Here is a 72,089-nt window from a genome sequence, read left to right as displayed (position 1 = left end):
GTCCACTTCTCTGGAGCAGCAGGAAACAACCTTTCTCCCTCCTCTATATGACATCCTTTCATATATTTGAACATGGCTATCATATCACCCCTTAACCTTCTCTTCTCCAGGCTAAACATACCCAGCTCCCTAAGCCGTTCCTCATAAGGCATCGTTTCCAGGCCTTTGACCATTTTGGTTGCCCTCTTCTGGACACGTTCCAGCTTGTCAGTATCCTTCTTGAACTGTGGTGCCCAGAACTGGATACAGTACTCCAGGTGAGGTCTGACGAGAGCAGAATACAGTGGTACTATTACTTCCCTTGATCTAGATGCTATACTATTGATGAAGCCCAGAATTGATTGGCTTTTTAAGCTGCTGCATCACACTGCTGACTCATGTCAAGTCTGTGGTCTACCAAGACTCCTAGATCCTTTTCACATGTACTGCTCTCAAGCCAGGTGTCACCCATCCTGTATTTGTACCTTTCATTTTTTTTGCCCAAGTGTAGTACTTTACATTTCTCCCTGTTAAAATTCATCTTGTTTGCTTTGGCTCAGTTGTCTAATCTGTTAAGGTCATTTTGAAGTGTGATCCTGTCCTCTGGGGTATTAGCCACCCCTCCCAATTTGGTGTCATCTGCAAACTTGCTCAGGATGCCCTCAAGCCCATCATCCAAGTGTTAAAGCACCTTTCACCACCCCTTAGCCACAGAACATAATAATTGGTTTTGGCCCCATCCAGGCAGTAGACATGGCTCTGTTTTTCTTAGTTAACAAAAGGAAGAACCAGAGAGGAGTCGATTCATTAGGAAGTTGCCCGGAAGTCCAATGGGAAGGCCACTATGGTTGTCATCTTCAACCATGAGGTGTTTGGGCTGCAACCCTAGGCACACTTACCTCAAAGTAAATCCCACAGGACTCAGTAGGGCTTCTCATTTCTGAGTAAACAATATATAGAACTTCCATCTTTTGTCTGGGCTCCTTTTTTCAAATACAAGTCACGTGCTTCATAGCAAACTTTAATCAGTCTCTCTCTTTTTTGTTCACACAGTCAAGGTGACTGTATGGACTTTACTCAAAGCATATGAGTGAAACCTGATCTCCATAATTTATGGGAAGAGCATTCTAGGTTAATTAATAAGAATAAAAGACATAGATCAGCACTGGCGTCAGATTGCAGTTATATAAGCACTCTGGCTCTGGCTCCCGAGCAACAGGAGCAGCCACTGAAAGCCACCGAAGGATAATTATTTCACCAATGATAGTTCAATGTTAAGCAATATTTAGATGTCCCATGAAGATCTAGTATGGGTTGCAAGCATCCCAGAGGAGCCAGTGATAAAGGGGCTGTGTGATTCAAAGTAACTACTGCTGCCCTCCTGAACATAAATATTGGGATAGAAATGTTGTCTCCAAAAGCAATGTCACTTGCTGTAAAGAAGCATGACTTACAAGCTTCGCTGCAAGGGAGCATAGATTTGCCACCAGACATGAAACACACTGTGCATTATTGGTTAATCAGCAAGAAACACAGGAGCTGAAATATTATTAAGGTGAAGTAATAGTCAAATGTGACTAAAATGAAGTAATTAATTATGAAGCCATCATGAGTGCCCCAGTGTCCTTCAGACTGCTTTGAAAGAATAGGCCCTACCCTTTCATTGCAGGCTAAATGAGATTAAGTCAGGCATCCCCAAACTGCGGCCCTCCAGATGTTTTGGCCTACAACTCCCACGATCCCTAGCTAACAGGACCAGTGGTCGGGGAAGATGGGAAGTGTAGTCCAAAACATCTGGAGGGCTGAAGTTTGGGGAGGCCTGGATTAAGTCAACTCATCCACCTGAACTTTTCTTAACTTTTCTCCAGTGATTAAAAATAGTGGTTCTGAGTCTAATGATTTTTTTAAATGAAAACTGGAACCAATGGATAGTCTTTTACAGTCATAGGCACCAACTCCTAGGGACCAAAGATTTCCCCTCCCCCAAAAAATAATTTGAGGGGGCTAGGCTACCCCAAAGTTGATGGGCATTGCCATTCAAATGGTGTGCATGTGCCATGTCTTGTGGCTGATTATGTGGGGTAGGGCTTACCTGCCCCCCCCCCCCCAATATTTTATTGAAATTGGCACCCCTGCTTACAGTTTATATATATATTGGGGCCAGGAACAGCAAGCTTGGAATAGCACGGTGGGGCCAGCCTCTTACCCGTAACATCATTGCAGTTTACCGAGATGCGGTGGTGAAGGCACATCAGGAAGGCCAATCCAGCATTTCAACCACCTATAACACAACTCAAGGCATGAAGATGTCTCGTGACTGGGATGGAAACCTTGCTGAAAAGATCCCATAAGCAAAGCTGCTCTGGCTGACAGTTTGGCCTACTTCCTCACACAGCAAATAGTTTAACTGTGGAAGTTGCTCACACAGGAAGCAGTGGTGGCCAACAACATAAAGGTAAAGGGACCCCTGACCATTAGGTCCAGTCGTGACCGACTCTGGGGTTGCGCGCTCATCTCGCATTATTAGCCGAGGGAGCCGGCGTATAGCTTCCAGGTCATGTGGCCAGCATGACAAAGCCGCTTCTGGCAAACCAGAGCAGCACATGGAAACGCCGTTTACCTTCCCGCTGTAGCAGTTCCTATTTATCTACTTGCATTTTGATGTGCTTTCGAACTGCTAGGTTGGCAGGAACAACATGGATGGCTTTAATAGAGGACTGAGCACCTGTTAAGTTAGTTAAGTTAAGGCGTACCTACGGTACCTACGGGACCGCCTCTCCTGGTATGCCCCGCAGAGGACCTTAAGGTCCACAAACAACAATATTCTGGAGATCCTGAGCCATCAGGTGGCTAGATTGGCCTCAACTAGGGCCAGGGCCTTTTCAGTATTGGCCCCAACTTGGTGGAATGCTCTCTCACAAGAGACCAGGGCCCTGCGGGATTTGTCATCTTTCCGCAGGGCCTGTAAGACAGAGCTGTTCCGCCTGGCCTTTGGGTTGGATGCAGTCTGACCCCTGTGTTTTCCTCCCTCATGGTTTGGATTTATGGACTACTTAAAATGAGGCTGCATTTTAAATTTTAATATTGTATTTTAATCTGTATTTTAATTAATTGTTTTCTTTTCTTTTATGTCTTATTGTAATTTTATTGGTGTTAGCCGCCCTGAGCCCGGTTTTGACTGGGGAGGGTGGGGTATAAATAAAAATTTATTATTATTATTTATTCATTATTATTATGTATCATACAGTACACCAGATAATAAATGTAAAGAAAAGGAAGGAACTTTTTACCATATGTGGTGGACGTGCCCCAAAGTAAAAGACTTCTGGGGAAATATATATATATAATGAATTGAAAAAGGTGTTGAAAAACACATTTGTTAAAAAACCAGAAGCCTTTTTACTTGGAATAGTAGGGGGAGAAATCACCAAGGAAGACAGAACATTATTTTTGTATGCCACAACAGCTGCCAGAGTACTTCTTGCCAAGAATTGGAAGACACAAGAGTTACCTACAATAGACGACTGGCAAATGAAGATGATGGACTTTATGGAACTTGCAGAACTGACGGGCAGGCTATGCGACCAGAAAGAACATACGGTGGAAGAAGATTGGAAGAAGTTTAAAGTTTATTTGAAAAAACATTGTAATATTTAGAAATATGGAATTCTTAGAGGAGGAGAATAGGCTTTCAGTATTAATGTAGTCTGTAGTATAGAATTTAGATTTTTTGTTTTTGTTAGTATGGAAAATTGTTAGGTAAATGGTATATTTTATTTACATGTTCAAGGAAATTTGAGACATCAAACCGTTAAAGATGAGTTAAAACAAAACTCAGAAGGAGGAGACAGAGGGAAGTCACTTAACATTGTTAAAGAAAGTTAGAAGAGAAACAAGAATCTGTTGTTGTTGTTGTTGTTGTTGTTGTTGTTGTTGTTGTTGTTGTTGTTTTTCTCTTGTATTTTATGTTTTTGCTTGTGTATGTTTGTATTTTTGTTTGTCTGAAAAGTAATAAAAAATATTTTTTTAAAAAAAAAATAGAGGACTGGGTAAATTCACACAGGACAAGGCTATCCATAGCTAGTTCCCATGAAGGCTGTTCGACCTCCACTGTCAGAGGCCTTAAGTCCCTTAATACCAGTTGCTGAGACTTGCAGGTGGGCGTTCAAGTCCTGCTTGCCTGCTTCCCAGATGCCTATGGTGAGAACTGGATGCTGGGCTAGATGGGCCATTGGCCTGATTCAGCAGGGTCTCCTCATGTTCTTATGAGAACTCTAGCCCTCCGAGCCTCTAATCTGGAGCACTGGGGTATTTGAAATCTCAATTATTTATGTGTTCATGCTGAGGGTTAATGCTGACTGACACTAAAACACAGCCTAGATTTAGCTTCATAAAATTTTTATCCCCGCTATGAACGGCGAGTCTTTCTCTAGTTTCAATGGAAGGAAATTGCCTATTGGGTGGGGGGGAAAGGGCTGCCTGAGCCCACCCTACTGCTACTAGGCCAAATCTGGGGGGCTCTGTTACCATGGCAACTGGTCATAATTTTTAATTCCTTTCCTGGTTACATCTGCACGGGGAAAAATAAATTTTCCCGCTTTCATAAATGTCCCATCTACTCGAAGCGGAGGGTTAGGTTCACAGTAATTCCTTCCCTTGCGATGGTACAAGGTGAGTGGGCACGTCAATCCATTCTGTAAATGTAATGCTCTGGAAAACGCAGCTAAAAATTTGACATGCTGTATCAAGCACCCGTTAAAAGTCTTATATGGCTGTAGACAGAGCACTACACTGGATCTGGACATAATGGGGAGCTGTGTGGATTTATTATTTTCATTATTATTAGTATATATTCATTTATACCTTGCCTTTTCCCCTGATGGAACTCAAGGCAGCTTACATATAAAATTGAGAACCACCGAAAACATAGGAAAAAAACCATGTTGAAAAAACCATTTAAACGTTGATAGAAGTAAAACTATATTAATATACAAATAATTACAATAAAACAGCTGCCATCTGGTTATGGACAATACTAGGTAGATGAATCAATGGTCCAACATGGTACAAGGCAGTTTCCTATGTTCCTAATGCAACAAAAGGGTCTAGAGAGCTTAAGCAAGCTTGGGGTCAATTGATCTCTCTCTCACTGTCTGTCTCTTGTTTGCTCTGTAACCTACAGTAGTAATCCTGAAAAAGCTTCCCAGATAAGGCTTACTATTAAACTACTTTCTATCTCTAAATCAGATTGACTGATTGATTGATTGATTGATTGATTGATTGATTTACTTACTTACTTACTTACTTACTTACTTACTTACTTACTTATTTGGAAAGTTGACATTTCATGGGGAAGCATCACAATTCTCAGGGTTTTGGAAATAAAACTGAATGACAACAGGTAAGACGTGCGTGCTTGCAGACCCCTTTCGCTCTACAACTGTGTAAGTACTTTATTTCTTTAAAACGACATACAATTTGTTGGATTTTCAGCGTTTATGTGTTTCCTGGCAAAGGACTGTTCTGAGTCTACATTCATGATTTGGATAAGAGAGATTGGGGGGTGAAGAAGCATACGCCCTACCGAAGTTCTGCTACCCCTGCATTGTTTATCCAGAAAATGGGGTTTTTTAAAAAAAAATCATGTAGTGTAAACTCATTGCTTGCTCCGTGTTCAGCCTCGATGACTTTTATCTCAAGAGACTCATCTGGTGCACATTGCTATGGCAATATAACCAACCCTTCACTGATCCTTCTACATGCAAAAGAGATGCTCTACCACTGGGCAGGGGTGGAGGAAGGGGGGGCGGTTTGACCTGGGTGTCATCACTGAGGGGGGTGGCATTTGGCGTGCCTCCCACCCACGACTCCCAAGCCTACCCCGAGCCGTTGGGGGAAGGGGTGGAGCTGTGCTGCCTTGCCGGCGGCCTTCCCCCTTCATTTTGACAGCTTCCGGGAAGGCTTGGGAGTCGCAGGCAGGCAGGACGCCATTGGCCCCCTGCTCCCAGGCTGCTTCCGGGGGGGAGACACCCCCCAAGCTGTCAAAAGGAAGAGGGAAGGGAGGAAGGCTGCCGGCAAAGCAGCGTGGCTCCCTCCCCTCCCCCCCGCCCAGGAAGCAGCCCACCATGGGTGGTTCGCTCTGCTCCCATGGCTCTAGGTGCCAAAGCAGCTAGCTCCCCCTCTGCCACTGGGCTGCGGCCCTGGCTCTGATTGGACAAGATGGAAAGGAGTAGCAATCGCCACCATGGCTTGCAGCGACCATCAGCACTTGCTGTTTCACTTGAGTGAATGGGTAGGTGGGTTGACAGCACCAAGCAGCAGCTTTGGGGAGGATGAGCAGTCACTGTCACCAGTACAGGTGGATATACAATGCAGCATGACAAATAGGGTTGTACCAGAGGGGTCCTAATCCCTTTTTTTGATACTATTTTACTTTTCCAATTCCTTGCAATTAGTGTTCTGCCGGCAGCCATTGCGTGCATTATTAGTGTTCTATCCTTAGCCTTTATCTCATCACTTATTAACCCTAATAGAAACATCTCCGGATCTTTTTTGAAAGGATATTTTAAGATTTTTTTTCAATTCGTTATATATTTCATCCCAAAACTTTTTGATTTTTTTGCAATTCCACCGAATATGTAGATAGGTTCCTGGCTCTTCCTGGCATCTCCAACATATGTTATTTAATCCTTTATACATCTTGGCCAATTTTGTGGGTGTCAAATACCATCTGTATTGCATCTTTAAAAAAAATTCTTTCAAATCATAATTGGTCACATGCTTCAAATCATGCTTCCATAAATTCTCCCATCTTTCAATTGTAATCACTTTTCCAATATCTTGGGGGCCCAATCTCAAAGGCAGTGCAAGATGCAAGTGGATTCCACCAGTTCTCTCTGTCCATCAACAAACAGTCACTGCCACAGTTCCAGGGGCAGGGGCACCATTTGTCATATTCTATAATAATAATAATAATAATATTTATTTATTTATTTATTTATTTATTTATTCATACCCCGCCCATCTGGCTGGGCCTCCCCAGCCACTCTTGGCGGCTTCCAACAGACATTAAAATACAATAATCTATTAAACATTAAAAGCTTCCCTAAACAGGGCTGCCTTCAGATGTCTCCTAAAAGTCTGGTAGTTGTTTATCTCTTTGACATCTGATGGGAGGGCGTTCCACAGGGCGGGTGCCACTACCAAGAAGGCCCTCTGCCTGGTTCCCTGTAGCTTGGCTATGTGGAGGAGGAAGAATCACCATTGCTGCTACAGGTGACAGAACAGTGCAGCAACAAAAACTGGGAGATATGAAGAAGACCCAGTTTCTGAAGAAGGACCCCGTCGTCCTGGCAGCAAGGTACAGCTGCCACCTCTTTGGGAATTTATCACCATCAGTCGTCCTCTTCCTGTGTGGGGGGTTGCCATCTTCACTACCACCAGTCAGCTGCATCATGGTGGATCAGGAGTCAGCCAGGGGTGGTGGGCTCCTGGGATGCTTAGGCTTAAGCAGCTGCCTGGCAATGCCACCCCCTGATGTGGCCAGAAATGCAGGCCCACCAAGGGCCAAACACAGTGGTGTATATGGCAGCTGAGCTTTCATCTGCATTTGCCCTGCAACAGTTCTGTGCCATGGTCTTAAATCATGTCAAGTCCCTACCTTTAAGGTCCTTTGAAGACCGAGAGCAGGCATGTCAAACCTGCGGCCCTCCAGATGTTTTGGCCTACAACACCCATGATCCCTAGCTAGCAGGACCAGTGGTTGGGGAAGATGGGAATTGTAGTCCAAAACATCTGGAGGGCCGCAGGTTTGACATGCCTGACCTAGAAGTTGTAAGGCAGTCCATGCCACAGAAAATGCCTCCTACTGGCGGAGGCAGAGGTTTTGAGCTAGAACCACTGCATAAGCTCAGAGATTTCCCCCTCACCCAGGCCAACTAGCTCATTCAGACCAACAATAATCAGGACTAGCTCATTCAGACCAACAATAACGCCTGGACATGTGATTGGTGGTTGACCGGCATTGTGATTCTATCACCCACAAATTGAAACGTTTAGAAGCACCCTCAAATTCTGTTGCAGTGCCCAGTGAAAAGCACAGAGATTTTTATGTTAAGTACATTTCTGTAGCATGTTGGGTGTTTTTGGCAATGGAAAGGCAACGTTAATCAGGCCATTCAATTCTCTGAAAGACTCTAAAGGACTTGTAATATCATACTCATATTTGAGGGAAGGAAGGAAACTCTGACTTGAACTCTGTTATTTATTGTGCATTTACGGTATAATCTCTTTATGCAGTCAACAGTGGAATGCTTTAGTAGGGTACAGTGGAAACCCTTTCATCCACTTCCACCTAGCGGCATAACCGCCTCTGAGTTGCCATATTGTGAATACTAAAGACTAAAGCATAATGGTTCTGGAAGAATATCTTTTCCAATTAGGTCATTTGGTTACCAGCGCGGGGTGTACTAAATTAGTAACATTTGGTAGTAAATTTCTTTGAAGTTCTCATTAATCTCGCCCTTGGATTTGAACTTTTCTTGGCCATGTTTCACATCGAATCTGGACTTTAGCTATGTCAAAACAACTGATTAGCTCTCGTCAGCTTAGAGGAGGAGGAGAAAGAAGCAGGGGGAGAGGAGGGTAGTGGGGGGGCAGTGTTGGATTTCATGAAAGGCCTATTTACCTAGTCGTTTAGCATGACCAAATGGGAGTGCAGCCAGCAAGGGCATTGCACTGGAAAGATTCCAGGGTTTCTGTCTCATTAGGGATCACCATAGCAAATGGCAAGGCTGCCGTCATAGTAATATCCAGTGTAGCAATTTGGTTGCCACTAGAGATAGGATGATATCCCACTTGCCACTGCAACAAATAGCTTCAAATAACCACGGCTCCATTTTACAGTACGGAAGCCTCAGTTCGGATACACATACCTGCGTACCAAAAGAAATCAAACTACATTAAACTGAAAGAGAATCGCTTCCCACGCTTCTCCATCAACTCAAAAGAGTGATGAGCAATGACATTTGCCGGTCTTCTAGCCAGACTTCTCACAGCCACCTTGTGAGCTCTAACTCTGACTAGCCCAAAGGTTTGACTGAGTAGAATGTCGCTGGTCTGAGTCTTTTCATGATACTCATCACGCTACAGCAGCTGGATGAAGACCAGAGCAAGTTGGACACTAAGCTATATCTGTATCTATGTCTGTCTGTCTGTCTGTCTGTCTAACACACACACACACACACACACACACACACACACACACACACATTTGTCTGCCTCGGGTTTTTCTTTTTTAATCATTTGGAAAGCCTTTCAAACCAGCATGTCTTGGAATAAAGTATTTCGCCTAGTTCCAAGTGAAACAAGAAATCATTTGGAGGCTTGCGGTGTTGTGTCTGGCCCCTTGGCAAAACCTCTATTTTAGTACAATTTACAGCCCTTGGGGGTGGAGGCAGTGCAGTTATTTAGTAACTTCCCAGTTCAACCATTTGCAAGGTCAGATCTCTTTGTTCACTGCCAAAGCTGGGCATGCTATAAACTATGGGGAGGAGAGGGGGTATGTTGGAGATACAGAAATCTTCCTCTGTACCTGGAATGTTCTGCATCATGATTCAGAGCCTTATATATTCTCTGCCAAAGGCGGGCCGGGGTGGGGGGAGCAAAGGAAAAACTGAGCCACATTCTCAGACCCAACGGTATTATGCAAATTTGGCCAATCGGCACAGTGCATAGATATCGTTGCCGCTGCAATTGGAACCACAATGCGCAATACACTGTCTATTCATTTGAGAAGTTGCTTGTTGCTGGCCTGGGCTGTCTGTCTGTGCTGCCTGCCTACTTTCTCCCAGCATGTTCCTGAACAGTGCCTGTGAGAAAGGCCTCTGACTGCGTGAGAAGGCAGAGAGGCAGCCAGGCCAGGCCACATGCTCCGGCAGGCAGCATCTCATACATGCACATCAAAATGTATTGCAAAATGGTGTGGTAGGTTGTTGTTTTTGAGCAAATTGCCACCATTCCAGGCTCTCTTTACACAGATCATGATGGGGAGCTTCATATCAGTTACTGGATATTCTCGAGGAAAGAGATAAGGAAACACAAAAAAAGCTGTATTAGGAGACAAGAATGATGCTGGATAGACCTACGCTACAGCAGCTTTCCATGGCTTTGTGCCCACCACATCAACTCCCATCAGCCCCAGCCAGCATGACCAATGGTCAGGATTGATGGGAGTTGTAGTCTTAGAGGGCACCAGGTTGGGGAGGGCCAGAAAGTAATGCCATATAGAATCAGCTCTATAGAAACAGCTTAAGGTTTGTTTGGGCACTTTGCCTATTGATCCTGCATCTTTGCTGACATTATGGATCAGGGTTTCGCATTAACAGCAAATGCGCACAACACCTTGTGAGAACAGTATGGCTGCTCTGGGGGCACGGCCACAGTGTTCAACCCCAATGTGCCTATTCAGAGCGTCAGGCTCCGAAAAGCCAAAGAAGCCAGGCTTGCTGGTTCTGATTGAAACCGATTGGCTACTCTTCTCCCAACCTCCTTTGTATCACTTTCCAGTCCCATCCCTTTCACTTTTCAGAAGTGCTCTTTATTTTCTTCTTATTTTAATCAGTTTTTTTATTAATAGGGCACAAATGATTTATTTATTTATTTAACAAAACATTCATGCAGTGCTTTAAGTTTTTTTTATGGTGGCATCTAGCTGAAGCATGGGGAGGAGGAGTAAAACTGGTAGCTAAGTCCACCTTCAATTCACTGGTATGTTTATTTGTCATTTCAGTTGCAAAGACAGGCTCATCCTGTGACCAAGAGACATCTTCCGAGTTCTTCAGTTCACACTAAATGTTCCTTTCACAAGAATTGGGGAGGGGTAAAAGGTGGGGGAAATTGTCCAGCTCATTCCTGTTAAGAGCCTTTCGGAGCACAGCGGATTTGTCTTCTCTATGGCCTGCCTTTTGAAGAATGCACCACTGAATGTCTCCCTCTCCCTCTTGGCTAGGACTGAAGAAAGTAAGTGCATAGATATTACTATGATGTCTTGCATATGTAAACCATGCTCTTCTGTTAATTTAGGAGAAATTGGATATAATCAGAACCACAGCCAGGGGAGCTTTTGACAAAGCTGCTCTTTGTTTTCTGTTACTAGAAATGGAAAGATTCTTGCCTAGAGCTTGTGAGAACAAGGCTCCTAGTATTTTCAAAGAAGAAGAAAATGTTGGAAGCAACCGTAGTCCTGTTCAGACTGATGCAGGATTCACCACTCAGCCCTGAGAGCTTTCAAACAGATGATCGCCTCTGTATTCCCAAGCAGAGATACATCTTCCCATCTGCCACTTGGTTCTTGGTCTTTTTTCTGGTTTGGGGGATGACTAGAGTGCTTACCCATCTCTCCGACACAGCCTGGGCCATCATGAGGAGTACAATTAGCTGGCATGGCCCTGAACCCAAAACTGAGTATGCTAACTATGAGGTGCTAGAATCAGAAGAGAGAGAGAGAGCACTGGAGGTGGGATTAGAACCCCATAAAAATGGAGGTGTCGTGTCTGGGTGTTGACCTGATGGAACAGCAGCTGGATTTGGCTGCAACGTGTAGATTCCGCCCACCTGAAGAAAACCTTCCCAGTTCCACCGCCAGTGACTATGAGGTCAAAAGGCAAAGGAACCATCACAGCGAACAAGAAACTTTGCATCTTTCTAGCCTCGGCATGGCTCGATTAGGCTGGCAATCAAGATGTTATTATGCAGCTCCTGTGTTCTGGTACAATTGAAACAGGACCCCGGTAATGGTGTGTGAACTTCAAGGTCACCCCGTGGAGAGCTGTCTTTAGCTCTGCAGCAGCTTACTATTTAGTAGGAATAAAAATGACAATTTTCCTCAAGTAAATTATATCTTGGGAGCACAATAAAATCCTGCAAGGGCAATTGGAATGATCTGGTGGTGGATTTTAACTCGGAATACATTACAGGGCTTCCTTGTGGTTACTGGCTAACATGGACCTTGGTGATCTGTAGGCATTCCAGACTGCTAATGGCACTGCCTTTATCTCCAGGTGTAATTAGAATTGGAGGGTGTAGTAGTAGTCTCTGACCACATTGTATAAAGATGAACTGTCTGCTGTATGCTCTCCCAGCTAGTCTCTAAAAAGAAAAATGAATTCAGTGCTCCTCAAGAAACCACAGCAACAAACAGAAGAAAATTTTGCACCTCACCTATGTGCATAACGAAAGAAGGTCTTTTAACAGTGTGGTTCAATTGGTCTCCTTTTATACTCCTCTTGTAAAGGAAATGACAGTGATGCAACCTTGAATTCCCTGTTTCCAATTGAAAGCTGTACTGCCATTTTTAAAGTAGAAGTATATTGCAGATAAGGGATATGTCTGAGATGTCCGGCACTGCTTTGCTAGCACTGGGACCTAGTTCTTGGCAGTGTTCTATCTGTGCCTAGCCTACAGTACTGAAGCCCCAAGGATACGCCTTATTCCCATAGGCAACCAACACATGTCATCACATGATGAGATATATATATCCCATCAAAATCCATGCATAGTCCAAGATCCTGGGGCCTGTCCAGTTCTGATCTACTTCAGAATGTATTGTGTAACTGCCATGTTATTCAGGAAGGATAATAGCTTGGGCTGAGAAGATAGACCACTGGAGTATCTTCAGTGGACTGAAGACTATAGTTCTTAAAGGACGAGGCCCATGGCCTGAAGCATGGGCATACCCAGCGAGGGGCAGGGGGGACAGCTGCCCCCCACCCAGAAGCAAAAAAATATATTAAATGGTTATAAAGTGATGAAACGAAACAAAATTAGGTAGGGCGATTGCGTATAATCAGTTGTTTACCACACTGAAATGGTGTAAAAACCTAGAAGTATCTAGAGCCACCTAGCGACTAGTAGAGGAATCTATGTCAGCCAGCCATTGGGATTCAAGGGAGGCAGAGGTCTCAAGCGGGCTCTAGCAGAGAGAAGAGGGAATCTTCTAGAGGGTCTAGTGAGTTCCGCGTCACTAAACTGAGCCGCCCGCTATTAGTTTACCTTCTTATTTACTTTTAGAAGATATCAAGGCTGCCTAAATGGATAAAAGAAACTCATTCCAAAAAGGTAAGTGAAGTAATTTCTGTAGAAAATTAAATTTTAAAGGGTAAAGACCTGGGCTCAGAAGTACAATGGGAGAGGACAGACTGACTGGGTTGTGTTTGATGAGCGTCCATCGGAAATTCTTCAAGGAAAATCAGGACTGGATTGAAACGAAAGTTCTGAACAAGTTTTCTTCAAACCCAAGAAAAATGATATTAGTATAAGACATGTAACTAGAATAAAAATTAAAAAGAAATTCAAGCAAATAATTGTAATAACTACCGTAATAAAGCACTGCTATAATTATATATAATTTTCTTAAAATTTTGGTTTGTCACAACTGGAACGACCTTGGCTTGCCCCCCCCCTTAGTTTTGATCCTGGGTACGCCTCTGGTGAAGATGAGAACATCTTCAACTTTTTTTGTCTTTCCACCTGATGGGCAAATGCAATAGTGCAGGAAGCACTTGATGCCTGGTGAGTCAGGTTTGAGGGACTTTATCTGTGATGGACCTGGCTCAGGGTTTGTAATCTCAGGACCACCAGCCTCAGGTTCCATAGCCTCTGAATCACCAGCCTCCAGCACTGTAAGCCCAAACCCACCAGTTTCAATTCAACCTAGTCCAATTCAGTAGCCGGTGGTACAGCATTCTGGGTTTGGCAGGCTCAAACACCTTTGACTGTGAGCTTAAAGACAGGGCCATTACACATTACCGAGCACCAGGGCCCAACAAGATAAAATCATATGGTTGTCCTGCTCATACCAACTAGAATATAATCATTGTATGTATTTTCTGGATATTTTCAGGAAATTACTCTGATCAGTGATGATTGCAGTGTTCCATGTGGACAAGACTTCCAAAGACAAGATACTAAACACAGACAAAGAAAATTAACATGCTACAGTCTGCCTGATGAAAAAAGCCACATGCAATCCATAAGCTAGAAAGCAATCAGAAAAACCATGTGTTTGCAATGAGAAGGGAGAACTTGATATCCTTACTTTCTCATCATGGCGGCCACAAAGACTGAAATTAAGTCTGCCAGTATGCCAGCATCTTTTAATCATCGTCGTCATAAATAGAGCATCATCTCTTTGCCAGGCACATTTCTGGCAGGTCCCTTTTCAAATTAGGCTTATAGGAAAATCAGTGTGCATGTGCTCCCCTTCAAAACATTTTTGCCTAATTCCATTTTGTCACATAAACCTGCAAGCTATGCTACATATACAAATGCCCATGGGGAATACAGTGGAATATACACTGAGGAGGGTTAGGCAGCTTAGAAATTATAAAATAGTTTTTGTTGGCCTGGAACTAGGGTGATGGGCTTCTTACTGAGTAGCCTCTCCTGAAGGTGGGGTCCAGGTTTTCATTCCCAATGAACCATAGGATGAAACTGAGCAAATGAAAAAAGATTCCAAGTCTTGATGAATAAGGGTGGATTCAAAAAGGTTATTCGTGCTCTGTTGTGAAAGCAACACTGCTACACAAAATGGATTACAGAATAATACATCTTGTTGTTGTTTAGTCATTTAGTTGTGTCCAACTCTTCATGACCCTATGGACCATAGCATGCCAAACACTCCTGTCTTCATAATACATCTTAAAGGTAAAGGTAAAGGGACCCCTGACCATTAGGTCATGACCGACTCTGGGGTTGCGGTGCTCATCTCATGTTATTGGCCGAGGAAGCCGGCGTAAAGCTTCCAGGTCATGTGGCCAGCATGACAAAAGCCGCTTCTCGTGAACCAGAGCAGCGCACGGTAACGCCCTTTACCTTCCTGCTGGAGCGCTACCTATTTATCTACTTGCACTTTGATGTGCTTTCGAACTGCTAGGTTGGCAGGAGCTGGGACCGAACAACAGGAGCCCACCCCATCACAGGGATTCGAACCGCCGACCTTCTGATTGGCAAGCCCTAGGCTCTGTGGTTTAACTCTCAGCACCACACTGCCACATCTTACCATGAGGCAATTGTAGCCCTCTGAATTCTTGGTCATAGGAGTTTTGGGGAATGAAGATCTTGGGGAAATACACATGGTGTGATTTGGGAGCAAAGATATAATGGCAAATTATTATGAGTCAATGCTTTATTTCTACGAAAAAAGGTGTCAGTACACACCATGCCCCTCCCACCACCACCACCCTGCTGCTGCCGCATGCCCGCCCCCCTGCTCAGTCCCTCTCCCCACACACACACACCTTTACCTGCTCCACTGCAGCTGCCACTTCCTGTGGCAGCAGGCACAGCCTCCCATGGCATGACCTTTTACAACCATCAGGCACCTTCTTGGAAGATGCTTTGGCAATCATGCAAGGGTTGTGCCAAAGTGTCTCTGGGAGGCCACCCCTGTCACCACAGAAAGCAGAGGAGGAGGAGGAGGAAGCAGGAGGGAAAGGAGCAAGGGGCAAGGGATCAAGTGGGCAGGCGGGCAAGGTTTGGGATGGTGGCAAGGGGGAAAAGAGGTAACAGTAAAGTGTATTGGCACATACTGCTTCAAAAAAAGCACTGCTATTAGTACCTTACAGCAGGTCAACTAGATGAACACTAGATTTTTTTAAAAAATGAAGCCTATGCACCAAAGGATTGTATGCAGAACTGAGTTGCTTAGGGGCGATGCTACAGGGAAGAGGAATATTGCTTTTCTACATAGGATCATTAGCAACTGATGGAAAATGGGAATGACCTGGCCAGCAAAGATTTTAGGCTCTGATATGTGTTTTAAAAATTAGCATTTAATAGGACAAGGGATGCCTGCCCAACCTACTCGACTACTTTTTCAATTCTGTAAATAATGTAAGCAAATTAGCAAGGGATAGAGACTGTGATGAATAAAACATAAGTACCTTTCCATTTACTCTGAGGCCCAGAGGAATAAAAAATCACTAGCTTTAGCTCATTGGTAAAAATGAGAGAAAATATTCAAAGTAACATTAGGGAACTAAACACCAAAGGGTTGATTTGCAGCGGACAATTTAATACACAGTCAGGGCAATGAAGGACACTTAATCACATGGTGCTGTTCCACAAACTCTGACCTGGAAAATCAATCAAGTATGTTGCAAGAGGCCCATCTCCGAGTAGGGTCTCGTGTGGAACAAAGGTAGGAAGTGGCAGAAGCCCCACTCAATTATTTCCCCACTGCAAGAAGCCATGACAAGTGCTTCTTTCTGCCTGCTGCATTTCTCAGAGGCATGAAGAACTGCAAACTTCTTGAATAATGTTGCTTTCCATCAAAGCAGAGGTGGAAAGAGGGCAGTTTTTTAGAAACCAAATCAGGCAGCAGGAGGTATGAAAGGCCTCCGAGAGCTGCTGCCAGTCAGAGTAGCCAAAACTGGCCTAACTGGGCAAACCTCCATAGGTCAGCTTCCTAGAGTTCTCTCTATCTTTGCCAACAAATTTGGTATCTTATGTGACATCAGATATCCTACAACATGGATGAGGAACCCACATGCCCCACAAATGCCCATCAGCCCTGGCCAGCATGGCCAATGGTCAAGGATGATGGAAGGTGAAGTTTAACAACTGGGTGGCCATAGGTTGGCCACCACTGTCCTAAAGCCTGGTATGAAGGGACAGTGTGTGTGTGATGAGGCCACCCTGCAGGTCTGGATCTGTTCAATGCATGGATGAAAGACTACCTGAGCATCCTATGTAAGAACGGTGGAAGATAATTACAATAAATATGCCCAGTGTTACAACATAGAGTGTTGCCTTATACTGAATCAGAGCATTGGCCCAACTGGTAGTACGGTAGCTCTCCAGGTTTTCAGGAAGGTTTCTCTCTTAGCCCTACTTGGAGATGCCTGAGGTTGAACAAGGGACCTTCTACATGTAAAAGGAAAGCTCTGGCAATAAGAGCAGGTATCGGGGGGGGGGGGCTTCTCTATTAGGAACTTGTTCATCTAGCTCAGTCTAGCTTATCACATCTGGCAGAGATGTGGCAAGGCACAGCTAGGGTTTCAAGGTCTAGGGTCCAGGATTCTGGTAGGTCTGGACAATCTTCCTAAACAACCATTGAAATGTTGGCCTTTTGGGGAGCACTCTCATGGTCATACATGAGACATACATGAAAATAATGCTCTGGCAGGCAGGTTGATGTGGTGCTTTAGATCTTTCTGCATGTGCAATGCCTGGGTGGATTGAATTTAAGATCCAGATGATCTCAGGCTATCACATTCATTGCAAACGTTGATATATGAGCCACGAGGCTTCCGCAAGGATGGCAGCTCAATCTCTCACACCTACCCCAGCCTGCAGTGGACCTGCCACAAATCATGTTTCTCATTGACCACCTCTACAACCTTAGCACTGGGGGCTTTGGGATGAGAGGCACAGCACAGTCATTAAACTACTCCCATCAGTGTCTGAAGCTAGAAAATGCAGAAGGGGGGAGTTTTACTCCACTGTCATTACTGTCAGGGCTGCCTGGATGTGTGTAGCCTACCTCCCAGCACAAATGCTCCACATAAATCATTGTATTAAGCAGCACAGAGGGCCTGTCAGGCTTTCGTTCCAATGAGAATCTTGTCAGGGACAACTGGAAATAAAACTTTGCAGCCCCCTCATTCTACAAGCAATAAGATGGGCTGCCTCTGATTCAAACACTTCCACACACACACAAAACAACAACAACAAATGGTGAGCTTGCCTTGCCATCTAATGTCCACCTAATGTCCATATAATCCTGGACAGGAGGTCCTTCATCACACACAAGGCCCACTGGGCAGTGAGCAAGAAGTGCAGGCAAAGATCTGGATGGCCATGATTTATGCTGTAATCTTCCACAAAGACAATCAGGGTACATCTTAGGCCAAAGTTAGTAGTCAAGACAGTTCCTCACACTGTTTGAGAAGAGAGGAATGGAGTTTGTCTGCCAAGTTATTCTCAGAGAACGAGGGTGTATTTACAGATTAAGCATTTGAGCAAGGACTGGTTCAAACTTCCAAATAATTTGGGAACAGTGTGGGGAGGGGGCAAGAGGAGGAAACACTGCCCCGTTCTGAGGGGCAATCTGGGGGGAAATGGTGGACAACACACGCACAAGAATGGTGGTTGTCAGTAGTGAGTGGCAGGCAGAAAGTTTTTTCTCAGCCAGAACTCACAGGAATTCAGTTCTAGCAGCTCTCTGGTGGGCACCATTGCTATTCTAAGAGAATGAGAGCGGTGTTCGTGGTGAGTTCTGGGACCTCTTTTTCTAGAAAAATTAGCACTGGAAGCAGCTATTTCTTAAATGAAGTGACTCATGCAATGCAGCATTCTAGAAAAATAACTTGGCAGCCACCAGCCAAATGGAGCCACTGTTTCCCCCGTAATCACTGAGACTCCCCTCCCAGGGCCGGCTCTAGGTAGACTCCCTGTGGTGCAGTGCACCGGGGCGCCAGGCCGGTAGGTTGGGCGCTGCGCGGCAAAGCCATGCGGAAACCATGCTGCGCCCTGCGAGGGCGGGGGCGCCGGAGCAATCTCCGCCCCTCAGCGCCAGGGTGCCCGACCTGCTCGAGACTGCCCTGTCCCCTCCCCTGAAAAAAACCACATAACCTGTGAATGGTGAAGGTTGGTCCCCTTCATCACCTGTTGCCCAACCTTCCAGAAAGACCCAGAGACATTCAGCAGCTATTGCAACTGCCTCATCTCACTCAATGTAACCTAAATATATTGTGTGACTTCATTATGCTATAATGGAGGACACTTTATCAAGCATGACAACACACGGCAGCTAATGCACAGCTCAACATTCTTCTATGGTGCAATAGGAATGAACTGCCTGTATTCTTCTGAATTCTTCTCATGAGCTTCCAACAGCGCTAGGCAAACAAAACACCATACAAAGGCAGTTACGATGCTGTCGAAACATGAGGGTGTAACCTACAAGTCCTAAGGCATCTTTGTGAGACCTGCCCAATTCTGTTACGCCAATGAGAAGCTCATCTTTCATTTCTTTTGCTAGAACAATACATTTCCAGTCTTTTGTAACTGAAAGCTCAACCTGGCAACTTTGTGTCATAAAGGCTCAGGAATCAGATGGCACGGTGAATGAGCAAGAAACCTATCGTGGCTTGGAACCAATGCTGCAGGAGTGGTGTTCTGTTCATGCAACAGCCTTCCCTTCTTCTCCTCAGCCCATGTGCCCCTAAATCTCCTCCAGAGGGTCCTCCAGCCCTCTGGAGCAGATCTTGAGGGTATGGGGGGGCTGCAAAAGAGAGGAGGGGGATATTGCGCAAGCTGAAGTCTGTGCTGCAAGGCAGCAAAACAGCTTCTCAAATCTCACATTTTGGACCCATTTTGTGGTTTTGTCTGGTGCACACAGAACACACTGCCATTATCAAGAACTGGGTGGTTAAGCTGGAAGGAAGATTACACTAACATAAGGAGGCTTGTGTGTCCATCCACGGTTTGGAATCCACCCAGTTCACATACATTGTCATTCATTCTCTGCAAAAATGGCAAGTATCCAGACCTTCTGCTCCTAATGACTTTCCAGTATTGCTGAAGTTGTTGCTTTCGGACACACTAGTATAACTTACAGCATTCCTTGAGGGGAGTCTGAAGATACCTAAGATTTAGGGACACCTATGGGAATCCAAAGCAACATGTTTATTTGTTTGCTTATTTGAAGTGCTTCTGCATCAAGCAATATAGCATAACAGTGTCCCAACCACTAGAAGAGGCAGAGATTTCTGCTGGACTGGAGGGCTCCAAACGAAACAGGTAAACTGTCCACACATTTGTCCTGGCCTTGCTCCTGGTCTTGGAAACATGTTGTTATTTCCAGCCTAAATGTAACAAAGAAACTGTGGTGATTCCTACTTGTAACCTGCCATTAGTCTTTTCATAGGGTCCACAGTGTTGGCCTCCTGTACACAACAACACGTGTTGTTCTCTTGAAAGGCTAAATGTTTGTTCATTGCTTATGCATTTTTCTTTCTTTCTTTACATATCAAAGGTGCAGAAATATTGCTAACTCATAACTACCATAAGTACCCCAAAAACTTGCATTTCAGCAGTCTACATCTATGAATTTCAATGTATCCAACATCAAGAATTTGATTATTTGAACAAGATACAAGTATTAGGCATGATGAACTTGTTTCAAATTTTTCTGCCTATAATTCCAATGTTTCTGCCTATAATACTACACTACCGGGGGGGGGGGCACCAGGCTGCCACCGTGGAGCAAAATGTTCTGTTACATGAAGCTTTAGAAATATGTGTTGGCACTGGATTACATTTTATTTTTGTTTCTCTTAAACCCACAAGCTCTCCATTTTTTTTTAATTTTCTTACTCTCCACGCTTCCCATTGAGGAGAGCAGGAATTCCCCTAGCAAGCCTAGGATTAGGGCATTTTATGAGACTGTCTTTCCCTGCTATTACCCCTGGAGGACTTTATTTACACCATTTACAGCTCTAGCAAGAACTAAGCCACACTGTTCTTTTCAGAAAGAGGCTGAGGAAGAGCCATTAGTCTAGCGTTCAGAGCGCAGCCTATTTTTGACTGGCTACTTGCTGGCAAAGTCCAGAGGAGCAGTACACACCCTGCCTCCTGGCAGCAAAATCCAATTAAATTAGAGATCCCACTTCACCAAAAGGCCTCCGTCTAATTTGTGTAAAGTTTCCATTAAACAATGCTGCCTGCAGAAAACATACAGTATAGCTCCCTGCTGGCAATTTAATGGGAAGAGAATTCCAACAGGAGCGTTATTAGATTCCCCATTAATGCTGTGCATTACATGCACACTGTCTTAACCGACATGAACGATACTAGTGTGTCCGCAAACGCCGTCCTGTTAAAAGCTGCGCATTACTCATGGAAGCCTGATTCAGGTCTAGCATTTTCTGAGGTCCAAAAAAGAAGGAATAAAAAAAATAGGTCTGGGGGGTTGTACCACTGTAACTTTAGCAATGATCTTAGAAGATTGGCAGAATGTCAAATAATTTGATTATAAAATTCCCCAGGAAATCTTTCACAATTCTTTCATTTGTGGGTGGGGAGGTCCTTGTGTATTTGTTTAAAACAGCAACAGCAGCACGACTCTACAAGAAGGGACACCTGAACACTGAAGGTTAATGTTGTGGAACAGCCATACAATATTAGATGAAATTTAAGAACTATAATCCAGTGGTTGTTTCAGTGCATTCATGTAGAGAAATCCAAGGACAGACCCATTATTTTCTATTGGGGAGGAATATTCTGCAGACACAGTGGAGCATTAACATTGATCCAATGAGTGCAGCACCTGATTAATAGCATAATCCCATGCATGCCTAATCAGAAGTAACTTGCTTTATTGACCTAAATGGAACTTACTCCCTGGTAAGCATGACTGTAGCCTAGTGCTGAATTATTAAACTGGAAGTGGTGGTAGGAAGAAATGTCTCTTAGCACAGGGTCTTTTCACAAAAAGACTGCCACCACTTCTGACCGCTAAAACCTGTCCTGAAGGATGGTTCAGTACGTGGTACTGTATTCCCGACTTTGAATGTTCTAAATCTAGACAAGTCATGGGAGAGGAAACACAAGGCAGCTGGGCGCCTTCTTTACATGCTTGGTTAGAAGCAGGGGGAGACCGCTGGGCCAGAGATGGAAAGAAGATAAAGTCCCAACCAGAGAAGAATGGCAGATTCAGTTGATGGATTATGCCGAAAAGGCAAAAATAACCGGAAGGATCAGAAATCAGGAAGACCAAAATTTTAATAGGGAATCAGGAAAATTTATAATTGTAAACAGATAAAATCATTAATAGGATTGGAGTGACACTTGTTGTTTAATTGTGAATTTTGGATATAATGGAGGTGAAAAAGATTTGGATTATTATAAAAGATGCAGGAGGAAATAACTAACAATAGGACCCACAAAGGGGAGGAAGGAAAGTCCAGGAGATTCTTTGGAATCTTGTTTTTATGATGTAGGTTGGATATGTGATTGTAAAACTTTAATTTGAAAAAAACCACAAATAAATAAATTTATAAAAACAGAAACAAAGGAGCAGCATGGGAAGAAGACCTGGTCCCATCTTCTTCTCAAAGTCATGCTTGTGTTGGATTTCTCGGGGCTGCTTCCAGGGTGGTATCTCTGCCGCATGGAAATAGTTCGGCAACTAGGCCAAAAATATGCAGGAGGAGGGCATTTTCATACACATTCCTGGGTCCTAGAAAGATACAGATGTTGCCAATTGATTCTTAAATCCTTAGCATCTTTGCATCTCTCTTGAAAGTAATGGCATGCATTGATCCTTTGCATTAATCCTTCCCACATGGCATTGACACTAGTTCCATGTAAGGTGTGTTCCTGTGACATAAAAACCATAACGTGGCCCACCAAGATAACAAGTGAAATGCTTTGATGCAGCTTCATTGAGCAGCACACTAAACGCATGTCATATCAGGCCTATTACATCCCTGTGTGTGCAGCTGCTGATGTTTTCGTTTGTGCAAAGGCATGCCATTACAGTCCTCAAAGAGTTAATTAGCAGTACTGTACATTAAATTAAGTAGCTGTCTGGTGGCTCAGTCTTCGGCAGTCAGTAGCTTTAATCCTTTTAGCATTCTAAACTCCAAAGGCAGTTTGCAGTTTAAATATATCCCTAAATCTTATCCTAATCCTTCCCCTTCGTCTAAGCTAAAGTGTATTCCACCAGATGTGATGGATTCTTAATTAAGATGTTTACAAGAAACGATTATGTACCAATGCTCATATTTGCAAACCAAGTCAACAACAGTAGCACAGATCACAGGCATAAGTAGCTCAGATAATTGATGCCTTTATAAAAAATCATGACTTCTTTTTAACAAAAAGCAGGATTCCTATTACATTTGGCTCCATTAGAGACCTCCTAGTGTCAAATAAGAGTAACAGTCTTGATAAAAGTGGAGGAAAAATTCCCCCACTTCTTTTACTATTAGCCACAATTATGCTACAGAAACTTGCTTACCTTATAAACAGATAATAATATTTACTTGTGCGGTTCTCATTCATTCTACTGGAGTGTGCAGAGAAGAACCTCCCCCTGGAGGGTGTCCATAGACTTCACTTGTTCTAGCAGAGTTTTCAGGATGTAGAAATGAGAGTGTGATCTGAACATTAAGCATTTGACCCTAACCCTAGGTAAACCAAACAACAAGATATTCTGAATAAAGTGTGAAGTATTTTTATACCGCCAACTCATATAAAATATCAAGGCTGTGTGTGTGTGTGTGTGTGTGTGTGTATGTGTGTGTGTGTGTAAAACAATGTCATCATTCAAATGACTGACTAATCTGGAAAATTTAAATTGTTGCATAAAAAATTATGTTGGCATCAAAGGTCAATAGGAAGGGTGTCTACCGTATCTCTTGTTGCACAGCGTGGGACAGATAACACTAAATGCTTGACTTCTAGTTGAGACCTTCTGGGCCTCTGTAACATGGGAGACAACTAGCAGTGCTCCTCCTCTGGGTGACTTTATAGTTGGAACATCTGAAGCAAAATCTGCCCCACATAGAGCAGATTGCAATAATCCACTCTTGAGATTACCAAATGCATGGACTACAGTGGCCAGGTACCAGATATAGCTGGCATATCAAATGAAGCTGGTAAAAGGCATTCATAGCTGCAGAGGTCACTATAAGCAAAGAAGTATCCAGTACTACCAGGCAAAGTACAGTACCACCCAGCTTGTTCCCTGCTTCTTTAGAACAGTGTTTCCCAAACAGTGTGCCTCCAGATGTTTTGGGACTACAACTCCCATCATTCCTGACCACTGGTCTTGCTAGTTAGGGATGATGGGAGTTGTAGTCCCAAAACATCTGGAGGCACACTGGTTGGGAAACACTGCTTTAGAAGGAGTTCTACCCCATCCCGAACAAGCAAGTGATCTATCTTCTGGACACAGGAACCCATATCTCAGAGCCTTCATTTCCCCAGGATTCAAGCTCTGTTTATTGACCCTCATCCAGTCCACCACTGCATTCAGGCTTGCACAGCCACTTCTGATTCAGATGTTATGGAGAAATAGACTTGCATATCATCAGCATACTGATGGCACCATGCTGCAAAACCCCTGCTGAACCCTACTGACTACTCCTAATGGCTTCATATAGATGATGAAGATCATTGGGGGGCAAGATGGTGCCTTGTGGAACCCAATATCAAAGTCAGGTCGTGTGTCAACCATAGTGGCCAAAGGAGGAATGACCACTGGGAAGAGAGCAGAGAGGAGAAATGCCGTGGTGCATCTGCAGCAGCACAACTGGATGCCTTCATCTGCCCCAGCTGCAACAAAACAAGTCTCTTCCGTATCCATCTCAACAGCCACAGCAGGCACTGTAAACCCAAAAGTTTGACTTCACCCGCAAAGGTGCACTCCTCTATTGCCTCCCAAAACAGATGGATGCCAACAGCAAAGGGTCAAAATCACTTCCCTGATGCTACTCTCTGGACTTGACAATGAAGGTTGGAATGGAAATATTGTAAGACGGTGCTTCCACTGTCCATCTCATACAGTCATTCCAGGAGGATATTATGCTTGAAGGAATCAACGGTGAGTGCGAGTATCAGGGTCTCCTTCTGCCTGATCTGAAATCAGTCTGATCCCAGACTGAAGTGGGTTCAAATAATCAGTATCGTCCAGGAACACATGGCACTACTCCTATGATTGCATCCTTCTCTCCAAATGGTCATGGTTTAAACAATGCAATCTCTTATACTTCCAGGGGAAGTACACTCTTCTGGGAGCCAGCGTTGTGTAGTGGTTAAGAGTGGTAGTCTCGTAATCTGGGGAACCGGGTTCACATCTCCGCTCCTCCACATGCAGCTGCTGGGTGACCTTGGGCTAGTCACACTTCTCTCAGCCTCACTCACCTCACAGAGTGTTTGTTGTGGGGGAGAAAGGGAAAGGAGAATGTTAGCTGCTTTGAGACTCCTTTTGTTGTTGTTGTTTAGTCGATTAGTCATGTCCGACTCTTCATGACCCCATGGACCATAGCACACCAGGCACTCCTGTCTTCCACTGCCTCCCGCAGTTTGGTCAAACTCATGTTCGTAGCTTCGAGAACACCGTCCAACCATCTCGTCCTCTGTCGTCCCCTTCTCCTACTGCCCTCAATCTTTCCCAACATCAGGGTCTTTTCCAGGGAGTCTTCTCTTCTCATGAGGTGGCCAAAGTATTGGAGCCTCAGCTTCACGATCTGTCCTTCCAGTGAGCACTCAGGACCGATTTCCTTCAGAATGGATAGGTTTGATCTTCTTGCAGTCCATGGGACTCTCAAGAGTCTCCTCCAGCACCATAATTCAAAAGCATCAATTCTTCATCGACCAGCCTTCTTTATGGTCCAGCTCTCACTTCCATACATCACTACTGGGAAAACCATAGCTTTAACTATACGGACCTTTGTAGGCAAGGTGATGTCTCTTCTTTTTAAGATGCTGTCTAGGTTTGTCATTGCTTTTCTCCCAAGAAGCAGGCGTCTTTTAATTTCGTGACTGCTGTCACCATCAAGGAGCCCAAGAAAGTAAAATCTCTCACTGCCTCCATTTATTCCCCTTCTATTTGCCAGGAGGTGATGGGACCAGTGGTCATGATCTTGGTTTTTTTTATGTTGAGCTTCAGACCATATTTTGTGCTCTCCTCTTTCACCCTCATTAAAAGGTTCTTTAATTCCTCCTCACTTTCTGCCATCAAGGTTGCGTCATCTGCATATCTGAGGTTGTTGATATTTCTTCCGGCAATCTTAATTCCGGTTTGGGATTCATCTAGTCCAGCCTTTCGCATGATGAATTCTGCATATAAGTTAAATAAGCAGGGAGACAATATACAACCTTGTCGTACTCCTTTCCCAATTTTGAACCAATCAGTTGTTCCATATTCAGTTCTAACTGTAGCTTCTTGTCCCACATAGAGATTTCTCAGGAGACAGATGAGGTGATCAGGCACTCCCATTTCTTTAAGAACTTTTTTTGAGACTCCTTAGGGTAGTGATAAAGTGGGATATCAAATCCAAACTCTTCTTCTCCTCCTCTCTGTTGTCAGTTAGATGGCAAAAGGTCACTGGTAAGTTGCACCCCCTGCCTTCTAGAAACAATATAATAGCAATGGGGAGACCAGCCTGGCTCCATCCATCAGCCACAGAAGAAGCAGCCACAGGGAGCTAGCTCCCTCTTCCCCACCAGAGAGTCCCGTTGCTGGTTGCCCTAGGGCTGCAGAGCTGAAAGGAAGCATACTCTGGACTCAGCCAATAGTCAGGGGACTAAGAGCTGCTGGGCTGGTTGCAGGAGTAGTCAGTGTGAAGGGCTGCTGCTGAGGAGTCACCATCCCAACATTGGTGTCACTGATGCTTATTGGTGGGCAGTGGCAAACTGACTGCATTGGCCCTTCGCCTTGCCCCAAACTGTGTCTCCATAAATGGCAACAATGGTAGCTGTCGGGAGGTCAGCTCCACAATATTGTGCCCGTCACTCCTGGTTGAGTGAGTTTGTGTGTGTGATTATAATCTCTTGAGGGTCCTTGAGGATCGTTTCATATAAAGGCAGGATATAAACACAGAAAATAAACAGATCCAGAAAGTGTGTATAGGATTGCAACCACAGTTAAGGCTTTTTAAGCAGCTGCCAAGTCATCTGCTCTGACCCCGGAGGAACCAAGGAAAGAAAGAAAGAAAGATCAGCTGGAGGCTGGTTTATCGAGGGAGGCAAGGGGAACATCCTTCACTGAAGGAAAGTCATCTGTCTCCCTCACCAGTGATGGCAGGCACTTTGGGAAGAGGAAGCCCCTTGTTAACAACCTGAGTTTTGCATTCTGGCCTGCACATAGTTCAAACCTTTGGTGACCTCGAGGTCAAAGGTTCCACCCCCCATTCATCAGCCCCTTTCAGGTTAGGCGCAGTCACTGGACACAAATGGCTACTTCCCCCTCCTCACAGAGGACAGATGGTGCGAGATCCTGTTTGTGTGGAAACTAGATCTTGTCTCTGTTAACTTTCTGCCTAGGAGACAAAACCTAGAAGCGTCCATTAATTGCCTGGCTCCTACGGTAAGTCAATATCCACACTGTCAGTTTTGGCTCAGGTACTACTTAAGACCAAGTGGACCTTTAAGGACTGGACTGAATGAGTCTTGCTTTCCTAACAGTTCTGCTCCTTTCCCTTAACCATTTTGCAAATCTGGGTATTTAAAATAATCCAGTTGCATGCATCAACATGCGCACAGCTTTGAGCAAGTGAAAACGTCAGCTCTTTGGGAGTCCGCATGCTCTTAATACATGGTCATATCTTGGTCTATAATGTGAATTATAAGGCCAGCCTTGAATAGATTGTACCTTTGATCTATCTTCCACATGATGCTCCAGAGGATGGGATGAGAATGAATGAGTGGAAATTGCCAAGATTTTGGCTAAACTTCCTAATGATTCAAACTATGCAATGAAAAAGACAACAGCGGAAGGTGGCAGACTCCCTTTCACTGATGGTATTTAAGCAGAGGCTGGCAAGCCATCCGTCAAGGATAGATGCTCTCTTTCCAGACAACTGAGGCCCTCTTACAATAGTGGTGTCCCAGAGGGAGAAGAAGCTCCTTCTCCCTGTTGTTTTTTTCTCCATCCCTTCCTGGGTTAGGAGGAGCGACTACTGTCCCACTACCCCAGGGCTGCCCTGGGATGCAGAAATACTGATTTTCACCAGTACTGCACTGGTGAAGAAGCAGCATTTTTCTCCCTTCCTTGCAGTGCCCTGGGGAACAAAAATGCCATGGTTTCCTTCCCAGGACAGTGCAGGCGCAAAAGGAGACCATGCTTTACTAGCACTGCCTTGGGAGGTAAAAGCACTGCTGGATACTGCATAAGGCTGTGTTGTGTTTCCTAACACCTCTTGTAGCCCCTAAACAGGACTAGCCCACACTGCCAGGAACTGCAAGGAATATTTCAGTCACAAATCCTTTCGCCCCCCCCCCCCCCTGCTATCCCTGGTCTCATCTTCCTTCCAATGATCGCTGCTAACGAAGAGCAGGCAGGTGATTCTAAGTAACAAGTCCACAGGTGGGTGACCGGGATAAGGTGTGAACAGCACTCCAATGGACTGCTTATCCCAAGCTATGCTTTGACGCTATTTATTGACTGCATTCAGACATTACACTAAACTGCAGTGAGGTTTTGCATAAGCGAGTCTTGGACTTGTGCCCTCTCCTCTTCCCTCTTTTCTTTTCCTTCAGCAAAGGTATGGGTGGAAGGTTTTGCTTCTGCTTTCAACAACCCACAATTTGGTGTTTCATGCAAGCCAGGACAAAGTGTGATTAGGTTTACCTATGGTTTGTCCAAACAAGACTCCGAGGATAAACTCTAGTTATACCACAGTTTCCAGTTGGTCTAAAGTGACAAGCCCTCTTGGGATAAACCAAAGTTAAAATCAGCCACAGTACCCAGTTTGTATAAAATGGCAAACCACAGTCCCATTCAGATGCTCGTTTAACCATGTTGAAATAACACATTGAGGGGCCACACTAGAAGAGAATCAGGGAAGATGAGGTATGCTTTTGCATGCCATGCAATGCTATACTACCTTTTTTTAAAAAAGCAGTATATGCAGTCCAGTTCATCCCTTTCTCTGTGTGCAGTGCACAACATGTGATATTTTTGAGGAGCCAAGATTCCAAGTTTAAAGGCACAACCTGGGTGGGTTCAGGCACCATGAGTGAAGTTTTGATGTTCAATATCTGAAATGCATAAGTGTGTTATCAATAGCAATGTGAGTGTGTTAAAACAAAATCCCAGTGCTTGAAACTGCAACAAACATGCACATGTCTTTAAGGTTAAATTTCCATGTCTCGAAAATGAACCATACAGTTCTATGCATAGCTACTGAGAAGCATGTCTGTTTTCCCAAACAAGTGTGTACAGGATTGCAGCCTAAAGTTATTTTCATCACCATGCCCAACACACACTGACTCATGCACAAAGTCTGTTATCTCTAGTCTCCTCTCCTCCCTGCCCTTGACATTTTCTTATCAGGAGACAAAGAATCCTCTCTCGGCTGTGTATATTTTTAAAGTTTGCTTCTGTTGCAGGGCAATAGAATAAGGGACATCTGTTTGTTTGGGGATCATTGGTTTTCCCTTTCTGGTTTGGTTTGCATTTCACTCCCCCAACTTCACAATGCACACACAATGAGCTCCAATTTGTCACCTTCTAAGTACATTGCAAATATGTAACTTGTATTTGCCAGGATGTTATCTGGACAGATTTGATTCCCAGTTATTTATATGTTTATCTGCAGCTTCTAGTACAGGGGTCGCCAGCCTTTGGGGGGGGGTGCCCATGTACACATTTGAAAACTGAAGAAAGTGTTGTGGGCACCACACATCCCACAACCAAGCACACACTGCAACCTGTTGGCATCACCAGAATGCTCCTCTCAAACCTAATTTCAGTAGGGTGTGGAGACCAGTGAAGGTGTCTGCATTCACAAACTCAGTTTTGGAGCCCCTGTCCAGTATTTCAAACCTTTCTGCTTGGTGAAGTTCACAAGCTGTGTATCATTCTTGCTGACTTCAGCCTGAGCAGGCACACTGTAAGCTACCATGAACAGCTCCCAGTTGCCAAGAACCTGCATCTTTCTCTCCAACCAAGCACTGACCCAGCCCGACCTTGCTTTGCGTACAAGATCACAGCCTGGAGCAGCATAGCTGCAGGCTGGTCGGAAAACAGATGTCAGCTACAGACACCACTCATTGATACTTTGCTATTCCCATTTATTATTTATCCAATACTTGATCTCCGGGTCAATTGATGTTATGTTACGGTGAACTCTTCAGCCATGCTTTTTATAACAAAGGCTTCACTAAGAATAACTGTGCTGGGAACTGGAAAGCAGGCCTGTCAAAGGAATTTATTCTTCCGCACATGATAGACCTGGGGCCTGGCATCTTGCATTAAGCGGCAGTGAGCATTTTGAGGATATTTTCGATGAACTCTTGGTGAGAACGTATCCGGAGCAAGGGTATGCCTCCTGGGAAGAAAGACTCACCCCCAGAATTTCCTTTTCTCAAGATTTTTCCCCCTTTCCTGCTACTCCCCTGATCAAGTGCAGTATTTCATAATATCACAAAATGTATGCAGGTGTTTCCTCTGGTCTAGTGGTCCTGTGTCATCAACCTTATAGTGTAAGCCAGGGATGGTAAACATACTGCTTAAAAAATGTCGTATAAACACTGGCAACTGGGAAACAATGGCCTGCGAGCGCTCCAGTTGGAGAACAGCCTTTACCAAAGGTGTCATGGGCTTTGAAGAAACTCGATCTCAGGACACAAGGGAGAAACGTGCTAAGAGGAAGGCACGCTTGGCAAATTCACACCGTGATCAACTTCCACCTGGAAACCAATGTCCCCACTGGGGAAGGACGTGTGGATCCAAAAGTGGCCTCCGCAGTCACTTACAGACCCATTGTTACGTGTTTATGGAAGACAATCTTACTCGGCTACAAGTGGAAGAAGAAGAAGAAGAAGAAGAAGAAGAAGAAGAAGAAGAAGAAGAAGAAGAAGAAGAAGAAGAAGAAGAAGAAGAAGAAGAAGAAGAAGAAGAAGAAGAAGAAGAGCTTACAGGCAACGTGGTGAAATCCTGAAAGTTAGATTAGGTTTCTAGTCCTCATGTTTAAGAGATGTCTAAGCAGCATATATAGGGCTCGGAAGGCAAACAAGCCTGTGTGTGCTTTAAAAAATCTTGTTTCTCAGCTCATCTTGCCTGCTATTGAATATTTGGGGTAGTAAATACTAGCTCATATTGGTCTCCTCTGGTGGTTGAAAGACATAGTTGCCGGGAACTACATTATGAAAATGAAGGCTCAGAGTAAAAAGATTCATGGCTCGAGTGGCATCAACAGAGAAATGTTTCATGTTCATTAACTATGGTTTAATACCTACCACGTTCATCCAAATTATATGTGCATAAAAATGCAAATTACATACAGCCCTCTGGTTCATTATGCACTTGAAAATGGCCCACATTACCGAAGAAGCTGCTCACCTGGGATATAATGACACAAGATGTGGCAAAGCAGAGGCCTGATCCATGGAATAAAGGTTCAATTCCAAGTGTTTCCAGTAAAAAGGATCAGGTAGACGGTAATAGAAAAGGCTGCTAACTGATTGATACTTGGGATTAAAAACAAAGAAAAATAACTGATTTGTATATAGCAGAGTTAAAAGCTTGGAAGCTCTAGCTACCCAGCCCCAGCCCCCTACTCACTCCTTCACACATCACCAGCATTCCTTAAAAAGGTAAACAGAACACACAGAAGTCCCATTGGTAAAGAAAGAAAAAGGTTCTTTACTTACATATTTACAAGGTTGGTTTTGGATTCTAAGCATACATGGTGGAAGCCAGTTACATGACTGCTCACAACCGCCTCCTATTTTATGCTCAGTAGGCCAGACTGAGAGAGCGACTGGCTCAAGATCACCCAGCAAGTTTCTTTGCTGAAGTGGGAATTTAAACCCAAGACCTTCCCACCTCTGCTCTGACACTCTGACTGCCTTTGTGTCTTGGCTCTGAACGGAACTTGAAGATGCTGAACTTCCACATTGGAGATGCAGAACGGAAAACGGCAAGTATATCATTCTAAGTGGACATCTGTAGTTTCCCTGCACTAGCATCCTGTGCGTTCATGCAGATTAAACATCCATCGCAGCACTCAGCAGTAAAAATGCTACTTAAACGTGATATATGCAAGGATACCTCAGTACCTTAATAACCATGCTGTGCAACAGGTTTGCAGGCCAACGCTCTCTGCCAGGAATGTCACCAACTAACAAACTACCTGCAATTAAGCTTTTAGAAAGATCTGCCCTTAGGTGAGCTGCAGAGAAATATGGTTCATATGGAGATAATAGAGGTCTGTGACATGGAAATGGTACCAGCAGCAGCTCTGGCTGAAAATGATCTCCCCGTGGAGGTTTTGTCTAAGGGACTGCAGCTACTTCCTTGGGGGGGGGGGGAATCCAGGTTTGACCCTTGTGCATTGTTAGAAGTGCCGGCTTACTGTTTTAGCATTAATGTAGCACTCTTTCTCAGCCTAATAAAAATGTATTAATTATGTTCTGTATATTTTTATTATCTCGTTCACAGGCATTGCGTTCTTTGACAAATGTTGGGATTTCTCATTTACGGTACCCTCTTTTCTAGGGTTGCCAGGGTCAAAAGAGATACCTGTTAAGGAAAAGGAAATCCAGACATACAGCTGAGTAAGAGGACCTACTTCCAGGTCCTGGAAGCAGCTAAAGTGGGATGGAGTTCTGTATGAGCAGCTCTCAGTGAGGCCGTGTAGCAAAATCTTCCCCTTTGGCTGAGAAGGGCTTGTGTCAAACCACAGGAACAGAACTAAGCTTTGACGTCCATCATTCAGCTGTAGTGCAGAATTACCTTTGGCTATTTTATATATAAAAAAATGATTTGATTTGCTTTCATGCCAGAAAGATATATTAAAAATAATTCACCACCAGATTAATGAGGGGAGGGAAAATCATTAGAAATCAAAAAATGAGATAATTCTGCTGTAGACATGACTGATGGCAGTAAATAAATCATATTTGGCTGACATGACTTAATTAGTTGAAAATATAGTGCTTTTTTAAAGTTGCTTAGGTTAAGCTTTTAAGCTTTTGACACATAAATTCTGAGCTAAGTATCTCAAATGCCAAAGCAGGCAGCTATAGCTCTTCACTCACGTCATTTGAAAAACACACATATAATTCTGAAATTTGATTTAATTTTTTTTTATAGACAGCAGGGTGCTTTTCATATTTTTAAGGGGGGTTTTCAAAGGGCACTGCAGCTCAGACATCCTAGGGATTGGGCTTTCATCCCCATAATAAGCTTGTTTACCACTCCAGCCAGTGGCACATGTCTTAATAATGGACCCACACATTACATGCTCATTTTCTAAGTGTTACATTTTACAAGCACAAGTGAGTCTGTCTTTTTGTCATACTCTAACACGACCAAGATATGGAACTAAAGTAGGCCATTTCAAGGAGAGTGGGAGAACGTGCACACTGAATTCTCCCTTGGCCCTTTTGTGTTCTCTGGGGCTAAGTAAACTGATGGCAATTGGCAAGACTTTTAGAGTAGGGGAAAAGCTGTTCTGCTCCAAGAAATCAGACTAATCAGTGTCAGATACAGATGGTGTCAGAAATGTAATCTTTTCCTAAGTCTTGAAGGATGCCAATGGACATAGCCTCTCCTGGTACCCACAGTTGTCCACATCTGCCACGGTGTTACATCTGCAAAGGCATTGTCTGCTACATGCCACTGATGCACCAAATGTCATTCTTCTTGCTTATCATGCTGTATGGCGCTCAAAAGCGTGCAATCATATTTTATTGTTAATTTAATTAATTTTATTGCAAACTGCTTCAGGGCTCTTACTGGGAATTGGTTTAGGAATGCAAGAAATAAATTCATTGCCCTGTTAAAAATAAATGCCACTCCCCTTAGAAGCAGTGACATTTGAGGGGATTTACTTTTTCCAACAACATTTGTATTAATTTATGTAACAGGATTTGTATCCTGCTTCATCATCAAAGCCTCTCAGTGTTTTACATAGAATATAAAATATGTGTTAAAATTACTGATAAAAATCAGGTTTATCTATATAAGGTAGGTAAAGGTAAACGGTAAAGGACCCATGGACAATTAAGTCCCGTCAAAGTCAACTATGGGGTTGAGGTGCGCTCATCTTGCTTTCAGGCTGAGGGAGCTGGCATTTGTCCACAGACAGCTTTCCAAGTCATGTGGCCAGCATGACTAAACCTCTTTTGGCCCAACGGGACACCGTGACGGAAACCAAAGTGCACAGAAATGCAGTTTACCTTCCCACTGCAGAAGTGCCTATTTATCTACTTGCACTGGCGTGCTTTCGAATTGCTAGATTGGCAGGAGCTGGGACAGAGCAATGGGCGCTCACCCCGTCGCGGGGATTCGAACTGCCGACCTCCTGATTGGCAAACTCAAGAGGCTCAGTGGTTTAGATATATATGAAATTATAGATATATAATAAAATACAATTATGTAGTAAAATACATGTCAAATTTACTTGTCTGGGGAGGCTTGCTTTTGCAAAAAAGTTTTAACAGGCACTGAGAACAATGCAGTGAAGGTGACTGCTTAATATCAACAGGTTGGAAGTTCTTGAGTGGAGGCGGCCGCCACACTGAAGGGATCGGCTACCACCTCACATCTGTCCCCAGGCAACGCAGCCAGTTTTAGCACAAGGCATGCAAGCTCCGCCCCCAGTCATTCTCACACTTCTTATTGGTGAGCAAGGCAGCCGAGGAGCCTCCCTGGCTGGCAGGAGCTGCTTCCTTTGAAATCCGGGACATTTCCGGGATATTTTACGATCCGGGCTGCCAGCGGGAAACGGATTGCAATAAGGGGGTTTCCCGCAAAAATTGGGAGGGTTGACAGCTATGTATTAATGTGCTACCAATCCCCAACCACCGTTTATATCTGTCTTCAGTGGGTGCGATCACGTAGGGATGGCCTGGATTGTGGCATACAATGAGAATCAACCGCAATAACAAGACTTTGTGAATGCCACTCCACTGTTTTCTTCTGCCTGAATGGAAGGCTCAGGTCTCCCAGTTAGCTAAGGGTTTATGGTGACACCTTTCTGCCTGCAAATCATTTTCTAGTACAACCCATGCTGGACCATTTCTCCTCTACTTCAGCATCTCAGGGCAAATGACTAGTTCTTCTAACACAATTGGAGACTTAGGGCTGAACTACGCCTGGTCTCAGTTTGTAAGCCTGAGTCTACAGTGGAGAGGGAGGGGAAGCCTGTTACACTTACGCACTTTCTCCCAGCCACATGTAGAAGTCTAGACGCAGCTGCGGCTTCTTACCTAGAGGAACCTGGTAGGCTACAGCAGGACACAGGCTGTCAGACTAGATGGATCCGAAGCAAATCTCTTCAGCGAGGAAAATAGACTATTAACCTGCTTGTGACTTCCTGCATTAATTTGCAAACCTAATAGTAAAGGTAAAGGGACCCCCTGACCATTAGGTCCAGTCGTGAAAGACTCTGGGGTTGCGGTGCTCATCTCGCATTATTGGCCAAGGGAGCCGGCGTATAGCTTCCAGGTCATGTGGCCAGCATGACAAAGCCACTTCTGGCAAACCAGAGCAGCACATGGAAACGCCGTTTACCTTCCCGCTATAGTGGTTCCTATTTATCTACTTGCATTTTGATGTACTTTCGAACTGCTAGGTTGGTAGGAGCTGAGACCAAGCAACGGGAGCTCACCCCATCACAGGGATTCGAACCGCCGACCTTCTGATCAGCAAGCCCTAGGCTCAGTGGTTGAACCCACAGCGCCACCTGGGTTCTTCTTTTTTTATTGCTGGGAGTGGGAGAGAGATAAATGTACCCATGCCAAAAGTACATGTGGGTCAGTTGCTGCAGACTATTTTGGATTTGTCTGGAGTGCTCCATTCCCCCACATGCACACACCCAGATAGGCAGAAGCTTCTTTTCTTTCCCTTCTTCCTTAAAAAAGTGTAGCATAAAGGGATCTTTCACTATCCTCCTCCAGAAAAAATATGAAAACAAGGCTGCTTTTTCAAGAAATGGGGTCTGCATTACAAACACCTGTATTTTCCTAATCATTAAGCAATTGGTCTCCTAATTTATTATGGGAGGAGAGGGACTGATCTCTTAATATGTTGTAAAATAGGAAGCATTTGTTTTGGTCCCAGCAAAATCACCAATCAGGGATGAGAGCAGCCTTGAAGCAGAGACTATATTTCAAGGTGGGTTTGGGAAACTTGTAGGCCATGAAAAATAAACATCTATTCATGGCTTTAAAATAGTGGAGTTAGCTTTGAGCTTTCTATCTGGAAAGCAGTTCAGGTCTGTCTCAACCCTTCTTCTCTCTTTACTAACATTTTGGTGGCTGCCAGGTCTCTGGCCAGGGGTGCTTCCACATGGGTACTTATCGTAAGGTTGTTGTTCCTCCTCCTGCATGCAGTGTGTTTTTGTTTTTTGCAGAGTTCACATCAGCATCGGCATCAAAATGCCAGTTTACACTTTCTAGAGAAAATCTGGTTGATGTTTTTTAATTCAAAAACTTGTTGCTAACAACCTGTTTGCAATACCTCAAGGAACTGTTGGCCAATGAAATCTCTATCAAGAATCACCTTAAAATGGAGCTATCCTGTTATTTTTCAGAGGCACAAAATGTTTGGGAAGCTGTTGAGACCTTGCATCACCAAAATAGAGGACATGCACTCTCTCGGTGCTGTGCTACCGAGATCAGAGGGTTCAGAATGAATGAATAATTGAGGGGTTCATTCCCTCTGGGATAATCCATCTCTGTGCCAGCAGTTAGCAGAACCATTCCCCTTCTCTTTCCTGAATACTCCTTTTTCTCTTTCCCTCTTTCTCTCTGCCCAGTACATCCACAAGAGAAGGATAGCCCACTCCTGCAAGAGATTGCTTATATAGGGCTTCTGAAATTGGGCTGAGGGGCGGAATTTGTTTACCACCAACTCACACCATCCAGAGGACTTCTTCCAAACATCCCTGTGTAGAATATTGCTTTCTGTGGAATAATAATTCCAAAAGTAGACCTGAGAGCAATCCCTTGATCACTCATGCTTGAGGGGGGTTAGGATATAGCAGAGGCGTCCAGCCAGGGGGGCTCCACCACCAGGGAGGCTCCTACTGAAGAATGTGCAACAAAGAGAACACAGATGCTATTGGTGTTCCCGTTGCCAGCTGCCAGCGTAAGTTCCCAAAGCAAGGCATCATGGGGATGGAGCAGAGCTGACCATTGAGCTGCTCAATCCAAAGCTGCTCCGTTCCCCTCGGAGAGGCCTGATGAGAGCCCTTCAGTAAATAATAATGGGGGACACTTTCCATGAAAAATGGTATGGCTTTATTTCATCTGTACCTCAGAGAGAATCCATCTTCAACACAGAACATTATGGAGAGCTCTCCTGAGGACATCTGCATCTTTATACTGTATATTTAAATTGTTTTATTTTACATGCGGCACTTTAAGGAGCAAGGCAATGTGTAACGATACTGATAATAATATGTATAACCGCTCTGTATTTCACTGTTGAGATTTGTACCGGGGGGGGGGGCATAATGATATAAAAACTGAAATAATACATATTTTAAAAAACCAGTAGTGGAGGATATGCCCTTTGCCCTCACCAGTTACTGCACTAGTCTATCCACCACTCTACTCCCCTGGCCCCAATTTGGATTCCTCTGATAGCCAAACCTTTTGTTTTGATTTCTGTTTACTCACACGTTGAAAAGGAAAATGAGGTGGTCTCCATGGTTTGGTAAAATATATTTTATTTCTTCATACAAAGAAATAGTATGAATCAAAATTTCATTTTCCTAGAAACCTCTGTGTAAAATTAATTTGTGTTGTACATACCACAAAATACTCAATTTACAGTTTTTGCTTGCCGTTTTGCTTTCCTTTACAAGTAGACTAGTCTAAGATGTATCATGTTACAGCAAACACACACACAAAAATATTGCTAATATCTGGACATACTGCTGAATGGAACTCAGCCATAAATTAATGTTACCATGTGGGGGGAAACAAGTCCAACCACACCTCTGAGTTTCGACTGTGTACCCTCTCGTGAACATTAAAAAGTTAGCGTATGGAAGCTAGCTTGAACAGTTTCAAATGCCATATGGTGCAAGGCCCACCATGGTTACCATGATATGTAGGTAAGGTCTTTTAAATTAACTGGTTTCATAATATTTATGCCATATAGTCTGCTCAGCCAGGATTGGAATTTTGTTCAAGATACTGAACGGTGAAGTAGTGGCAGAGTTATCACTCAACTTATTTCATAAAACCATTTGGAACAGGTTCTGTGGATACAACACCTACTTTGCCAATGTGATTTGTGCAATGGAGAGGAAGGCATCAGACTACAAAGGTACTCAGAGGAGAAGAAGAAAGTCCAAGCACTGAGTTCTGCAGTCCAACTAAGAAAAAGGTTTGGAAATGGAAAACGAAGGAGATATAAAAGAAAAACGCAGTACAATTTCCTGGAGCAAGGGAAGCTGCATGGCTTGACAACATGGTTATCGCATAAGCATGTCACAGATTCTATTGAGAATCCAGAAAGAATAGACTAAGGGTGCATGTGTTGCATCTCACTTTAGTAGGAAGAAGGTGGGTTCAAGCAACTTTTTCTATAGTAGCATTCCTCCAGGTGTTTCTGAAGTCCCACTCGCATCAGCCTCAGCCAACATGGGACTGTGGGAGTTGTGGTTTCAGCAACATCTGGAGGACACCATGCTGACCAACCCTGGTGTAAAGGATGGAGTGAGGTCTATAGCAAGGTCCAGCTTTCATGTCTTCTGTAGTGCTCAGCATGTAAATCAGGAAGGGGAACCTCTGGTACTCCAGATGTTTTTGGAATCCCGGTCATCCCCCCAGCCAAGGTGCCCAATGGTCAGGGATGATGAGAGTTGCCATCCAACAAAATCTGGAGGGGGCAAGGTTGGGGAAGCCTGTTCTAGAGTGCTGCTTCACCAGCAGGTGAGAGAGTAAGCATCATAGGTCCAAAGATGGCCAACACAGAGGCTGAATGTTCATAGGAATGTCTACATCCTTAGAATAATGTGTAGGTGCTCGTGCGCACACAAATTGTATACAGCCATCTGAGGAATCCCACATTCCATATGCAGTTACTTTTCAGAATAAATCTGACAGTCATGCCCATTGTTCAGTGTGTGTCCAATGTGGGACACTTCGAGAATGTGTTGAGAACTGAAACACACACAAAGGGGGGGGGGGAGAGAGCGCAACTGAACAGAGGTTTTAATACAAGATGGTAGCTCACTCACCGCAACATTAGTCAGACATGCCCAACCTTCAAGTTGCCATGAAGTACCTACATTGGGAGCAATTTTCCTGGAGGTCCAATTAAAATGTGTCGAGATGTTACATTCAGTTCACCTTAGCATAATGTGATTGAGGGCAGGGGCAGGAATAGGCTGTTTGCTAGTCTTGGGAGGTTGTGGAATTCTTTGGCAAGGTTCAGACTGTCTATGGTCCCTGCATGTTGATTTCCAACCCCTCTCTCAAGGGTTTAATGAAGTGCATACTTCCCCCCACATCCCACTTGACTCCATATGAAAGTCCAAAACTTTCAGCTCAGCACCAGCGGAAGGGGGGGATTTAATTAACTCTCTTAGAAAAAGAAGACTTCATGCAGGGTGATGAGGCATGTAACTCTGCATGTTCTAATCTGAGAGCATCCTGTCTGCAGGGCTATCAGCAATCAGGCCTATCATTCAGTTATACATAGCAGGGAGTGGTTCGCTATACAAGTTCAGACTGCATGGTCTTCTTCTGCAAGACCAGCTTTAAAAAAAAAGAAAAGAAGAAGCACCCCATATGAATTGTGCCCGAAGGAAGCATTTCACATTTTCAGCAGGAACAAGTTAAAGCTGGACCAAATATGCATAGTTGTCAGTCCAGGAAATCTGCTTAAAGGTCAAGAAAGCAGAAGGAAAAACTGTAGAACATTCAGTAACTACTGTAGCAAAGCTTTCTACAAGGAGAGAGAGTTGTACACAGCACGGAAAACATATCTGAGAAACAGGCAGCAGCAGCAGCCATAGGGCTGGAGAGAATCTCCTTCTGCACTCGTGCCACGCCCACCTGTAATGGCTTAAGCTAGGCCTAAATGCTTTGAGTTCCACGAAATTTCATAGCCAACCAAAAACTCAGTTGCAAGTTGGAAGAGGGAAGGCAAAATATGCTAGCTGGAGGGCCATTCACAAAAGTGTTTCAAAATGCCTAGTACCCGTATTGGAAAATAAAATTGTGCTTTTTAAAATTCTTTCTCCCTTACCAACCAACCTTTCTTTTATATTAATTTTTCTCATAGAAGATACTTGGAAGCACTTTCCAGCACAAACTGAACCAGGCTACAAAAAAGAGAGAGCGCATAGTAAGGATTCAGCACTGTGGAATGTTAAAAACACAGCTATGGGCTGCTACAGTGTGGTTAGGCAGCTTAGTGAATTAATTGCTTAAGAATTAAAAATAAATTATTATAAAATAGATTTCTGTACATTTTACATATAGACCTATCTACATATATAAGGGGGATAGCAAGCTGAAATGATGGGATTAACTCTGGCAAGAACGTCTGCAATAAACCATCAATCCCAGCCAAAGTCATGTCCAGTCATCTGGTAGAACTTCATGTTGAAGGGCCTGTAGAATTCCCGCAGCCTCTGGACCACTTCCTGGTCTATGTTGGGGTGGGTCCGCCCCTTGGTTTTGCCCAAGCAGTGGGGCTTGCTGCTGCCTTCAGCCTTTTTCAGGCATGGGAAACCCTTGGTTTTGTTGAAGTAGAAGTGTTTGTCCGTGATGATCCTCTTGAGGCCCAGAAAGTCCTGGACTCGGCCTAACTCACCAGCTGGATCACTGATTAGCCTCTCCCCACTGACAAAGAGGATCTGCCCAATGGGGAAGTACAGGAGCCAGTTTTCCAGGTGCTTGGCGTAAATGCCAATCTGGATGGCACTCCAGGAGGTATCAATGAGGCCCGTAGTCCTGTTTTTGAAGGTCAGGCTCTCAAAGGTGGGGATGTCAGGCTTCTTGGACAGAGTTTGTGTGTAGTCAGAAATGGCTCTGGTGACCGGGTCTCTCACCACCACAATGAGCTTGGTGCCCTTCGACATGGCAGAGATGCGAGCCGGGGCTTCCTTGGTGACAAAGTAGCTGGGAGTTTTCTCCATGGTGATCTGTCCATCGAGAGTTCTTGGCATCAACTCCCTGCCAAAGAAAAGAGAGAGGAAGGGAAAAGAAAGGGCACAGAGTGGTTAAAAACACCAGTGGGCATTAATTACAGCACTCTTTTACAGTTCTTGGTACTGACAATACCCAGCAAGATTACTTACTCAGCCAAGGAACAACAGAGCACCATTTCAGAGTTAAGTACATCATGAATCAAAAGGCCAAGATGTACCCAAAGGTCTCTTCTGTAATGGCATTATTTCAATTTTTGAATCACTTCGCATGAGGTATCCGAAGCACTCCTACTTCAGGAGGTTTTTCAGGAAGTTTTATTATGAGCTGTGCCACATATAACCTGCTTAAATTTTGGTGCCCCCCACATTTCAACTCTAGTTAGAATTCTTACCTTGGTTAGAATGAACCAAGAGTTCCACCTTCATGAATAACAAATCAGTTTGTTCTAAAATGTCCACCCATCCAAGGGCAAGGCAGTGATTGATTTTAGGGGAGGCAGGCTTTACGTTGGGGAGGCAGAACCAAGTTATCTGCCATGCAATTGGTCAGTTAAGTATTTTTATTTATTTACTTGATCTGGGGGGGCAACCTGCCCCCATGCATCATCCCCTAGCTACGCCCATGCATGTTTCTCCTTGTATGCATGAGAAGAGATGAGGAGGGGAACAGAGTTTATGTCTGAGGCTCAACACAGCTTATTTCACTATATGACTTCAAATGTGATTCAGGTGATCAACTGAATGAATTCAAAGGAAGCCGGTTCAAAAAAAACAAACCTTTGACCATCACCGATATTTTCTAAATTGGGGGCATGGTCACAGAAGTGCAAGAAAGAAAGTCTCTTCAGGAGATGCAAGCATCCCACACACCCCTTTCCATGCATACTGCTTCAGGCAGCAATAGAGCCCTACCTCTTAGAACCATCTCAAACAAAGGAACTCTTAGGAGCTAGAGAACTCCTTTCATAAAGATTTTCTCCACAAGGCGCCTGGCGCTAGGGTGAAGCAATTTACCGTGCAGATAGACTGGCCCGCTTTGCCTGTTAGCCACTTAAGATTTTATTACATTAGTGTTCTTGCACAAGACAGCTTTAATCTCCTCAACTCCTCCCTCACCCCCCAAAAAGGCTTAAACGCAGGATGCTGAAATAGTCATTTAGCAACATTCCTGGAGGAAAAAACACCTCAGCCCTCTAATGAGAAAAACAGTTTGGAGACAGATACATTTACAAAGTCAGTTGACAGGTGGCCACGTGGTAATCCAATAGCTGAAAGCCTAATGCCTTTTGTGGCAGGTTTTTGTCCGCACAGAGGGATTCTCCACTAATCTGTTGACACTTCCCAATAAAGAAAATTGAGAGGGGGGGGGCTCTTGTTAGTGATGTGGCAGAAGGGGGGGAGGGGAAGTATTTTACATGCTGTTGCTGTCTTGGGGTTACAACAACAAGCTGACAGGTACAAACAACCAGGCTCTTGAGCTTTTATTGCAAGGCCAGAAGCTACAACAACAACAAAAGTGCCAGGTAACAGCACAGCTGAGATGATCCAGGTTGGAACACTCTTTTTCACAGAAGAACCAAGATGTATAGGAATATATCAAGAGTAAAGAGCAGGCTCTAATTTGTATCAAAGGAAAGGTGGCAGGATCTCCACAGCAAGCAACTGGAGGGTTAAATAAAATGTTTTTCAGCTGGAGACACTGGAAATAAAGTCGTTTTCCAGCACTGGTTGCTAGCAGTTTTGCAGATACTTCACAACTGCATCAATTGGGATAAAGATGAGGAAATTTGAGCTATTCCAATAATGGGGAAAGGATGTGCTTAAGGGGCAAATTGCACAGGAGTAGCAGCAGAGATGGAAGGGCTATTGAGAGCCTGATAAGAACAAGTGGGTAGTTCTGGAAACCAACTGTGCAATCCCCTGTTGATGTAGGGAATCTACTGCCATGGCACCCCTGACATGGCTTACAAGGTGGGGAATAATGCAGAAGTGGCTTTCGACTAGATTCAATCACCTCATGCTTTAGCCTGGCGCCTTCAGAGGCAAGCATCATATACTGGAATTTAGATTGCCAGGTCATCCTCTCACTTGCAGACCACCGTAAGCTTTGAGAGCCTCTTGCTTTTTTAGAAATGGCAGGAAATTCCTGACTCAATTTAATAAGCAGAAAGCAGATTGATAGAACATCAGCTCGTTGCTGGCTTCATAGACATCAGCTCGTTGCTGGCTTTCAATCTTCTTGCCAGAAAGCGGCAGGTCTATATGTACCTTCGAGACTCAAATAAGGCTGCTGCTAGAAGGTCATCTGTAGGCAAGTTTATTTACAGAGAGAGGTAACAGCTCCTAACCAACACAGAATGGGAGCTATTTCCCACCATAGGTATATCAGCACTATAGGTGCACCAGGCATTGCCGTAGTAAATACAAATTAGATGATGGCAGCCACATGGCTATGAACCTTTCACACATTACAGTTGTATATCCCTCCTTCCTTCTAGGAGCTGAGCTAAGTACAAGGAGTTCCCCGGTAGCCCCTCACCCAAACACTGACCATACACAGAGCAGTCCACAGCTATCCTTTTCTTCGATTCATGGCATGTAGGATTTCACTTCCAACCATGTTCCTGAAGAGAAGGCTGTCTTATTAATATAACTGTTTGGGGCAATAGGTAGAATTAAGCGGTAAATATTCTGCATGATTGAATGACATGGTGGAGATTATTAACGCAAAGGAATATTAGAAGAGTTTGGATTTGATATCCCGCTTTATCACTACCCTAAGGAGTCTCAAAAGGGATGCGGGTGGTGCTGTGGGTTAAACCACAGAGCCTAGGTCTTGGCGATCAGAAGGTCGGCGGTTCGAATCCCCACGACGGGGTGAGCTCCCGTTGCTCGGTCCCTGCTCCTGCCAACCTAGCAGTTCGAAAGCACATCAAAGTACAAGTAGATAAATAGGTATCCAGCGGGAAGGTAAACGGTGCACTGCTCTGGTTCACCAGCAGCGGCTTAGTCATGCTGGCCACATGACCCAGAAGCTGCATGGCGGCTACTTCGGCCAATAAAGCGAGATGAGCTCCACAACCCCAGAGTAATTCGTGACGACCTAATGGTCAGGAATCCCTTTACTTTTACCTAAGGGGTCTCAAAGCGGCTAACAATCTCCTTTCCCTTCCTCCCCCACAACAAACACTCTGTGAGGTGAGTGAGGCTGAGAGACTTCAGAGAAGTGTGACTAGCCCAAGGTCACCCAGCAGCTGCATGTGGAGGAGCAGGGAATCGAACCCGGTTCACCAGATTACAAGTCCACCGCTCTTAACCACTACACCACACTGGTGTATACTCTTTATGCAGGGTATTTGTATGTTTCAGAAAAACCAGGACACTCCTAATTGTCAGCATCATCCAAGACACACCAGTACTGCTGCAGTTTACAAGAACTGCCCTTGTTTCTCCACTTGCCCAAGAGACAAGAGCACATCTGAACTCCTTTTGTCCCAGTCAGCGCCCCTTCCATTGTCTGAAGGATCCCCTCAGTACCACTTTAATGGCTACAAGGTGTTATGCCTGCTGGTGGGAAAAGGTGGTGGTGGGAAGGAGTGGAAAATAAGTGCAGATGACTGGATAGTGGTTAGATTAAAAGCTCACTGCTGTTTACGGAGCCGTTCCTTTAGACACTCTCTCATCATTATCAGGGATTCATTTCACATGGCTTGGCCAGAGGGGTAGTCAAGTAATCTGCAGCCATTTCCTGCATAGGCTTTTTTCGGGTCATGTTAAGGGAAGAGGAGGAGGAGAAAAGTTTCTTGGAAATGAAATGACTCAAAACAGACAGAGCCAATTTGGGGGGTGGGGGAGGTAGAGATAAAAAACAGTGGTCAAGGAATTTCCGCACAAAAGGCGCTTTTCAATGTGCTAATTCCCACCCACCCCTTTTCTTCATTACTTAGTCCTGCAACTACAGTTGCTATTCCACCAGCATCCAGGATGTATATTTCCGATTCGACTATCAAACCTTTATTAGGCATTTTACAAATAGAACCGCAAGAAAAAGAGTCACATACAAAAGTATTTAAAATGCATACAAGGAGGCAACAGTAAACTGCATACACTAATTGTATGTATGTATAATCTGAGATTTCTTCCTATTAAACTACTCCTTGAGACACTGCTGCCAAGAACTCAGCTACTCCCGCAGTCACCTGATGGTCAATGTCAGACAGGCAGAACCCAACATTTCCACCATGCTGCGGTGTCAGAGCACACAGAAGGGGGGACAACACACATTCACGCAGCATGCTGTCTGGTTAAAGACAACCTAAGGATTGAAATCAAACAGCTAGAAAAAAGCTCTCCGTTTGCACAAGCTTTACTCCTAACTCAAAAAAAAATGACATTTTCCTCTTCGTAAATGTCTACGTTCCCCCTACTAAAAGCAATATCTCCAGTGAGAATTGGTGACAATTAACTCTTTATATCGAAAATCTGATTGATAAATATCCAAACGCCTCACTAATAATAGTAGGTGATTTCAATGCTAGGGTGGGAACCAACAATGAGCAACTATGTAGTAAATTAAATTGGAACATTGTATGTCTCCATCTGTACAACACAACCAGGCCTGTGCTCTAGGAGAGAAATGCAAGCGCGTCTCATCCACCATTCCTTGCTTGCTCCATTTTCTTGCGCAAAGTCCACAGGACGAGGCACCAATAATTATACGCATAGTTTACGGGAGTTTCGAGTGGCCTCTTTAATGTTTTCAGTTGGCAGAGGCATCCAATAAGGACACTGGCTCCATCGGACCAAATGGGTTGTGCTTTCATTAATCCCTTTGCTCACTGAAGTTGCATTATTCATAAGCTTCTCTCTCTCTTGGTTCAAGAGCTGAGAACCACCCCCCCCCCAAAAAAAAAACCCCAGCCATCAGCAGTTTTTTAACAGCCCCCTAAGGAAGCAAGCCACAGGTCATTTAAAAAGAAAAGGAGGAGGGATCACTTCTACATATTTTGGTAGCCTATGCTGCACTCCCACATTTTGGATCCAACATTTGATGCACTGGATCTGCAGGACTCCTTGGAATAATGCTCACTTATCTGTGTAGGCAAGAGCTTCTTGCTGCATTGCGATATCCACCCATGCTTGTTCACCCACCTATGGTTGCTCACCTATCCAGGCCAGGGAGTAACCTTTCAACTCCTCACCCTGCCTGCTGCATTTTGGGGGGGGGGGCAGACAGGGGGGAGAGAGAGGTAGGAAAGGAGGAGGAGACCAAACACTATTCTTCCTACATGGACTGCCAGCACAGACAAGGGCTTTTCGGCAGCAATCATGGTTGAGTGAATACATTTAAATTCAATAAGATCTGCTTCAAAGAAGTTAAGACTAACATAGAAGCTTTTCAAGTGGCAAGAAAGGAATGTAAAATAAGAAGCGGCTCCATAAAGCAAGAGGAGTTTGGACAGCGTGATTAATTAGACCCTGTTTCCATGTAGCCAAATTGGTTTAATCGCTCCGGTTATGGATTTAGCTCTCCTACAAGAACAGACTTAACAGGCGTTCGATTGAGAAGTGCAGAAGATTCAGACCTGGGGGGAAAGATATTTATCCTGCCCTTGAAGAGAAGATGTGTCTTCTAGAGATTTCAAAAGGCCATATAAAGTTTAGCCACTAAGCAGGAAGAGGGGATGTGGATTGTACCAAACCCATACACTTTATTATTTTTGAATGCATATGTCTAGAACTGATCTATTTTAACAAAGATGCTTTGGGGGTTGTGGAGGGAAAAAAATATTTTCCAAGTTCTTTGCCAGGGCACATGAAGCTACTCTCTCAATTTTGCTCACTCACTGCCAGGATATAAGTCCCACCATAACTATTAGAGATTTGTGGTGATAAATATTTTAGTCTGTTGAATATCCCAGCTACAGACTAAAACACCCAGGACTATGCAGCAGGGGAGAAGAGAAACATTTTAAATGGCCAATAAAAAGAAGGCACTCATCTTTGTAAAATAGAGCATTAAGAAAAGAGAAAGGCCACAACTAAGAAGCTCTCATTTCTTTCCGGAATGCTGGGCTTAGGACCTGGACAACCAGGGTTCAAATCTCCACTCTGCCATGAAACCCATCGGGTGACTTTGAGAGACACTGTCTCTCGGCCTAACCTAACTCACAGGGTGGCAATGGTATACAGTGGTACCTCGCAAGACGAAATTAATTCGTTCTACGAGTCGTTTCGTATTGCGAAAATTTCGTCTTGCGAAGCGTGGTTTCCCATAGGAATGCATTGAAATTTAATTAATGCGTTCCTATGGGCAAAAAGCGCAAAAAAGAGGCGCCGACTCACCTGCCTCGGCCGGAAGTCTCCTCCCGCCGCAGCCTCCGCTCCTTCAGGCGCCGCCACAGTTGCCGGCAAGGGCCACCTGGCGAGCCCCGCTGCTGCTCCTGCCAGATCCCTCCAGCCCGCCGGGGAGGAGCCGCGGAGGCCGCAATGGCCACCGAGGAGGGCAAGGCCAGAGCCACGGAGGCCGTCATGAGCGCCGCGCTGCCGCAGGAGGCAGAAGCGGCGGCCGTGGACGTCACCCCCGGCCGCAATGGCGGAGTCCTAAAGGTAAGCGGCGACGGCGGCTTCCCTTCCCGTCACGAGGCTGCTTCATCTTGCGAAGCATGGCCATAGATGACTTCGTTTTGAGAGTCTTCAAAAAAATCGCAAAACGATTCCGTTTTGCGATTTTTTTGTTGCGCAAGGTGTTCATCTTGTGGGGTACCACTGTAATGGAGAGGGGGAGGTGTGTGTGTGGCATCTTGAGCTCTTTGGAGAAAAGGTGGTGTATAAAAGTAACATTAGCAATAAATAAATAAATAAGATTGGGGCTCACAATGGTATCAGGTCAGTTATGTACAATACCATTTGTCCCTGAAGAAGTTTCCAACCACAGTCCATCCCAGAACTTCCTGCTGAAATCCCAGAACTGTTTATAACACACATGCTCTTGTTTATCATTGTCCTGCCGTTGTCGCACTACAAGTCCCTCCAGACAGCAATAATGTGGTAGCATTGGGACAGCATCCCAAAACTGTTTCCAAATCGCTATTCACTAAAATCGGTAGAAAATGTAAGAAATCACTACAGTACCAGGTTTTAGGTAAGAAAAACTCAGTATCGTCTACACTTAACCAAATTAGCTAGTTTTAGAAATAGACCAAAGGGACATACAGTGGTACCTCGACTTATGAACGACTCGACAACCGAATTTTTCGACTTACAAGTGGGGCAAATGGCCACACGCTTACAAATTTCTCAACATCCGAACGGAAACCGCGGCGATTTTAGATAGGGTTTTTTCAACTTACGAGTTTGTAGACTTTTTAGACTTACGATTTTTTCGTTTCCAATGCATTCCTATGGGAAATCGCGTTTCCAATGGCGCTTTTCGACTTACGAATTTTTCGACCTATGAAGGTGCCTTCGGAATGGATTAAATTCGTAAGTTGAAGCACCACTGTATCAGAGGCACACAATAACTGCATTTTTAAATTTCTTTATAAGGTTCAAAGCATTCACATTAACTGGGACAACTAACTTAACCATCAGGGTAGCAATTGAGAAGACATGTTGGATGCTACTCTCAAGAGGACCATATCAAAAACTGGGCATGAGAAGATGCTCTGCATGCGGCCTGCAATTGTGCTTTGACCCACCTGTCTGTTCCTGCTGCCACCAAGCTTTTGCCAGCTGCCTTCCTTCCATCTTGCAAGCAAGGCTCAACTCGGCCAAGTAAACTACAATGAGAATTGTAAAAGCCACTGCTGTGCCACCTTAAATTAAACCAAGCAAAGGTTGGGCTTACATACAGCAGGTTTAAATGGAGGGGGGGAGGGAGAATATAGGCTGGCATTTTTATGACAATAACATCATGTGAACACAGCAAAAATAAAAAACAAAAATGCAGCACTAACCTTACAACAGAAATCTGTCTGATATAGCCCAAGGTAATTATGAGACGAAACTTTAAACACAGAAAAGCTAAAATGGTCTTAGTGAAGAACTACTTGAGTTTAGAGGAACAGACACTTTTAAAAAAATGTGTTAAGGCACTGGTTCACTTTGCCCAACAGCCACCTTCCAATAACAGGCAAGCATCAAAGGATATGGCATGGTCCAGAAGACAACATTCCTAAGCTAAGCCAAATCCTAAATGGCCTGAACACCTTTGTTAACCTTTGTTTATCTACCTACTTTAGCAAATAAACTGAAAAGGAAAGGTGTCCGTTGTTGTTATTATTACTATGTTGTTTCCCTTTGACAATCACTATGCAAGGACAGGATTTGTGGTATTCAGTATTCTTATCTACAGCTTTTGAGAAATATGCCCTTTAATTCTACCCAAAACCAGTTTTCACTGGATGGGGAGGAAGAGCCAGGCAGAAACACAAGCTTCTGTGGGACATCCAAAGGATAATGGCTGGCCACAGGAGTTCTTTTTGGAAAGATTTGCTTTTTTTTGTTTCCCTTCAGGATATTCCCCCTTCCAGGGAGCCATGTTCAACGCCTGTGGGCTGTTTTCAAGAATGGGTTGACAAGAGCCAGCCCATATATATTCTCTCATATATATATAGCGCCACCCTAGCATCACCCATCCACCTTGACAATTGGGTCTCTGTGTCCTCCCTCAACAAAAGCCACCCCCTCCCACCTTCTCAGTCAGCCTCTGTATAAAGAGAGAGGTAGCTTTTGAAGAGCACAAAAAGTCACACTGCTGTGGAGAGGCCAATTATAACTTTGCACAAGGCTGAAACCCCTGAACGGGATTGGCTACATGGTGGCAGCAGCCATGTGATCAGCCTACTATCAAGCTCTTTGTTTAGGGCCCCGTCTGCACGGGAGGTACCAACACCACCCTGGTGGCAAAGCACACAAAAGGAAAGCAAGCTTTCAATGTGCCAGAAGCTGTTCTATTTATCCAACAGTGCCGTGATGCACTGGACCAAGGCACTCAAGGAGCAGCTGCTTAAAAGCCCTTTCACTGACTTCTCCCTATGGCACAGGCTTCCCACCTTGGAGAAGCCGCGAGAGGTCAAGAAGGGGACTTCTCTATGTGAAGCTTATATATAACCACCACAGTTATTATGACCTTCTTTAAGATTCCATTCAGATCACCAGAAGCAAAACTGAGATTCTTCTTTCTCACTTCCTTCAGAAGATTGAGTACACAGCTTCCTGAATGTTCTTAAAACAGGAACTCGCCTAAGCCAGGACAGCTCACGCATTAACATTTCAAGTGCATGTTTTGCCGTTTGCATTAGTTGCACAGTACCTATGATTTCCTTACTGTTTGCACGTGGCTTCTAATGAGGAAGGGCCATAGCTTAGTGGCAGAGCATCTGCTTTGTGTACAGAAGGTGCTAAGTTCAATCCCCAGCATCTCCAGATGTAGCTGGGTAAGAATCTGGAATGACACCTTGGACAGCCACTGCCAGTTGCTGCAGGCAATACCAGACTAGATGGATTGATGGTCAGATTCAGTTTAAGGCAGCCTCCCATGTCCCTGTGCAAATAAGGCAGTAGAGAAATGGTTGGAGAAATTGGGGTAATTAATCTTGAATGTTTACAATCATAGCTGGAGTTATTACAAGTTCTCAAGAGCTTCTGAGAGGGTTTATATTTCCTAACCAGATCAGAGGGGTCAGTGCATGGACAAGATGCAAGACACATACCCTTAACCACATCACCTGCTTCACAAGGGGGCACAATATGGTCAGAAGTTGAAAAGGTCACTCCTTAAAACTACTTTACAGCCAGAAGGTGACCCAGACAATGTGTGCTGCACTATAATTTCCTCACGCCGGAATAAGAGGTCTAGCAAATTAATACACTGTTGATCCTCTCTGCACACTGAGCCTTAAATGCATTTTAATACAAATGGGATTGCCTTCTCCAATCTCCCATTATTGGATTGGTGATTAGTCAAAGAGATAGACAGACACTGCATCTGAAATTGAATTAGCCTGGTCATGAACAGAGAACATCAGCTCCCAGGCATGCTTGGAGAGAAAATCAACATGGCTCAGGGTTGTAGAACAAAGCCGGTGCCCTCAGAACTGCCACCTCGACAGGAGCAAGAGCTGCAGCGGAGTGTCAAAAACCTCTGGCAAGATCAGCTGTTCCAACTCGCCTCCCTTTCCTAAGATAAACAAGCAAAACAGCAGCAAGGGTATTAAGTCGGAATGGGGCGGGGTGAACTGGGGTTCTCAAGAGAAGCACTGTGCCCTGTGAATAACCCAAGATAGCCAAACAAGGCACAATGGCAGGGAGGGAAGTAGACTTATCAAAATCCTTCCTGTAGACAAGGATTCACAGGAGAGCTGCGAGGGGATAAACAATCCACTAAAAGCACAAGGGGAGGCCCAGCAGACAAACCATTTCCACCCCAGTGCTAAAGTGTTGAGATAAACAGTATAGCAGGATGCAGATGGCGCTGTGGGTTAAACCACAGAGCCTAGGGCAGGCATCCCCAAACTTCGGCCCTCCAGATGTTTCGGGCTACAATTCCCATCTTCCCCGACCACTGGTCCTGTTAGCTAGGGATCATGGGAGTTGTAGGCCAAAACATCTGGAGGGCCGTAGTTTGGAGTCGCCTGGCCTAGGGCTTGCCAATCAGAAGGTCAGCGGTTCGAATCCCCGTTACGGGGTGAGCTCCCATTGCTTGGTCCCTGCTCCTGCCAACCTAGCAGTTCGAAAGCACGTCAAAGTGCAAGTAGATAAATAGGAACCGCTACAACGGGAAGGTAAACAGTGTTTCCGTGTGCTGCTCTGGTTCGCCAGAAGCGGCTTAGTCATGCTGGCCACATGACCTGGAAGCTGTACGCAGGCTCCCTCGGCCAATAATGCGAGATGAGCGCGCAACCCCAGAGTCGGTCATGACTAGACCTAATGGTCAGGGGTCCCTTTACCTTTAAACAGAATAGCAGACAAGTGAGTTAGGCACCTGTGTGATTTCAGTGACAGGGTGGAAAAGGCAAAAGCCCTCAAACTCACCCTCCCACCACCCAATCGAAACAGTTATGAAAATAGCTATACATGTGACGCTACCTGTCTGCTGGATGAAAACCATGCTTGGTGCAAATGAGGCCAAGGTGAGAGACACAGCTGAGCCACACAGAAACTGGTAGAAGAGTCCTTTTGGAGATGAGATAGCAGCATCCAGGGTAATCACCTGTATTGTTATGACGGTCTCAGGGGCAGAAGATGGTGCCCCAAGAAAGAGGAATCTCTTAGAAGGAACCTATTCCATGTGGTGGGGTGAAGCAATATCCTCCTGTGACAAGGATGTGCCTCCAGTGGGAGAGGGTTCCTCGTAGTGAATAATTCAATCAATAGAAAGAGGTTTGTGATGAGCACGTAGACTGCACGTCCAATTGCCTGCCTGATGTGAAATTTGTAGAGGTCAACCTTTCCCTAGATAAGCTGGTAGACAGTACTAGAGAGGAGTCATCTGTCATGGTGCATATCGGCACCAATGACTTGAGTAAAATAGTCCAGAGTTCTTTGAAGCAAAGTGTTTCCTCCCAATCTCATATACCATCAATGAAGTTACATTGTGAGCAGACAAAAGCAAATATTTTTACACCCAAGGCAGCTCAACTATGAAATTGTGACCATAATATGTAGTTGTGGCCAGCAACTAGGACTTTGGTTTGATCCAGTAGGGCTCTTGTTACTCTCTTGGTTGTGTAAGCGAGGCTTACTCGGGAGGCGAATGCATACCGTAGTAGAACAGCTGCCTCCCAAACAATGATCCACTGGACGCAATTGGGAATGGCTGGGAGGGGAAGAGTTCAGAAACTGGGAGGCTGAAAAGCTGGAACTAAAATGTGAGCACCACACTACATTCCTTCCTGGGGAGACAAAAAGGCTCCAATATCTGAAGAAAGGGGATTCTGATCACACCCCCGGCTTTAGTCAGATAGCATCAAGGTATCTTTAAAGAGAGCGACTGAGGCATGAAGGTGCTCTCTGCTGTAGGTATATATAATTTCTAATTACATAGATAAAGTTTTAATGAAAGACTCTGCATTTCCAACTCAGTAATTTGACAGGGACAGAGCAAGGTTGTAATTAAGAAAGGCTCCCTTTTCCTCCACCATTATTAAGAAACTGGCTGTTCATCAGGACGCAGGCACCGCTTCCTCTCGGCTTACCGGAAGCTGCCACTTCCAGAGCAGCAATTGCTTTCAGAAGAGGCATGTAGGAGGAGCATTTGAATCCAGTCAATGCCCCCTCTCATCTGAATCATCCAAGCACATGCCTGTGTAGCAACAGAGTCTGTGGTGTTCATTTCTTCCAGAGTTGACCAATCTTCCTTTTGCCTGAGGGTCACACTCACCCTTGGCCAACCTTCCACAGTAGCAGTGGGTGGTACCCTCATATCTACACTTCATCTGATTAGAGGTGATTATTAGCATCCCCATCAGGGTGCTGAATATATTGGTTCTTCTTTTGTTTTTGCTACTGCTGCCAAAATCAGTAGAGCCTTGGGAGGGCTCTGGGCCCAAGGGGAAGCCCCCTGCTGCCTGAACTTCATTCAGTTATTTTGGGTGCTCTCAGACCAGTCAGATCCACTTCACATCCACTCACATTTAAGCTAGACATTTGCCACCAACCACGAGACTGAGATCAAATAGCACCCAGCCCCTCTCTTTCAGGGAAGGACTCAAGGGAATGATGCACAGCTTTGCAACTTCCTCAGAGTTGTACAAGCATGAGCCTAATGTGCTATTATTTGCACAATACATACCAGGTGAAGAAATAGGCTTTTGCATATTTAGTAGTTGTATAAGGAGGGGGGATTTCAGCATAAAACTCACTATATCTACTGAGATTCCATCTTGCAGACAATTCATTACATATGGAAGGATCCTGTCCTCTCTTTTCACTCTCCCTTTACACTAGAATTCCTACCAGTTGCTACAACTGGGGTAAATTTTCCCTGCCCACCTTTCCCCACCCATGCTCATTTTACATCATTCCCCCCTTTAAACTCACTTTCAGATACAGCCCAGATGCTACAGCAGGGCAATGGTTCTGAAGAGGCCACATGGTGGAGCAGCAGGCAGGTAATGGGGAGAGGAAGAAAGGCTACACACCAAGCCCATTGCAAGCCACACCTTCAAACCAAGTAAGGAAATAGCATTACAGTTGTGCAAGAAACTCCCAAAGCAATATGAACCTGCCACTTTTAAAATATATATATATGGAATGACATGTTGGAAAAGTGTGAGTGCAACAGTTTGAGACACTGGGATTCTCTGAAATAAACCAGTTAAGTGAATGGTGCCAATAGCTAGAATTACAGGTTGAAGGTACAGGATGGGCTCTCTCTATATGCAGAGGGGCTATGTGGAAGCATCCTAAGTGTGTGCTAAACAGTGCTTCCCAACCAATGTGCCTCCAGATGTTTTGGGACTACAACTCCCATCATTCCTGACCACTGGTCTTGCTAGCTAGGGATGATGGGAGTTGTAGTCCCAAAACATCTGGAGGCACACTGCTTGAGAAACACTGCGCTAACAGACTCTAAACAAGGAATGACCTTCAATACTTGGGATGTGCCAGTACACACAAGCACTCTTTGTTTCCTGAATCCAGTGGCTAATGGCTTAGCATTAGGCAAGCTGGCATTTTCATTTAGCCCTCACCGCTTTCATTTTTCCAGGGGGAAAGGCGGGTGAGAGATGTTTGTGTCTCCTTCCCGATCATACAGTGTGCTCCACAGTCTTGGGGAGGGGGGGGAGACTTGCTGAAGGAAGGATCAGCACTAAGGGAATATTCCATCCAAAAATTAAAAATACAACCCTGCTATGTTAGCCTTGGTAAAACTGCTGGAGAAGATGCAAGACTGCTTGAGCAAAGCATGGAGAACTGTGGCCAGATGTTGTTGAACAATAATCCTCATAATCCCCAGCCACTAGTCATGTTCACTGCAGATAGCATTCATTCTCTGGATGGCCACAGGTTCCCAACTCTTGGCACAAACCATATGAACAAGCCGTTTTCACATTCCTTGAAATTTACAAAGCCAGCGAATAGCCACAATACAAATGGTCAAAAGTCATGCAGCTACAAAAAGCATCAGTGGAAAGGTCCGCACCTCACCTACAAACCAGGAGTGGCCAACACAGTGTGCTCCATATTTTTGGACTACAATTCCCACCATCCCCAACCACAGCACAGCCAATAATGAGGAAGGGTGGAAGTTGTAGTCCACAACAGCTGGATCATTGGCTACACCACGGGTGTCAAACACAAGGCCCGGGGGCCTAATCCGGCCCGCCAGACCTCGTCATGTGGCCCGCGTAGCCGCCGCCGACAGTATCCGCTGACAGTAGTTCTGGAGCCTGCGATTGGCCGAGGGTCAAAACCGGGGGCGGGGCTGCAGGTGGAGGCCGGGGCGCTGGAGCCGCGCTGACGGCCTTGGCCAGGCAATTTCAATTTCGAATGAGGCTGAGGGAGGCGGTGGCACAGCGGCCAGACGGGGAAGTGAGATGCAGGAGGAGGAGGAGGAGGAAGCCCGCCAAGGAGGTAGGCGCCGCCGGCAAAGTTGGTGCCTGGACGGAGCAGCGCTGGATTTTTTTTTGGCGGGCTTTGCTGTTGTCTCCGAGAGCGAGTGAGGCGGCACTGGGGAGCCGCCGCCCACTGCTTCCCTTCCTATCCTCGGCTGCATCCGGGAGGTGGGTGAGCGAGCGGGCGAAAGGGACGCGGAGTGAGCCTGAGGGGGAAGTAGGCGAAGCGCAACAGCCGCTCTCTTGATGGAGCCGGGTTTCTCTTCCCTCTTCCCCCGTTTTCTCCTCATAGACACTCGGGAGGGTGCCTGGCTTTTGCTCTGCCCCCCACCCCGAGCCACCCTTTGGCTTCAGTTCCGGCGGAGCTGCTCCCCGGGGGGCGGCCGGGAGGGAGGCGGCGACGGCACGGGTTCCTGCTCTTCCCGCTCTGCCGCCGCCTCCTCTCAGCCCCTCATGATGTAGGGCTCCAGATGGAGTCGCCTCGCGGTTTGAGTAGGTGGGAGGGAATTTTTTTGGGGGGGGGAGGTTTTCAAGCCTCCTCTGCCTGAAGTCCCGGTAGGGAGAGGTGGCGGCGAAGACGACAACAGCGCGGGTGGGGGGAAGAGCAGCTCTGAGGCGAAGATGCACGTCCGCTGGGGCTGCCGCCGCCTTCCTCCTCGGGAAATCCGCTGCCCTCCCTCAGCGCGAGGGGAAGGGACTCTGGCGCTGAGGAGGGAGGATGCAAAAGCAAAGCAGGGAGTTGGTGCTGCACCGCATTTCCTGCCCCTCTCCAAAGCATGGGGTGGGTTGCAGCGTGTGGCATCCTGCCTAGCGGGGTTTGGGTGTGCGCAGGGCGGGAGAGGGAAGCCCTCTTTCCATCTGCAGGTTTTTAATCCCAGCAGTGGCTTTCTCCTTCCTGCCGAAGGTTTAGTTGAGCCCCCCCCCGAAGCCGTCGATCCCCACCTTTTGTTCAAATTTCCCTCGTTTACATCCCCTCCCACACACACGCCATGACGCAGGAATGTGATCCTCGTGGGGGTGGGAATGAGCTTACATTATTACAAAAAACAGTAATAATTGAATGCAGTGACAATAATTTATGATAATAAAGAGTGGGCACATAGTCCTACAGACACAACCGGCCCTTTGAGGGTGACCAAACTGCTGATGCGGCCCCCGATGAATTTAAGTTTGACACCCCTGGGCTACACCCTGCTGCAAACCCAGGGAATACAGGAGACAGTCCTGAGCAACCATGGGAGAACAGAAAGAATTCCCCGCCCCTGTTAGTTGACATCAAGGCTTGGAGTGAAATACTAGCCTGCTATCCCACTTTATCAATGCCCGGTCCTCTTTCTGACTAGTCGTCACCCTCTGGCTCCACACCCCACCCTCCCCAACAAAGATCAGCCAAACACCATCTAGATCAGGCATGTCCAACAGGTTGATCCTGGTATAAAGCTTAGTGATCGCCTTAGTGTTCCTTTTAGATCCCCTAAAAAAAAAAAAAGGTCAACCACTCATGGCAATGACAATGGGTAGCTCACAGCCAGTCTCTTTATACTTTGAGTAGATCACAGTCTCTTTGGAGTTGGACGTGCCTGATCTAGATGATGGTTAAGCTTGTCAGGCAATAGAAGATATATAAATGGAAAGAGAATTCCCTCCACCACATCTGTGCCTAACACTTAAGCAAATTAGTATATTAAGAGAAAAGACAAGTGATATGCCAGCTATTCTCCCCATGCCAGCTCCACCCAGCACCGCCGCCCAACTTTCCTACTTTAAGCAGATGCCAGAGATTCAGTCTTCTGCCTGAAGGATGCACTAACAAGTTCAGCCATTAGTTCCCATCTCCTATCATCATCACTATAGGGTTGCATCCCAAGCTGTCCGTGTGAATGCAGAACAGAACTTTTGCTGTCCTCTTCTGTCCCTGGAGTCCCCCAAATGCCCTCAAAAGTCCCCTCTACAACAGGGGGCAGGACAAGAGGGTGAAATCACATTGTGCAAGTGGAAGATCATTCATATGATACTGGGTTCCACCCAGAAACTACAACTTCTAGTGAAGGGACTTTAAGATTCCAGGTAACTGTTCTTTCTTGCCCCAACACCCACATTTCCTGTTTTCTTTTGCTGTGCTCCAGCACATCAGACCATGCCGAGACATTCCCAGTCAGATCTACAGAATGGATGGTGGAAATGGAAGGATTACAGGTAAAATGGTAAGAGGATTACAACACGAGTCATGAATCAGGGGTGCAACATCCTAAGATATGGAAGTTCCTATAAAGCAAAGTTGGAGCACTATTTTCTGGGAAATATGGAGTGATGGGAAGAGAATTTGTTTGGGTTTATGACAGTTTCCAAATGATGCTTTGTTATGGATGTTTAAATAAGAAATAAAACTTCTTTGGTCCCACTCCTTGTGGTCAGCTGCCCAACATTGCTTGCATATGCATAAATCAATATAAACAATACATTGCAAGGAGCCACAGCTGCAGGGCTTGCTTTTTCTACTGTTCTCATTTGGTGTGTTCACTTCACGAATAACCCAATGAGAGATTTCCTCTTCTCTCAAGAGATAATTGGAGCCTAAAAGCTTGACTGAGAAAACACATTTCAGCAGAAGACAGAATGTCATCGCCAAGAATGAGAAATTAGTAAAAAAAAATCCATATTTTACCAACCAGGCTTTTATTGTTGTTGTTTTTTGCTTACACTCCCAACTGCATTTCCATCCTCCATGCCTCCCACCACTTTCTCTCACCTCCAAACCCCACACCAGATATGCATTTCAACTTTGGGTACTGAAAAGGTCCTCCGGATGTTGTTGGACTCAAATCCTATCTTGGCCAACAGTCAGTGATGATGAGAGATTTAGTCCAGCAATATCTGGAAGGCCACAGACTTCCTGACCCTGGAGAAGTGGGTTTTTCCCACATTATGATTTTTGCATAGCACACACACACACACACACACACACACACCACCATGATTCACAATATATTGCCAGGTCAAAAACTATGAAACAGATCTCACGATATGGATTTCAAACCAGTTTTGGATGGTGTATCAATATATCACCCAGCCCTATTTAGGGGTAAAGCCGGTGATTAATTTTCAGGAATCAAGTCAAACCTTTTGAACAGCTTCCCCACCTCCAAGGTAGCAGTTAAGATGCTAAGTCTGATTTGCTGCTTAAAACAAAAAGCAGCAAGTAATCTCATTCATCTCTGACAGCCACTTATGCAACTAATTTTTTGCTGGTGATTGATATTAATGCAAATTTATATATTCCACCGGTTCTTGTTTGGAAGAGCTGCTCTCAGCTGCTCTTTTTGTCCTCAAGCAAATGGGAGAGGTTTCAGCCTCCTACGCATTGCCCCAAAACAGAAGTACCTATTTTTTTAGCATCACACACAAGGGTGGCCAAGTGGATGTCAGTGACTGGCGCAGCCCAAGCAAGCCTGATCTCTCCAGTCATGGGGCTGCTGGCCTGTTACTGGCTTTCAAATCTGTTTGACAATCCGGAGAACTGGCAAGCAATTCCATGTACATATACATTGCAGTCATCACTTCAGTTGACAAAATGATTTCCCCATTTCTTAATGAGGCGGCATGCAGCACACATTATATATAATGAACGCAAGTCAAAGAAGCTCATGTTTCTTGGCGCAAGGATTTGAAAATATTTTCTAAAGCCAGATACAACACATTAAACCCAGGAAACTGAGCCCAGCATTAAATTGTTTCGAGGGCAGCAGAACTCGGTGCTGAGAGTGCAAACATCACACAACAGAGCGGCAGAGCTCCTCAATCATTTCAGACACCACAACAGTGACAACAGGTAGCAGCCTTGGTTGCTTTCCAACCCTGTAATTAGGCCACAGGAATATGTGGGACCTGGTATTTGTTGTGCTTTGAGGCCATATGCTTTGCTACCCAGCAGAGCTCTGGCCTATTTATTATCCCTTTGACTCAATGATCACCAGTCCTCGACAACAACAAAAGAGCAAGGATGTTGGTTGTCTTTCAGGACAAACTATCGGAAGCTGCAAAGCGGAATGTCCAGACGCTAAATCAGGCATCCCCAAACTGCGGCCCTCCAGATGTTTTGGCCTACAACTCCCATGATCCCTGGATAACAGGACCAGTGGTCAGGGATGATGGGAATTGTAGTCCAAAACATCTGGAGGGCCGAAGTTTGGGGGTGCCTGCGCTAAAACCAGTAGAGGAGCTTTAAGTTTCTCATTTTAGCCTTGCATGCAAAAGGGCAAGCTGGACATTTCATACAGTTGTTGGGTTGAATGATGTCCAGGCATTGATGGCGTTATTGGATACAGCCAGCATTTTCAGCGCAGGTTGCCTCTCATGCTCACAGAGATGTACGTGTGTATGAACGCAGCAGTCCCCAAGATGCGGATCAGGCACCCCCAGACTTCGGCCCCCCAGATGTTTTGGACTACAATTCCCATCATCCCTGACCACTGGTCCTGTTAGCTAGGGATCATGGGAGTTGTAGGCCAAAACATCTGGAGGGCCGCGGGTGTAGATGAATGCAGCCATTTTGATGGAGGAGAGGGCTTTGTTAGCAGCATATGTACCCAGTCACTTCTTGTAAGTGTACAGCCTCTCAACATAAAGAGCATCTAGGGACAGCCTGAGGCTTTTTGGCAACCTAAGGAGAACGACAAAATGGTGCCTCCCTCCCCACCAAGGAAGAAGGAATCAGTGAAGATCTACATCAGATGCAAGACGGGGTGGGGATAAGGCTCTACATTGGGTTCTGCTGCCCCTGTGGATCCTGCCATCTGAGATGGTCGCCTCACCTTGCCTCATGGGTGGGCCGGCCCAGAGTACGATGGACTACACAAACACATAGGCTTGCTTCACAAGCCATCAGAACTGGCCTGTTAAGGTCTTGAAAGTGCTACACAACTGGTTCTAAAATCTGAACTATAGCTGGAAGGTGTAGGGAATGAGGAACACTTGTACACATATATACACACCTTCATTATTTGAGAATGTTGTTCAGAAATGGCACATAACACAGACATCCAGATTTGACAAACGCAGCAGCTGAGACAGACCCAATGAAAAAGTTATTTAGCTTCTGCTCATGCCTGAATAGGCCAAATAGGAATGCCCATTTTCCGCTCTTAATAACAGGGCTGCTAAAGAGCAAGAGTTGGGAAACATGGGTCTCTAAATAAAGAGCTACTATCCCCGAACCACCAGGAGAAAAGCCTACACAGAAAGTTTTCATCATCACTTTTTTACGCTACTCAGCAACGTTCCATTTCACTGACGGCCCCAGAGTCTCACCACAACTCAGAGCCATGGGTGGACTCACCAGCCAAATATGTCCGCTCCGGCGCATGCTCAACTTCGGGGGTGGGGGGTTGGGGTGGGAAGAATCAACTCCTCAACAGGTGAGGCTGTGAAACATGATCAGGGAAGACAAAGCAGTTCCCGTCAGCGCCGTGCTGGGAAGAACGCATCATTTGCGCCGCACTGGGAGACATGCTTGAAACAGTAGTGCACTGAAATCTCAGCAACATGAAATAATCTTTGCCATCTGTCTGAACAACTCAACGCTCCTGTTGCAATCTGAAGGAAGGCTCCCAGAGAAACACAAGGGCCTTGCTGATGGATCACAAGAGCCCGTCCCTCCTTTGGGGGCCATTTTCCTCATAACTTCATGCTGCGACTAAGACACTGTGATTTGGGTCCCGCTGGAATCAAACTGGAAGGCATTATGTGCCTTGGAGAGCGGATGAAAAAGAGCAGGGAGACCCCCATCTTGAATTGTGCTAGGCTCTTTCCTCCAAAGAGCTTCATTCATTCAAGAGGCTGTAAGTATATTCTGAAGTAGAAGTGAAGAGCCCCTGAGCTGATGCGGCATGAAATCAGATACAAAACTTTGCTCGGCGGTTTGTTTCAGGCAACAGAGTTGGACAAAGTTTGGAATGTTAAAGCACTGTCTACGATTCTACTCAATCATTTTTCAAAAATGAAGAAGGCCGGCTTTTCAGTTCAAGTATTTGTTTTTTGGATGGGGAAGCTGTTGTAAGAAATCCTATTATTATTATTATTATTATTATTATTATTATTATTATTATTATTATACTGTCTTTCCTCCCAAAGGAGCCCAGGGTGGCAAGCACACCCTCAACTCTTTCAAAAAGCATTCTTATACCAAGTACCCTCCGTGGTTTTATTCCCAGTCCAAGGGCTTAACAAACATGTACATCAATTGCTTATAAGTCCCAATGTTATCTAAGCACCAATCCCAGAAGCAGCCCAGGAGTTCATATTGCCAGATTTCAAGGGAGTAATTGATAGGGGTTTTTTCCCCCATGTGACATGTCAGCACCCTACCTGTCTGACATCTCCAGCCCAATACAATGAGGACAGGGTTGCTTCAAGGCTACCACCACCAGCCTTCCCAAATCAAGGAACAGACAATGCATACAAATACAACTCTGCAAGCATGTATCAGTCCACAGACTCAGCTTACTAGACCCAAGGTGTAAAGTAGGAAAGGATAGTATGTTCAGGATTCTCAAGGGGGATGGAAAGTTACCATTGCCACCAGAAATGTGAAAACAGAAGGTTCCCTATGGAATTAATTGCGGTGGAGAAGAAAACACAGGACTACAACTAATGCTGTGAACACACTGTAACTTGAAAGCACATTAACAGCACATATCTCTTTTTATAAAAAAAATTACTGTATTTTATTTTTCTGTTGGAAGCTGCCCAGAGTGGCTGGGGAAACCCAGCCAGATGGACGGGGTATAAATATATTATTTATATTATTATTATTAATTATTATTATTATTATTATTTTATTGTAGTTTGTTACAGGTTACTGTGAATTGTAACTCTGATCTCTGATAGATAAACTACAGCACCTATAATTATTTGAGGGAAAGAATGTGCTTTAAAGGTATAGTGTGCTTTAAAGGTAAGATGCACAAGCTGCCTTCATTTGGACTCAGGGGAGGAGGGGCAGTTCTCCCCACCCCAAAAGAATGCTTGCCTCCTACTAAAGAATCTCGGTGTTGGAGGGTGGGACTAGCTTAGGACACCGGGAGTTTTATAAGTCATAAGGGTCACAACTTCAGCAAAGCATCCGACACAGAGAACAATGAGCTCTTTTCCATTCTCTCCCACATATTTGCTCATCAACCTGGGAGCCATATGGAAAATCTAACAAGCACAATAGGAAGGCAGACAGGATCAATTCCCGTTACTGAAAAATGGCATCCAACATTTGACCAAAGACTACTGGGATACTTTATTGTATCATATGTTCTTGTTTTAGCATTTGACTAAAATTTGGCAGTTCTCAGAAGTCAATGTCTGCGTGTTGTTGTTTTTACTTATTAGGAATCAGGCACCGGCCATCTAGGCACTACTTCCACAGCCAGACATTTCTATCTAAGTAGAAACAATTTCCAATTTCTAAGCAGATAAGGAGAGGCCCAAGGCCCAAAACCCAGGACCCATGCAGCCACACATAAGGACACACACAGACAACCTTCCCTCAAAATTAACACCATTTGGTACAAATATTCTTGAGATGTACAGATTGTGTAGTTTGCTATACTCTTAAAAGGCCAAACAGCATTGCACATTAACCATTTTCACAGTGCAAAAACTTGCGCTCACAAGTCTGGTAAGAGGTTGGTAGACTGTGTGTGTGCATATTTCAGCAAGTTACCCACAGCTCCAATTTTCACAACTGCTGCCACCCCCAACAATTATATTAGGGTAACATAGTGATGGGGAAGTTAGGTTGAAAGCATTGTTCAAATACCAGGAAAGTTATTCTGAAGGTTTTAAGAAGCGTTCGATTACATAAAGAAAGTGATTGCATCCTTCAAGCCTAGCTGCAAAAAGGGCCATTTTCTCCCACCTTGCTTTTGTCCACAAGGATTCCGGAGTCAGTGCCGAAGAGAGAGAAAAAACCCAGGAACTCTAGTGCTTGTAACTACTTAGCATTAATAGCTGGATCCAGTTTCCTTTCCTTTCCTGCCGAAACATTTCTGCTCGAAGCCACTAAGCAGAAATAGTATGTTCCAAAGACCTTCAGCTATCAGGCTGCTGTTTTTTTGGAGTTCTGCAACAGAAGCTGGCATATTTTCAAAAAGAGTCATTGCTTGAAGTGTGAGGTTCAGCAATCTCTTCCCATTACAAACAACTGAGCAGAGAAAGATTGGGGTGGCATAAGATTTTAAGATTGAAAACAAAATTATTCTAGTTTAGCAATTGCGTACATATTACAACTGCAAAATAAAGGTAGGTGTGTGTGTTTTACCATTTAACTAAAGTTAACTAAAGTTGTGCACAAGTCAGAATACAAAAATGCATTCGGGTCTGAAATTTCTTCCTTGGAAACACATGCGCACTTATCTGGAGAAGGTACAAATGAGCACAGCAGGGTTCAGCTTTGAGCATCCATGCAATCCTAAACACACTTAGTAGAGGAGCACCACAATCCATACATGTCAAGATGAGTAGGGCTTAATCCCAGGCAAGCACGTTTAGGAGCACAACTTCAGTTTAATTAACTCTGTAAATGTGCTTAGGCTTGCACAACTTCATGACAACATTTGTCAGAATATCACAGCATGTTCTTCAGAAGTTCCACTATGCTCCATGTTCTGAAATAAGCCAAATACAAAATAGATACCTCATAGTCTTAAGATCATTATTATAATCACCATGATCTTTGCTTGGAGCCCCATATCTGTAGCTGCATAATTACTAGCTTCACAGAAGTAATTTCTTCCAGGAGGAAAACTGCTTGCATGTCTGCTGAATTGGCCTTAGACTAATAGATACATTAATTAAAACAAGAGGCATTTTATTCTGGTGAATCATTTAAGCCTAAGTAGTGTGGTTCTGCTAGTGCAGGCAATCCCATCCCTAAAGCAAAGTGTTCTCTTAAATATTGACTTATTCCACTTACTGGATCTGGGAATCTCATTTGCAATTAGCTGCGTACCCATTCTTTACATGGGAAGGATTAATCAACCATTTTACAGTCTAATTTAGGTCGCTAATTTAATACAGAACTCAAGATGCTTTAACATAATTTCGCTAATAAAACCATGACAGCCAGTTCTTTAGCCAGCCACACATAGTTCTTTTTTAAATGCTATGGATGCTATTGAGGATCAAACTTTTCCAACAATAGCTAAAGAGATGCTGCAGATATTGAACACATTCCCTTCTCACTTTTACCCTGTTTAGCTGTTGCGAACTCAAGAGTTGTTTGCTGCCTTTGCCTAAGCAAAGTTGGGGATAATGCTGCTCTTTAGATCTCAGGAGCATTTCCATTTGAGATTACCGTTAACATTTTAACTCAGAAATTAAGGTGTAATTCAGTACACATTACTGAGGAATAAATACCACTGAATGCAACAAGGCTTACTTCTGAGCAGATATGTATATGTTTGCACTGTCTGAGGCTGAAAATGTCTTAGGTGTGTTACAGTGTGCCCCCCCCCCCAAGTCAGTTCTGATAAGGCACATATGGAAGCTTACTTGCTTTAAAACACACAACCATTTCTCAATACTGTAGTTCAAGGTGGCCAGCCTTGAAGTTAATCATAGATAACATTGAAAGCTTTGCAGTCAATATGAACAGAAAATCCCAAGGAGTTATTTCCTCCACTTCCCTTTAAGAGCCAACTGTTCCTGGCTAGGTTCTAATAGAGTTAGTTGACTAATTTGGGAATGCTTAACTGAGCAGACACACACAACCCCTACAATGCCTTGTTAAGTTTCACCAGAAACAGGGTCTTCCATAAGAATTTTTTAAAAAATAGTTTTTAAAAAAATTCTCCAAAATCCACAGCAATACCTTTAAGTAGGACCAACCAAAGTATCACAAAATTTTCACTTGGAAATTACTTTGAATGATGACACAAAATATGATAAAATGAATATTTTTAAAAAGCCTGTCATGGCAGTAACCAACCATCCTCATCAAAATTTGTAGATTTCAAATAGTCCAAGTGGCAGATCTCCTGCTGAAACATATCGCACAAGAGGTGAATTTGCTGACGATGAACACTTGCATCTCCCTTCAGAGGCAAGCCTTTTGCTAAAAAAATAATATCCTAAACTAGTCCCCTAATCCTGGTCACACTTCTGCATAAATGGCTTCCTCGGGTTGAGTTAGCTGCAATAAACTCATAGGCTTTGCAGAATTTGAAAAAAAGACATCTCATTTACTTCAATGGCTATATTACTGCAGTTTTCTCTTCCCCATAAAATCAAGTAAGTTGAATTAAGATTTGTGGCTATTATCTCAGTAATAATATAATTGTGCCATAGCCCAAAACTTGAGCAAATTCAGCTATCAGAGCAGAGATAGGGTGGAGGGGTCCCATTAAAATGTAACCTATAGACTTACAATGGTCTGGTGGTCAATCCAGTAAAGAGGAAAAGTAGAAGCCATTCAAATTCAATAGTATACCAAGATCTTTAGGTTCTACTAACATGCTGTCACATTACATATCGCCAACTCTGAAGTTGCTTTGGCAAAATGGAGAAAGATAGCATTCAAAATCATATGTCAGTTCAAGCACTTGGCAGTGGAGTTTTTACAAAGTTGAAGTGCTATACCTATACTTTACATTTAGGAAAGATTTCCAATTAATTGAAATGGGGCTTTCTTTTCTTTTCCTTTTTGAAAAGGAGGTGCCTCCTTTTGAAAAGGCACGCATAGAGTTTAGTTTCTGTTAATATTTGGTTGCTGAAGGGAAGGGACATGGTTCTGTTTAAGAAAGCATTGTTTACAGCAGTAAGTTATACTCTAAACACCCTTTCTTGGAGGGGGGGATGCTGCTGAGTGAAATTAAAACCTACATTTAATTGATTGCAACTGTTAAAGTATTTTAAAGCAGAAATCGTTAATCTGCCACTCAAGCTCTTGCCTCAGTTTCACATCCCTCCCAGGTCTATTCTTGTTTACGTATCATGGCTTCCACTCACAAGTCACAGTCCCCAGCTGAACTACCATAAGACAATTTAGTCTTATTAAAACAGGACTAACACCCCAATCCAAGAGCTCGTTAAAATCATATAGGAGACTAAGATGGTTTAGTTTCAATAAGAATCAAATTGAAGTAACTCAGCTGAAAAATGGTTTGCCGTTGCTGCACGGGTAGTTTGTGTCACGTGACAACTTCACAGCAGCTTGAATTGTTTGTGAGAGAACCAAGCTATTTCTCAGCGTTTTCGTAGACAGTGATTTAACAAAACAAAGCCCACTATTAAAGCAGCATGTTGTGCGCTGCAGCTGAAATCAAGCTGCCCTTCATAATTCAGCTTCAACTCAAAGCAGTTCTAAGCTGGAGTCTTTCTTTATTTTCCAGAAAAAGGGGGGGGGAGTTCCTAGGAAAATGTATGCCTCAATTCAAAAGAACATGTTTGTGTATATTGGTTTAGCTTAAGAAACTATCATTTGGCCTAACTACACATTGATTTTTCTCTTGCACAGAAGTCCTTCCTTTAAATAGCAGCAGATTGACTATTTGGCAAGGTGGGGGAGGAGGGGAGTAGAAGGGCTCAGTTGGGCCTTAATTAGGAAAACTGTTACATCCCTGTTAAATAAAAACTACCAGCCAGATGTAACTATTGCCATTTCAGCATGTCATCTCCTTTAAGGCAACATTGTTCCAGCTGACATAAAAGTGGCTTCAACTAAGCTTGGATACTATATGCAAGCCTTCCGGTCTTAAAAAGAGATGCTGCTACAAACAGTGCTGTTTTTATGCCCGTCTACTCAGGAGGAATCTCCAACAAACACAAAGTGACTTACTCCCAAGTAACTCTGCATACACTCAGCCAGTCTCAAGGAGAAAGAGTTGACCAGAGAGAGAGAAAATAAAAGGAGAAAAACAACAGGATTGTGCTGAATATGCCAAACAGGTAGAATCTCATGCTCCATGACTTGTGTGGCTGGAGGGAGGAAGAGAGGAAAGCTCATAAACCTAGTGCTAAACCCATTCCAGTTTCCTCAAGGATGCCAGAATATTCTTCTAGGCAATTAAGGTGGTCATATGTTTGGTTCCCATTCTTTCAACTACCATCTTTCCAAGGCCTGCAACAATTGGACATCCGGCCAATCTGCATAATTCATATTTGCATAACCTGCAAACTTTTCCGATCAACACTGGCACTCCAGACTCTGCGCTTATCTAGAAAGGCCCAGCTTTTTAGAAACCATCCTGAAAATAAGACTGGCACCGAGAAAAGTGCAGACATGCACATTTGATCAAAAGGTGGTTGCATTAGCCAAAATCATGCCAAATGCAAAATAAAAATCCTGTAAAGTTGGAGTTCAATGGGAGGTAATTGTTACTTTAAATTAGTTACTTTAATACGTCTGTGAATGACAAACAGCACAGTCTTTCTTCCCAGCCACCTTACATGTTAATGCTTTTGAGTTTCATCATTTAACAAAACTGCACATCAAATGCACACCTTTAAGCATGTGGCTTTCCAGTGATTAAGTCCGCCCCCCTCAAATAGTTAAACCACTTAGGCAGAGTTGAGGAAGCGTTTTAAATGCAGGCTCCCATTCCATCCACCCAACCCGCAACTTCTAAGCTGCCGTAGATGAAAATTCCCTCCTAGTTTGGTCTTTAGCAACACTTAATGGTTTTTGTCTTCCTGACAGCTCTGCTCATTAGCTACAAGCAGTAGTTTGGGGAGGATCTTTTAGAAAACCTTGAACGCCGTCCCTCTGGATAACAGAGATCCGGCTCTCGGCTAACAAAATTAGCACTAGCCTCCCTAATCAAAGGCTATGGCGCTGGGCTGTGGGAGTGACAAAGGAGAGCCTGGGAGGAAGGAGCCGAGAAGACGTGGGCCAAGCACAGCCTGCCTACCAAACAAGCGACTTGATCCTCCTGCCAGAGCAGAAGGCAGGAAGCGCTTTCGCACTCTTGCTTACTTGGCCCACAATTCCTCCAGGAGCATTTGTGTGACCCTAAATGAGCGAAAAAGCTTGGCGTCTCCAAATACGTTTATATTGTGTCTTCTTCCCATTTTACTTTAAAAACAAATACATCTCAAATTTCCTTTACTGAAAGCAACAACTACATCTATTGATTGGTACACGTTAAAATTGTTGCCACTGTTCTTGGTCTTCCTTAATCAAACCCTTCTTCCCTGAGATGTTTTAAATTGTGTAATATTTAAAACAGAATGTTCTGAAAAACACACACACACAAACAGCAACTCGGCCATGTGCTCAGCATAGCAGGGGTTTGGATTTTGTATTTGTAATTTTTCCACCTCCCTGCACAGATTCACTCAAAGTTCTGCAAGCTGGGGGGGGGGGGTTGGGGGGGGAGTGGAAGTCACCTGACTGAGTGCAGGGCTAGGAATGTAAAATCAAAACCATTTTTATTTATAACAGACAAGGCTCTCCCTCCAAGTTATCACCACCCTATAAATCAATGGACACCTCGACTGTACAAGGATTCATTTCCATGCACTGACACATGTTGCACAGACGACGACCGCATCCCATTACAGATGCTTCTGAGGCTTCTCTTCGCAGGTCTGCACTCAGTCCCCATGAAGTGCCGAAGGTCAGCGGACAGATCCGTTTAAAAAGTGCAGGGTGTTTTTTAAAAAAATCGCACCATCTCCCCCTCTCCCATACATCTGAAGGAGAGGAGAGAATCACCTGCCGCTGGCTTGAAAACTGGTGTCTACAGCACTTTCCTCTTTCCCCCATAAGGTAGCGGAGGATTTCTGCCCCCCCCCCATCGCAAATAAAATTCTCCCCTTTAGCGGGAGGACGGAGAGATCAAGCTCGCAAGTCAAACCACACAGGAGGCTGATCTTAGACCCGCTTAAGAAAATCCGTTGCCTAAGATCTTTCGTTCCACCCTCTTTCTGCTCTCGTTTTGAACTCTGATTATTTTCCTGCATGCTCTCAATAGGACGTTTTTGTTTAAAAATTTTCCCCTTTCTTGCCCTCCCTAAAGACTCATTTCAAAGAGAAGCCCATCGGCCAAGGAGAGGAAGACAGACGGAGAAATGTGAAAGGCGCAAGAAGCTGCTGTTGAAAATGACAAGGAAGAGGGCGCGCAGGAGACGGAGTGGAGCCGCCGCTGTCTAGATTGGGAAGGGCAACTCTCTTTCCTCCAGTCCTGCAGAACTTAAACTCGGCGGGATCGGGTGAGTATGACCGCTACTACGAGGCCTTAAAACCATCCTCGCACCCCCAGAGGACGCGTGAAACTGCTCAAAGGACTCCACAACCATTCCAGATCTATTTGTCGTTTTAAATTCCAGGATCCTTAAAACGCACCCAATGGAGACGCGTTTGCTCCACAAAGCAGGTCTAGGAAAGTTATGGAAGCTTGACTTTCATTAGCGTTTGCAGAGATTCAGTCGGCACAGCGGATCGCCGGGCTCCCGTGTCAAAATAATAAGAATCCCGAGCGGGCTGGCGAACCAGGAGCTGCAGTGCTCCCTTTCGCCCAACAGAGCTCACTACCTCTCCGCGCACGGCAGGCGCCTTCAAACTCGCTCGCCGGCGCGCTGCTCAGATACGTGCGGACCTCACTGCCGTCTGAATGGGGCTGCGGGCTTTTCAGAAAGAGGGATTGGGGGTAGATCTAGAGCGAGTTCGGCTACGGCGCTTGGAAGCGATTTGGAAGCGGGGGGGAAGTTTCCTTTGCTGGCCCTCGGCTCCCACCCACTACCCTCCCAATACGCGCGCACACAAACAGCCCCCAATACAAACGCCTAGCGGAATTAATCCACGCCGGGGCTCCTGGGAACAATAACTGCAGGGCAGCCGAGCCTCACCCCGTCCATCATGAAGGTCACGGACACTTGATGCCTACACTGGAGGCCGCTCAGGGAGACCTTGGAGAGGCGACCCGAGCCTCGAAACAACACGGCTTGGAGAGGACCCTCGAGGCGGCGTGTGGGCAGGCCCACTTTCGCCAAAGCGGGCTCGGCCGGGAGGACCAGTGGCCTCCCTTGCTTACTTCCCACCTTGACCCACGCCAGTTAATTCCCGCTTCCAGTTCCAGGCACATTTTCAACGCATCCCTCTTTCCGGGAAGGGAAAGCGGGCAAACCCTCGAACAAGTCGCGTCTAAACCCGTTACTTGGGAGTCAAAGCTACTCAAACTCCTAAGAGCTTCAGAGGTGGCTTTGACCGCGCGTACTGTTGGTGCAACGGAAAAGCAGGACGACTCGGCCCGGGTCTCTCTCTTACTTACCTTACCCGCTTACCCATCAACACCCAGTAACAGCCCTGTGTGTTTTGGGGGTGAAGTAAGCAGTAAACTGCTAGAGAGTTAAGCGAGTCGCATTCTCCCTAGGAGTGGGGCAGAGGGAAATCTCCCACTTTGGGTCGATAGAGACACGTGAACGGGTTGCCGTCCGTTCACACCCTGGTGGGCTCGTAGGGTCTCAGGGGGAGGCGAGCTAAGCCTTCTGACCGGCTTCTAACGGCTCGCCCCCGACGAAGGGGGCGCCAGGCTACGCGAAAGGTCCGGGACGCTCTCCCCAAGGCCGGGCGTACCTGTACCAGGTGAGTCCCCGCTCGTAGTTGCGGTCGAAGAAGTGGGGCTCGGCGCCCACGGCTCTCACGTCGGGGTGCACCCGCAGGAACTCGAGCAGCGCCCTCGTGCCGCCCTTCTTCACGCCGATTATCACCGCCTGGGGCAGCCGCTTGGTGCCGGAGCCGTTGAGGAAGCTGGAGATGGGGCTGAGAGGAGAATCCACGGCAGCGCCGCCGTTGCTGTTGTTATTCCCCCCGTCGTCCTCCTCCTCGTCGTCCTCGTCGTCGTTCTCCTGCTCGGGACTCAGCTGGCCCTTGGAGCCCGGCGCCCGCAGCAGCAGCAGCTTGGAAAGCGCCGCGGGGTTGTGCGCCCGCCGGGCAGGAGGAGCCGAGCCGCGCAGCAGCAGGAGACCCGGCGCGGCGGAGGCGCACGCCCCGGCGGCGCACGAATAGAGCACGCAGAGCCACAAGGCGAGCATGGCGAAGAGCAGCAGCGCGAGCAGCCTCCTCCGCCCCGGCGGGGGAAGCAGCGGCGGCGAGGCAGGGGCGCCGGGGGCATCGGGGGGCAGGCGGGCGCCGCCGCTCAGGCGCAGCTGGCCCATAGGCTGCAGCCCGCGGGAGGCAACCCCGGCACCATGGCTCGCGGGGCCCGGACGGCGAGGCGAGCGCAGGAGGCGGCGGGAGGGGGGGAGGCGAGGCGGCAGCAGCAGCGCTCTCTCGCTTCCCGTCTAGTCTCGCTCGCGGTTGCAGCGAGTGGCGAGCGCAGCAGCGCTACTTTGCCGGCCAGGCTGGAGCGCGGGAGGGCGGTGAGCAGGCGCGCCTGACTGGCACCCCTCGGAGCCTATAAGAGCCGCTCGCCGCATGGTAATTAGCCCCCTTTGGTGGAGCAAAGGCAGCCAATGGCTATCCGCACTGCCCCCGTGGGCGGGGAGCCGGGAACTGCGGGAGGCGATTAGCCATTCGTATTGGCTAATGAGCCGTTAAAGAGCCCGCGGCAGAGGAAAGGGGAGAGGGGGCCGCCGAGGCTGGCGAGCTGCTTCCGAGGCGGCTTCGCGGCAGACCAGACCAGACCAGACCTCCCCGTCGGGCATGCCGTGGTTTCCACGCGCCCGCCCCGTCCCTGCTGCGGAGATGATCTTACGGTGAAGA

General features: G+C 45.2%; 1 protein-coding gene across 1 annotated transcript; it reads right to left on the bottom strand.

The window, feature by feature from the left end:
- Positions 1 to 37,380: 37,380 nt before the first annotated feature.
- Positions 37,381 to 71,731, bottom strand: LOC118079915 (heparan sulfate glucosamine 3-O-sulfotransferase 3B1-like). Its single transcript, XM_035104665.3, has 2 exons — positions 70,962 to 71,731; positions 37,381 to 40,863 (listed from the first exon to the last, which is right to left on the bottom strand). Exons 1-2 carry the CDS (start codon positions 71,540 to 71,542, stop codon positions 40,245 to 40,247), a joined length of 1,200 nt encoding a protein of 399 aa, XP_034960556.3. The 5' UTR covers positions 71,543 to 71,731; the 3' UTR covers positions 37,381 to 40,244.
- Between the last annotated feature and the right edge of the window lie 358 nt (positions 71,732 to 72,089).

Source organism: Zootoca vivipara, chromosome 2, assembly GCF_965207765.1.
Source record: "Zootoca vivipara chromosome 2, rZooViv2.hap1.1, whole genome shotgun sequence".
Taxonomy (NCBI): Eukaryota; Metazoa; Chordata; class Lepidosauria; order Squamata; family Lacertidae; genus Zootoca; species Zootoca vivipara.
This window is presented reverse-complemented; position numbering and strand designations above follow the sequence as displayed.

Coding starts and splice junctions, on each gene's coding strand:
- LOC118079915 (XM_035104665.3), bottom strand. CDS start 71,542: ATGGGCCAGCTGCGCCTGAGCGGCGGCGCCCGCCTGCCCCCCGATGCC. Junction 40,864..70,961: donor CGGGGACTCACCTGGTACAG/GTACGCCCGGCC, acceptor TTTCTTTGGCAG/GGAGTTGATGCCAAGAACTC.